Here is a 58988-nt window from a genome sequence, read left to right on the forward strand (position 1 = left end):
TTGAAGCTTACTCTGTAGTTTCATGCAAGACCAAGTAAACGTGCACTGTTTTGTTTGTGTCATGCTTTTCTTTTAGATTTAGCTCCTTGATGTTTCAAGGAATTTTTAGTCTTCCTCTATTTATGCTTTCTATTTCTGCAATTCGTAATTTTAATAGATTGCAATAAAATAATAGAGAGGAAGAAGAGGAAGAAGAACTGGGGACTCTTTCTTATGCTGATAGAGCAAGTAGTGTTGAAATTGTATGATTGACTACTTTGTGAATTCTTTTTCCATATCTTCTGCCTAAACCTTCGCTAATTATTGGACAGATCAGAAACTGATATCATCAACGTTGTGGAGCAAAGAATATGGCATTCCATGGAAGAAGGACAGTTCGAAAACTTGCCGGGGAAAGGCAAGCCACTTAAGCTAGACATGAATCCTCATGCAGACCCAGCTGAAGATACGTTGTACAGAATCCTATCAAAAAATGGTTGTGCACCGGAGTGGGTTGAGCTTAACAAAGAAATAAGAACTAATATATCTGAATGGAGGGCAGCATTGAAAAAAGCTTGGATAAATAAATGCAGTGATAATCTTAAGTGGGTAGAGAGTTCAGAAGTTTTGAAAACGCAATTACGTGATATCAATAATAAGGTGTGTGATGATTTCCTCTGTAAAAGCTTAGGGAATTCAATGTTTGCTTCATTGAAATTTTATATTCTCTTTTTGATAAGTGTGATACTCATTTAATAAATTTGACATCTTCCTGCAGGTTTTTCGATATAATCTCATCGTCCCTTTTGGTAGGCAAATGTTTGGCCTTAATTGGGAGAAAAGAGCTTGGGCGTTTAGAAGAATAAGGACTCTCAGTATTTTCAGTCTGTTAAGCCTTAAGCAGGTTGATTGATTCTCGTGGAAAATCAAATTTTGTTTAATCTTGTTGGACTGTCATGCCGAGTAACTTATCAGTTGACTCAAACCGAGTGAAATATCAGTTGCCTAGCTCAAACTATGGTTAAATCCTTTCATCGGTTTTGTTGATGGTGTTGCAGTTTGGATGTCTCCATCATGTAAGATCAAGGGACACAAAAATTTTAATAGCATGTACAAGAAAAACTTTATACTAGTTGTCACTTCTATGTTAAAGTAAACAGGGTTAATTGTGCAATGGTTTTATTGCGGACTTCGTTTGATTTGAAGTGCGATTTTACCTTTGTCTTAAACGACGTGAGCATAACCTACTGTTGGTGAATGTACAATGATCTTGTTTATCGTCACCGGTGGATAAAGAGCAGAACGTGCCAACGACTTGAACATGAGCTAATCAGCTAAACGTGTTTTCTTGGAACATAAAATGGAAAATCCCTGTATGTATTGGGGTACCAAATAGAGCCAACTTTAGCAAAGCGTGAACGTCTATAAAAAAATAGGAGTATGTGTGCAACTTTATCCCCCAGGTAAGTGGTAATTTCTAAATTTTTCGTATCACCAATGTGGGCACCTGTCTAGTTGACGATATAGCAGCAAGATGCGTGAGCGCTCTCCATGGTAAGTGGTACTTAGCTGTTTGTACTTCTTCACAAAAGCTCCAAAGTCAATGTCCTTATCAAGGAGTTGCTGGTGCAGATTTTCAGATTACTCTTCCGACTTGTTCATAGCCTCTGCAATTCATTTGAAGTTTTTTGTATTCGTGAACTCAAGCCCTAATCTTCATAAAGATAAAATTCAGCCATCTTCAAATTATCATATCTTATCATACCTTGAATCCTTTGGAGAAGCAATGCAGGGGAATTGGTGTGCAGTATGTCTTGTTTCTGCTTGTGAAGCTCATTTATTTTCTCTTGAACACCAGTGAACTCAGCTGTACGAATTATTGCACACTGTTCCCGTAGAAGGAAGCGAGCTCCATAACATGACTGTCAGAAAACAGCCACACAAATCATAGGTGAGTAGCGTTACCTGATTCCTAAGCTCCATGATACGAGGTTCCTTTTGCAGATTTTCTTCTGTATTCAAGAACAGAGGGATTTTGAGAAGTTTTCTGGTATTTAATTTGCTTGATAGTCATGAGACGTTAGCGCAACAAAAATAATTCAATAACACACCAGCAAGCTGTGAATTCTCCTTGCAAAGTTCATATTTCAGCTGATCATATCATTTGGCAAAAATTTGTCGGAGACACAAAATTAGAAATTCCAGCTTTCCAAGTCAGCAATAGGAACAAAGTACTGCAGAAGACTTTGTATATATGCAACAACATTATAACAAGACAACAAAACCAAAGCCTGAAATTTTCTGCTCCTTTCTTCTCTTCTATGGAAGGTTTTTATTTTTATTCTTTTTTTTTTTTTTGGGGTGGGGGTGGGGGGGGGGTTTCAAATTATCGGTATTGCAGTCGTCACAAGGGGTATTAGCTTTTTTCTGTCAAAGTTGGGGTCACCTGTGTGGCGTGATTGGGTATAGTTGTGATTGTTGCATGAACAGAACAAGCAAACAAGATTTCAACATTTCTAGACACGTACAAGGTTATCATTGCTAATTGCTTGAATTGACACCTTGAGTATAGCAATTTAGCAAATCGGAATACTAAGACGCATATCTTGGAACTCTGCCTTTCTTTGATACATAACACAAGCAAAGGACCACTATCCTTACTTCTAACCATAACCTAGCCTGTTGGTCGGAGGGGCCGGGAGAAGGCGGCAAGTCAGCAAAATGTTGGAAAATTTGGGCCATAACCACATTGCATAGCAATAGAACCACTCTATACACGTTGTGGTGAAATATATAATTTGAATACGTACATAATCTATTCTAGTCGATCAACACAAGAGTTTGATGCTTTGTTTAGAATCTCCACATACAAATGGATGAAGAAATCATTGTCGCAAAGATTAAAGTCCTTAACAAGTAAATACTTACCAGACAGTGTTCATGCAAGAAACTAGAAGCCAGTGATCAAGACTATAACTGCAGAGACATGATGAAAAGGAAGCTTAAAAGCAGATGGCAGTGGCGCTTAGCCCGCCAAATTCTAATTATACGGTGATTAAATGTAGATGACAAGGGAAAGTATCCTAGCTGACAATATATCCTCGATCTCACAACACCAACACTTATAGTCATATCAAGCTCAAAGGAGAAACGGAGTTAATATAACATGACAAAATATACTTAAGGATATAGCAAGCCAAGCAAGACAGAATTCAATTCTAAGTTCACAAACCAGCATGGGCAAGAGTAACAACTTGAAACTTACATTATTTTGAATCTTGCCCTGATCAATAGAAAGTAAAAACTGCTGGTATGCTTCTCTGTCAGATACAAGTTTCCGCAACTCACCGGCACTGAACAATTTATAAATTGTGAAAATGATAAATAGGAGCAGCACTATTTGAACAAGTACAGAATGAACTAATGATCTCGGTGATAAAGTTAAGAATAAATAATCAGCGTATTTTACAAGTAATGAAATGATTGTTTATTAAATGAATTCTTCAAACTTCAAAATGGAAGTGATATTGCACTGTTCAGAGCAAGGTGTCTTAGACATTACTTTACCTTTTGTCCATCAAAACAGAAATAAATCCAGCAGATTCAGCAGGTGAAACATGTGAAGGAGACTGCAAAATTTCAGTAGGGCTCGATAAACCGTAGCTGCTTGAGGAAGCGTCACTTGGAGTCGAAGGTCTAGAAGAACTTGGCGAACTGACAACAGACGAAGGATGCCAGGATTGTGAGGCATGTTCATTTGGACATGGCTGAGTCTTGTGCTCTTCTGGTCTCCTGTAACTAAACCGTGCCTATTACCTATAGTAGATTTTGATGATATGCAGCTTGTTGAAATTGAAGAGCAAAAAATTTAATTGGATCGGTGGAATCGAAGACATGCCAAATGAAAGCTAAGCTAAAGTTTCGGAATAATGCCTAATCCCGACACATAATATGTACTTACCAGAATTCAAACATTGCTAACTGGTTCGAATTGCAGATTTTGAAACAGAAGGAGGCGAGGCAGCGTCGACTCTCGAATATTTTTTTTTTTTTTGCTAAAGTATAGGTATCCTCCTATTGAAGGCAATTCTATTTGACACACTGTCAGATACTAAATATGAGTACCTCTCTCAGCGGGAATTTGAACCGTTGTGGAAGACTGGCCCTTTCCACTGCACCCAACTCCTGTTGGTGACTCTCAAATATTATAGGAACTTGGTATTCTTTCTCTGGTCGTCGCAGCACGGCCCTCTCCGTTCAAAAAATTGTCCATTGTCTTATTTTTTTGTTTGGTTAAAAAAAGTGGTTTTTGGGATTTCCTTCTTCTTTTAGGAAGAATTAGATTTTGGGCTGTGATTTTAAAGACGCTGCAGATGACAGCAGGATGCTTTTTTTTTTTTGTAGGGATTGACATCATGTGATTAATCATGTTTTTAGTGAGAACTTAGGTATGGCTGACTTTCTAACCAAATCTTCACACACTATGGGAGGTAATTTTTTACTCTTGATCAACTTCCACCTTTTATATAATGGGAGGAGGAGTTTGATGACAAGACCTAGTTCTGATAGCTTATTTGTACTTTTGTATTAGTGAATCCAGTTTTTATTTTTTTTTAAAAAAAACAAAGATTTTCAGCCGTGATACACATTAATATCCGACATCTTGTGAACCAATTCATGTGGTTGTTATGAAAACCTAGCCCACATATTAATGTAAGCATTATCATGTGTGATTGTGAAGTTAAATAGATTTACGAATACTTTTTCTGATTTTTAATATAAGAACTAATTTGACATTTAATTTGATTCTAAATATAAGACATCAATTCACTTTGTATTAATGAATCTAGTTTTCATTAAAAAAAAAAAAAAAAGAACAAAGATTTTGGGCTATAATACATATTAATATCCAACATCTTGTGGACAAATTCATGTGGTTGTTATGAAAACCTAGCCCACATATTAATGGAAGCATTATTATGTGTGATTGTGAAGTTAAATAGATTTATGAATACTTTTTCTGATCCTTAATATAAGAGCTAGTTTGATATTCAATTTGATTCTAAATATAAGATATCAATCTATTTTGTCTATTATATTTATTTATTTTTTCAAGATAGTTCTCGTAGTAGTTGCACATATTGAAGCTTTTCTCAAATAGTAGTTCTAGCTAATACATATGATTAATAATAGTATTTTAAGAGAGATAACATCTATTTATTATAAATTACTAAGTTAAGTAATTTTTTGATCTGTTCAAATTAGCCAATTAACTTTGTAATTGAAGAGTAAAAATAGTATACAATAAATATATAAATAATACGAGTTGTGACAAGTTTTGCATTAATCTTTTCTTTTTTTAACTGAACAAGTTTTGTATTAGTCACATGTACGCAACTTTAAGCTCTTACAGTCTAATCACATCAAGTGACTTCTTAAATTATTTTTCAAACATAAAATTGTTAGATCGGATTCTTTATAAAATACACAAAGGGTGCATGAATTATGATTAAAAAAAACCTTATCATAATTATTTTGAAGAATAGAAGGATTAATTCATCTCTCTCTGTTTTTTTTTTTGGGCCAGCTTATATACTCATCTCACACTTTCATATACAATGTATGAGATGAGTATATATTAACTGTATACTTGCCCTTAGCTACAATATAAAACTTGCTCTTGCCGCATAAACGTTCACGTGATATTGTTTGCTTCAAATGAACTAACTTATTTAACTTTTTTAATTCAATCATATTAATTAAATAGGCTTTATATTAAGAACTAGAGGAGCATAAAATTTACAATAATTTCTATTATTTATAATTTCAAGTGATAAATAGGCTCCAATTATTGGGGGAAAGAAACTCAAAACAACCAGAAAGGGGGGGAGAACACAAAATTCTGAATGTGTTTCACGGACAATACCTTTGTCCGAGGATCTTTTTCTTTAAATGGTTAGACTATGGAATTAATTCAGGACTCAAGCAACACAATTATGACCTACAAATTTGGTTAAAATGTGCAATTTTGAAAATATACTTTTGCCTTGAACCTTACTTGAGAGCCAATTATGCCATTTGCGTATGGATGAAACAAGAATTATCCAAATTGGGATAATAAGCAACCTCACGCCATTTCCTCTTCTTTCCCTTTAAATGGTAAAGTAATTATCAATTTTGTCTACCGTCAAAAGCAGTGGCTCTCACTCATGAACGCCTGAAATATCAGATATATAATGATACGGGGTGTTTAGATAGAAACCAAACTATAACTTTAGAAGTAATTTTACGGTATACAAAATAAACATGTGGAGAAGTTTATCTCAATTTGCAGAAAAATACTTTTACAAAAACTTCTTATAATTCCCAAACAACCCCTCCGGTTTTCAACTGGACTGGCTTCAGGTTTTCAACTGGACTGGTTTTAAAATACACCAGAGAGAAACTTTTGCGAAATGGATGGCCTAAGTACGTACTTTCAGGAATTAATTATATTCAATCTTTTTCAAACTCATTAATTACTACTACTTTTTTTCTAACGCCGAGTGGATCTGGGATTCACAAAATGGCAAAATGCATGTTTGCGGATTTTACCTGAATCAGCTAATATTTTCTTTCGCACTGCAGAAGCAGGCGCTTCGCCCTATTGGTAGAGCAGGGGCATCAAGGACTTGAAGACATAAAAGACTTGTGTACTCGGGGAAGTTTAAAAAAAAGAAAGAAAGGAAGAGCATTTTCCATAATTAATTAATAAAAAAATCATAAAACAAAATTGGAAGTATTTATTAATATGAAAAAAAAGGACAGTTGTCGTTGAAGATAGATAATTCTTCTCTCACAAGCAGTTACCACGTAATGTTAGAATATTTTTAAAACGAAGAGATGTATTTTTAAAAGTCATGCTCTTATGTAAATTTATTAAATTAATAAATTTATATAAAGGGTTATGTTTTCATATAAATTAATATATTTATATGAAGGGTTATGTAAAAAGTTACAATACTAAAAGGCCTTACATATTGAATATCTTTTATTTATTTATATATACTGGTTCATGAATCAACATATGATTGTGACTTTTAATTAAATGGGTAATGTTCAAAAAGATATCTCTTCAAGGCATCATTTCATGTTTTATATAAAACCCTTATTATCAATTCATTTGCACACAACAAAAACACAAATATACTAAGATCAAACTTATTGTCTTTGTCTTTGAGTGCATGTAAAGATAGATTCAAATGATTAATTTATAAAGGCTATGTGTTTTCTTATGAAAGTACAATCTATATTCAAGAGTTTTCATTGTGTATAAAAAAAAATTTGCTAGTTAATCCAATTACACCCTATAAGATAAGAATAAATGGAGACGAATTAAGCCTAAAAGAAGATGTTGCTTCCTTAAAGACCACGTGTACCGCTTTCTTTATCTTCTTTTCTTTTTGTACTCTTCGGAACACCATTCTCGCTGATGCTGACGCATAATTGTGTTGAATATGACTGAACTTTTAATTTCTTCAGCACTTTCACAAACTTCACCGTTTAATTTCATTAATTGAACCTTTTTATGGGGGGAAAATATACTAATCATGGTTCGTTATCTTAGTGCCTAACCAGTTTTTTAAGCGGAGTCCATAAAATCGATTAATTTCAATTGGATCTGAGCCATCATGATTTTGTGTCAGAAAAATTCAAGGCAAACTCTCACAGAAATATTAAATAAAACTCCAATCTGAATGCCAAAAATACCACTGCTCATCTCTAAAAGATCTCCCATAGCTTCCATAGAATCGCATACTTAAGGGTTATCTTGAGGCTGCGGAAGTAAATAAAAGACATATTAGAGGATTATTTCAACTAGAAAATGGATCGATCAATGGTGTTAAAAAGTTAGAAACGTACAGATAGTTGGTTGCCTAATCTTGTTGGCTGTTTAACATAATGACAATTCGACTAATCAATTAATAAGATAAACCATATTATATGTGCCGCTGGAGTCAAGCTGTTGAAATATTCCCAACAAAGCTACAATATTTAAAACAAGAAAAAAAAAAAAAAGCGTTACAATAATGAGCAATCGCAGCCGCCCACAACGCTCTGCGCAATACAATATTATGAAAATAGGCATTTAAAAAATGAATAAAATTAGGATGTTGTATAAAGAAACAAAGAGAGGGTTAGAAGAATGTCGCTGTCTCCAATGTATGTGTGTTTGTGTATAATTTCTAGTTAACCGAGGAACTGTGAACTTATATTACGTGAAGCTTGCTGTAAATATATGTGTGTGTGTGCATACATATATATATATATATATATATATATAATTAGAATCATTTGGATGGCTTCTCAATTATATTTTGTCGCGAAGTGAAGGAGGCTGAGGCCATTTGAGATGCCTTTTGGGAAGGTAAAAGAGGTGAGACTTTTATATTAATAATTAGGAAAGAATCTGCATTATCTTGCGCTTGAAAAAGTGATTTGTGGAACTGGAAGCATATGATGCTCCCTGCATGTATCCTGGCACGTATCCAATTATTATAAGTTTATTACACCTTAAATCACAAGGAAAAACTGCATGCAGCTGATTTTATATATTTTTATATATTGGAATAATTTTCTTTTCCCTATTATATTCCCTTAGGTTGTTGCCACCTGCCCCCAGCCTTGCTCTCTACACAAAGTTTTCGACTAACTCATTAATTAGTATTATACGTTCTGATTTGCCAGGCTAGATTTAGTTTGAGCAAGTATATATATATAACACAGCGCTTAGCTTTCACTTTTCCTTGTTCCCTTGCCAAGATGAAGCCTCGAAATTAGCGATACTGTTTTTATTCTTGCTCTCTACGCTGAATATACTTGACCTCCATGCATATGTAACTATTATTACCTTTTCGTGGTTTTCAATTTTTATGTACTTGGACCTGAAAATACATATATACATATATATATTTGTCACATACACACGCACACACTTTTATTAACTTTCTATTTCATATATTCTGTTTTGCATGGTTAGGGTTTCTAAAGCTGACACTATAATGATTAAGAACACTAAGTCATGTAATGCCGCATAATTCGCATTCTTATCACGCAATCAATTATACTTTATTTTTGTTAATTTGTTGATTCAGTTTACTTTTGACGCTCTTGATTACGGTCTAATAAGTCTACGCAAAAAAAAAAAAAAACCCTCAATTTAAGTCTTTTTCTTTCCCATGCACCTTTTCTCACTTTATTGTTTTACAAGTATTGATAAAAAGTTGCCGTTATCTTCTCCTTTAATTTCCCCTCTTTTCGTTCCTTTTTATTGTTGTTGGCTACCTTTCATCATCTAATCAGGCAGGCGCGAATGTGAGACAATAGCCCGTGAAACATTAGGTTTCATTAACTAAATAACTGGCGCAGTTTTAGGCAGAACAGAAACTTGAATTTCCAACAATGTGGATGCCGTGTATGTATATGTATGCTCATATGAAACTTTTTCAACTTGACCGAAACTAGGAGGAAGAAAAAGAAAACTAGCTAATAATGGCTCTCATTAATTTGTATGCCCATACATACATATGTGTGTGATCTTCTTCCCTCGTATTGTGGGCACTATGAAGCTTAAATTAATGGAGGAAGAGAGTAATTCATAGGTTCTTTCAAATAATGGTGAATGGTAATCTTAGTTTCGGTGAATGTCACGATGTCGGTATTGATACAAGAAAGGTTATCTTGTTCTGTACGCAAACATCGTGGATGCAAATCTCTCTTAAATCCCAAAGAGAATATTCTTGTCTTTTACTTTACATTTAAAATATTGTCATTTATCAATTTACAGATCAATGGTAATAACTTCTGATCAGCCCCAAGAATCTAAACGGGGATCATAGTACTATATGTTATGAATTTTCTTGTCATTGTTGTGGATCCCACTACCAGCAATTAGAGTTGCCGCCGGAAGCCTGCGATAATTCAAACATGTTTAGCCAAAACAAAAATTATAAAGTTTAGGATCAAGAAATACACATGAGTGGGAATTAAATTATGCTCGCGTGATGTTGATTATAAAAGTTTATTAATTAATTCCTTCCTGATATGACATTCTGCCTACAATTATATCCAGTCGGGATTATTAATGATATAATTGTATACACCTTGGCTTGAACGTCGTCGAAAATAAGGTCTGAAACTTCAAATATAAAATAATTAAGGAGAAAATTAAGGAGAACATGCATGTGTTGCACAACTAGGATAGGACACTTCATCATGTGAAAATGATTTCGGTGGATTTCCATTGTTCTAGAAATTCATCAGAAGAAATTATTACAATGGTGTTTTTCCATAAATGTGTAAATGGTAACAAATCCAACGGAATTATGAACATTTGATAATCTAATAATGACCATATTTATTCACTGAATCGATCCACGTCGGAAGTGTTTATTGAATAAAACTTTCCTGCATATTGAACCAATGTCTTTAAAACAGCTAATGGCAAAATCATTGGAACTTAATTTCTTACCACTCCTTAATCCACGCATACAAAAGGATTAAGAGTAATTAAGACTTAAAGACCCCTGCAAATAGATTTGGCTTTTGATATTGGAGAACAAAGTCTAAAGAGCATGTGCTCTTATCTATTATTAGCTCATCACATAGAGAACCAGCTTCGATGAACCATGATTACTAATAAAGCTGGAATTTCAAGGCTGATATGAACGCCCTCTGGTTGAATCACAGAATTTCAGGGGTAAGCACGTAAGATAAAAAAACATGATATTTTAGATCATCAGTAGACATTTTCAATCAACTAACATCCCATGATTTTTTTTTGGCGGGGGACAAAAGTGCCAAACATTCGATGTTACTCCTCCGGTCCTCAATACAGGATCTAATTATTAAATTAATCTTGATCCTAAATGTAAAATATATTTATCATATTTATCAATTTTTTTAAATTATCCATATTGATACTCTCTCAATCATAATCAAGTAGGAGAGGGAAAGAGGGAGGATATTGAGAAAGATGATTATGGTGTTTTAAAAAAAATATCATATTTTTTGTAATTAACTAACTTACCTAACTTTCCTAATCTAATCAAATTAGTTAAATAAATATTATATTGAGGATTAAACTTCAATATGTCAGTTATTCCTCTATGAATGACTTAATTAGGAGTAAAAATAACATTTTATCCAGAAAAAAATTCATTCATCTAAGAGCGCTACATTTTAGTCGAATTAGTTTTTCTCTCTAAAATTTATAGTCAATGTCATTATCTGTTAACTCAGTAACGAAATTACAACAATTTTAACATATAAAGAACCATATTACCCTTATTAATAATTTATCATATATACTACCTCTAGTTCTAGTTATAAAAGCTATTTGATTAATTTGAGAAGATTAAAAAATAAGTTAAGTTAGTTATTTGTAATAAATAAGTGTTGTCTTTTAAAAATATCTTTGTTAATCAAATGTGCTGGTTAGAACTACCATTAAAAAAAATACATAAATATTAGAGACAAAATAAATTGAAGTCTTATATTTAGAATAAAAATAAAAATTAAATAAGTTTTTATATAAATATCGGAGGTAGTACAGTGGTACTGCAAAGTAGTCTAGAGGGCAATGTAAATTAACTGTTAGAATTAGATGCGGGGGTGAAAGCCGCACAGTGATTAACGGCGTGCGATAGAGATTGAGGTTAGCTGAGGAAGAGAGTTGGGGCCGGGGATGCGATGGACCAAGGTGGGGACGCCACATGGAGGGAACCAGACACGTGGGCGTGGAATTCCTTAGCCGCTTTTGGAAATACAGCCCCTTAGCTGATGCGTAGCCACGTAGACACAGTCCAACCTCCATCCTATTCCGAACGCCATGTCCCGTAAGCGCCAAACCCTCCACTTCATCCCACGCCTCTCCCTCTTCCTTCTCCCTCCTTTTCTTTAATCTGATAATCCCCCCCCCCCCGGGGGGTGTTGTTGTTGAATTCTTAGTCGAAGGCCGTTTACTCTCTCTCTCTCTCTGCATTTTCGCCTGCGATTCCCTCTGTGTCTCAGCCATTGTCCTCATTCTCCTGAATTTCACAGTCATTCCCTCCTCTTCTTCACTCAGCTCTCTCCCGTTGACTCACATTCGCATCGCTTACTTGTTATGTTATCATTGCCACACTCACATTTTTCTCCTTGCTTGAAACTGATCTGAATTCCTGATCTCGAATGTTGATTTGCATTGGTTCAGAACGCAATGTCGGTGCCTCCGTGGCTTGAGCCCCTGCTAACCACTTCCTTCTTCAGCGTCTGCCGCTTTCACGGCGACGCCGCCAGGAGCGAGTGTAACATGTTTTGCCTTGACTGCAATCGCGACGCATTTTGCTTCTATTGCCGTTCCTCCAGACACAAGGATCATCAAGTCATTCAGGTATATATCCTCCTCTGCTTCTTCTTGTTAGTTAATTTCTTGATGCGGCATTTGGACAATGTGAATAATTAAGATTGAAATGGGTAATTACTAATACGGATTGATTTGTTGCGGGCTGCTGTTCGTTGTGAATTTGAATTATTAGATAAGGCGATCTTCGTATCACGATGTGGTGAGAGTGTCTGAGATTCAGAAAGTCCTGGACATAAGTGGGGTTCAGACGTATGTGATAAACAGCGCGAGAGTCCTGTTCCTGAACGAGCGGCCTCAGCCAAAATCTGGGAAAGGAGTAGCTCACATTTGTGAGATTTGTGGAAGAAGCCTCCTGGACCCATTCCGCTTCTGTTCTTGGGCTGTAAGGTGAGATATCTCTCTCTCTCTCTCTCTCTCTCTCTCTCCCCCCTTCTCCCTCTCTCTCTTGCTTCATATATCATTTTCAATATGCACATCATTCACAACTCACAATCATCTTCATCATATGGCCATAACACCCACCACCCATACATGTCGTCACCTACATTTGAAAACACATCACCATCATAATTATAATCCCACCGCTACCTCGCTCGCTGTTCATAATCTTGATTATCTCGCCATATGAACATGCTCACACCATAATTAATGAATACTGGGAGGCCCTGCATCGACATTTCCATTTGTTTATATAAATCATAAACAATATCGCCATTATGATAATCAAAGCAGAGCAGGGAGCGTGAGTTTTATAATCAGTAGGGATAATTATTGACAGTGGATGGGAACATGGGGCAGGGTTATGCGTCAGTGAGTAGGGGTAATTATCATTATTGTTATTGTTATTGTATTAATTAAATTAATAACAAGATTCCGTGGGGGGAATCATTTATAGCTTGTGGGAGTGAAGGGAAATGGGGACGCAAGCTTCGCTGTGGAGGGAAACAACGAGGCAACGGAGAGAAGGGAGGGAATATCAAGGAGATCGGTATCAGAAGAGGGATCGCGTGAAGGGTCACAACAAGACATGTATCCGGCCACGCCTCCTCCGCCAGCTGCTTCAACAGCAAGAAGAAGAAAAGGCATTCCTCACAGGGCTCCATTTGCCTCCTAATTATTTATTTTCCACCCACAAATATTGGTACATATTCAATTCCACCCCACCCAACCCACCTTTTCTTTTCTTTTTTCTTTTTTTCATATTTATATAACAAACCCCACTGTGAGGGAAAGAACCTCGTTATTTAGCATGATGGAGGGTGGCCCTTTTGCTCGGGGGGTTTCTGTAGACGCCTTAAAGAGAGGAAAAAGGATATCGATACACAGGAAATTTCTTTCCTTTGCTTTAGGATCTGGGTCCCATCCCTAACACAACAAATTCTCTCTTGTGAAGAACATCCAATAATGCGGATTTGTTTAATATTTGATACTTGCGGGTGTACATGTCATTAAGAAATTCTTTTCATAAAAAGCATTGTCTTTGTGGAGTTCGTTTTATAGTTTTCATCGGCCCACCATCCACATGGCCCGTCCACATAAAGATAACACCACCTTTGTTATTGTTCATTATTATTACGTGCATGTAATATAATCAGGACAATTCTACTTTCTATTTATCATTGCCAATTTTGGCGTGCTCAGTGTGGTGCCCTCTTTTCTGTTCTGTAACTTGTTTATATTATATTTTTATACATATCCCTTTCTTCTTTCTTTTTCCTCTCCATTTTTCTTTGGCTCTTAATTGTTATTACGTCTTGCTGTCAAGAAAATTAGGAGAAATGGGGAGGGAGGGAAGGTAGCAGATGTTGAAAGATCGTGTTCATTACGTAGCGTCGTTTTCTCTCCAAAACAGATAAGCCAAAGCAATTAGGTATAGAGCAGATGGTAATTGATAGCTACCCAAAGTTTTCAATTCTCAAAACGTGCGTCACACAATAATTCAACTGAAAGGGTAGGTAGATTAAAATTTCTTTTTATTTCCCAATTCAAAAATAGCAACGACTGCAATGTTTGATTAATTATGTCACTAAATTTAAACCAGAATGTAATTTGTCTTCCTCATCATACTTTTCTTCGTGTACATACATGATGACATTAAATATTAGAATTAATTTTTCAAATAAATTTATTATTATTTAACATGCTAAATTATCAGATGTCCCTGAAGCGACATCAAAATACTAATTTAAGTGTAATGAAAAATATGATTTATTGTTTGTCACTAGTGAACTGACTTTGCTTTGCTTTCCAGGGTCCCCAGACAAGAGTTATCCTACACTATGGACCTAATAATTAATTTACCCATGACGATATAAAGTTTAGATGCTCTTATGCGCTCTGTCCTTTTCTGTCTACTCACTTGCAAATGAACACACACAGCGCAGTTCCAACTTCCACACAAAACAAAAATGACAACACATTTTTATTCTCTCACACACTTTACTTTTTTTTTTTTAAAAAACAAGACCCCCCCCCCCCCCCAAAAAAAGAGAAAAAACTCTTCACTTCATCTCAACCTTACCTTGCTTGAACTCGCCAATTCTCCGATTTAAAGATGCACCTTATTGCCAATAGGCCAAATAGGACTTCAGCAAAGATGTACCTTATTGCATTATGTTGTTGTGGGCGCCATTTAAGCAGCAGACTGAAAGGAAAATTTTCAAACGTATTAATATGCTGTAGCAATAAGCTTTATGGGTGCCGTGAAACAATATTATATATAGTTCGTGTTTAAAAAAAAAAAAAGGAGTGAGCATTTCAATAAAAGGGCACAACCAATGAACTATTATGGATCTATTGGCATAGCTTTAAAAATCACTTATAAGCACATTTTACGCAAGTTAAGATAAAATTTCTCTCACATATTTATTTTTTATTCCGCAAATTACGATTAAAAAATACTTATAAATTATTCCAAACGGCTCCTGTATAAACCGAAAAGAGACAACTTGTATGGAAAACAGGCGATATTTTTTTTTTGTCAGCCATATTATGCTGAATTGAAGCGTTATTGTTGACAATCCTGAAGCTTATCTTCAGACAAATCATTACACACAAATCAAAATACACATAGGATGCATTTGGAATAAAAATGTGTTAGTGTATCCTTGAACATATGGTAACGAAATCCCACTAATTAATCATGTACTTTGTGCATTTTCTTTTGGTTACACTCATCTAATGCCTAGTTCATCAGTATTAATACACACACACATTACTCACTTACCTACAAATCTCTGGGAAATTAAAGGTTAAACCTGCAAAAGTTGAGCGATATAAAGCATTACATGCAAACGAAGATGCGAATGTTTGTCACAACAATTTATGATCGGGCCATTCTTGTGCCACATTCAGCATATCTATATGCTCCGTCATGAAGCCAAAAGGCTACAGTATAAACGATGCATGTGTGTTTATCTTCTTTGTACACATGTGTGAAAAATTTATTACGGTTGAATTCTTGGAGAGGCCAGAACGAATCAAGAAAGAATAAGAACAATAAAGCCCATTCAACGCAATATCCGGCTCATTAAAAGAGAACCATCAAACAAAACCTAATTATCTCAATTCGGTAGAATGCCTTTGGATCTATCATTTCGACTATTCCGAAACTGCGCAAAAGACATCATCAACATGGACGACACGTGATCAAGCGCTTTAGCGTGCGCAATCCCAATCCCTGCAGCGACAGAGGGCGAAGAAGAAGAAGAAGCAGCAGCTTTATTTGCCTCGTCTCTTTGTATGCTGACGGAAACATACGACGAATGATCCATGGACAGAGACCTCTTCATCCCTACCATCAAATCCTGAGGCTTTTCCTGCTCGTGACGATACGCCACAGAGAGAGAGTGCTGAAGCGTGGCGGCGCCGGGAGGGGCCCGTGACGTCGAACCAGAAGCGGCAATGTTGTGATCACTTTGAATATGACAGACCCTTGGTTCAGCATCAACAACAGTTTCTGAAGCCACAGGCAGGGACGGCGGAGGGGCTATAATTAAGGGCGCTCGACAAATGGGACAATTGGAATTTTGAGCGAACCAGAGATCGATGCAAGGTATGTGAAAGGCATGACTACAAGAAGGCAATAACCGAACCTTTTCTCCATCCTGCAATTCGCCCAAGCAAATAACGCATTCAGTTTGGTCCAAACGAAAGGCGTCATCTTTCTTGTGAGAGTAAGGCAGAATTGGGATTTTCTTGAGGATTTCAGGGTCGACGCCGCAGGGAATGTCCTCGGGGGGCGGACTTATTGGCTGAGGGATTTGCTGCAACTGTCGTCGGCCTTGAAGGCAGAGCCTGAAGAGGATGAAGTGGTACGTGGCTAGGGCGACGCAGGAGCAGATGATGCCGGCGCCGGAGATGATGAGAGGGTTCACGAAGTAGCCCAGTTGGCCTTGCCCTTCAACGTTGTTGGTGTTGCTGTTGCTGTTCATGTCTCGTGTTCTTTCTTTTTCTGTCTGGGTGTGCCACTTGCTTTAACATGCGGTTAATTATGGTAGACCGAGTTTATGGTTTTTTTCGCTTTCAGATGTTAGTTAGTTCCAATAAAGCTGGGAGCCGTTGGGTTGACTGCTACCGAGATTTGCTTGGCATGACCTCCACGTAGCACCTTTAGACTCTGCGATCTCATCACCCAGCTCCATTCTGGTGGTACTGTATTGGACAAGTGTAACTGTTTGTGTTCTTCCATTATTGCGGGTCCCCCTTTCGCTCCTTCTTATGAGTATTTCACTTGGCTAGAATAAAACGTAATAAAATAATTTTAAACGGCTCTTGGATGCCAGTTCATCTGATGGTCCTTAGAAAAAATTGTCTTTTAATTTTCTGGTTAGTTTGAATAAAATTGTCTTTTAATTCCGCAACTAGAACGCTTTCTATGACAGATACATAATTGTATATTCTCCAATATTTTTTTTTGAAGAAAATTCTAGAATGTAATGAGAATGGAGCGCTTAAAAATTAAAACCCAGAAATATTTTCATATTTGTTGCTAAAAAACACGTCGTCGCCTGGACCTTGTGTTTCCGCGATCCAAAAGACGAACGAAGTCAAAACCTTGGAAGCCCAATAGACTACAGCAAAGGGTCTAGTCGTACACACCTCCGCTTTTGGACCAGAATACACCGCAGATGTCCAAAACAGACGAGAGCACAAACATATATGTCTTCTTTCTTTCTGCCTTTTCTTTTGGAGGAAGCGAGCAAGAACATGCACACTTTGTAATGAACATATTACAATACCCATGATCCATGATAATTTTTTTAAAAAAAAAAAATTCAGTGAGGGTGGATTTTATTTTGTTTTAATATTATTTACGTATGTCCTGATTATGAAAAATTTGTATAATTTCTAGGGGAAAAAAAAAGGCAAGGCGATTAATGTGACTTCATCTAGTAATAATAAGTGAATAAGAAAAAAAAATTATGTTGGCAAAAAGAAGAGGAAGAAGAAAAATCGCACTTCTCGGATCGTTGACTTGTACATCTAATTATCTTGGTCAGTGGGGCTCCTATTTTCAATTCGACCATTGACTTCTAACCATTTATCAATTCATTTTTCGTGTTCGTACCATCAGATGTCTCGTGCTTGCAAGCCTGTCTCGGATCATTTGCTTTGTTTAGTGAAGACGCAAGTCATGCGTGTGTATTAAAATTTAAAAATTGATGGTATCTCTTATCTTATTCATAAGATGTTATTTGTAGGTTATAAACGATATTTTATAATTAAGATAAGAGGAAATATTAAATTAAATACAAGAATTAATAAATGTAAAATTTATTTTATGTTTATTTTTCTAATGCATATTTAAAAGGTTTCATTTCATTTAATAAAAATATACTGTTAATGAGGATGACAACCTGGGGGAATAATTATCGAATCTTTTGATTGAGCTTATAATTGACGGATAACTTGCTCTATTTTATTTCCTTGTATGGTTTTTTTTTATTCGACTACTGACTTTTTTATCATTTGTCAAATTATTTGGGTGATTCTAAAACATCAGAAGTCTTACTCCTGAAAACCTGCATTGCTTCTAGTGGTTTATTTTTGAAAAATGATTTGATTTTGATAAATTTCTAAAAGCCAGAAGAAAATTATTGTTAACAAATTTCCATTTGTTCTTATCACGTCGTGAATTAGGTTTGATTCACCAAACATAAGGGTAAAGAGGTTCTTCACTTTTCTTTCTTTCTATTTCCATATATTTCTCATCTCAACTTTTTAGATTAAAAGCTTAACGGTCTAGATTTTATGCTTTTAAAAATAATTTTATAAAATATTTTTTATTATTATTTTGAATTATACTGACTAAAAATTTAATAGTTTTATTTGATTTTATTTATTTAGTTTTAAAATTTTAATATTTTACTTATAATTTTATAAATATGAAATATAAACTGTTAAAATCCCAATCCTATGACTTATGAGTGAGATGAGAAGTAGATAAAAATAAGAGAAAAAAGAAGGGGGCACCTTTTGCCTCTGAACACAATAATCACTTGGTGATTTTCTTTTCACTTGTTTAATTAAAATAATAATTTTATTCATAAAAAGATAGCAGCCGCAGCAACCCTGTCCACCTGGCTTCGAGAAGACGAGAATAACACAAGCGACGGATATCATATGTGAAGTGGGCTTTTGGCAGCGACAAGGTGAATTCAAACTCAACCCTTTTTCCACCAAAAAGACTCGGCCCTTTTTTATTTTTTCTTTTTTTGGGTGAGCCTACGCTGTCAGATTCAGGGTTCATGAGGAATATAGTTTTTTTAGGGAAAATAAATTCATTACCAGAGATTTTAAAGTCAGGTGCATTTTTTTGGTCCAAAAAATTAGATTGATCGATAATAAATTGAATATTTCATAAGATTTAAATATTACGTTTTCATGATGCAAATTTAATACTCCTCCAATCCTTAATACATGACTTAATTATTGAGTTAGTTTTGGTTTTAGATATAAGACTCATTTCTCATATTTATCAATTTTCTCTAAATTATTCCTATAGATACTCCCTTAACCATAATCAAGTAAAAGAGGGAGGGGAGGTATTAAGAAAGATGATTATGGTATTTTAGGAAAAATACATCACATTTTTTATAATTAACTAACTTACCTAACTTTTTTAATCTAATCAAATTAATTAAATGGGTCTTATATTAAGATTCGGAGAGTAACTTGAATCGATTTAGAAGCTGGCGGGAAATAAAATATATCGGTATTAATAATATTATTAATATTGTTCTAAGGAAAGGGAATCTCTTTATTCCTATTCACATGAAGTAGTGAGATTGACGTTGCAAAACAGCCACCACCCAGTCTCTATCTGAAATAAGCTCCGTCCACGCAAACCTCAACTATTACGGGACGAGACAACCAACCTCAAAGCATGCTCTCCAAATGTGTCTCCCTCCGTCCTCAGGCCACCCCTCCAATCTGCAACACCCAAAAGCCCTCTTCTTATTACTCCCCCACTCATGTCTCCCCATTCTCGGTCCCCAAACCCACCAATCTCCGTCACGCCCTTCACCATTCCTCCCCTTTACGCAACATGAGATGTTCCAGTTCCGGCAACCCTCTCCAGTTCGAATTCGATTCTTCCCTCACCAATGACGACCTCCGGCCCACCACTCCCGCTGAACGCACATTCTCTGGCTTGGAATTGGCCACCCTCTGGGTGGGTCTGGTGGTGGGTGTCCCTTCGTATTACCTCGCTGGCAGCCTCGTCGACCTCGGTATGTCATGGTGGCAGGGCATAGCCACGGTGGTCGCAGCCAACGCTGTCCTTTTGGCCCCTCTGGTGCTCACCGGTCATCCCGGCGCTCGCTACGGCATATCGTTCCCGGTTCTTGCGAGATCATCGTTTGGCATCCACGGTGCGCATATTCCCACTCTTATACGAGCTCTCGTTGGGTGTGGTTGGTATGGGATTGAGTCTTGGATCGGTGGAGAGGCCATCTTCCTCCTCTTACCAAATTCAATCAAACACACTCGATTCTCTCAGAGTCTTGCTTGGCTCGGTACTTCCCACTTGAATTTGCTTGTTTTTTGATCTTCTGGGTGGCACAATTGGCCATTGTGTGGAGAGGAATTGATGGGATTCGAAAGCTGGAGAAGTACTCTGCTCCAATACTCATTCTCCTCACTTCCTGCCTTCTAATTTGGTCTGGCATCAAAGCTGGTGGGTTTGGTCACATGCTTTCCTTATCCTCTAGGCTATCCAATTCAGAGTTTTGGTCTCTATTTTTCCCATCTCTAACTGCCAACATAAGCTTTTGGGCTACGGTGGCTCTGAACATCCCTGATTTTACTCGCTATGCTAAGAGCCAAACTGATCAAGTCGTTGGTCAGATTGGGCTTCCCATCTTCATGGGAGCATTTACATTCGTCGGACTCGCAGTGACATCATCGACGAAAGTAATATTTGGGCAAGTCATTTCTAACCCAATTCAACTGCTTGGCCAGATTGGTGGCTTCACCACGATGCTTCTAGCCATTCTTGGAATAAGCCTTGCCACTATCACTACAAATATTGCTGCTAATGTTGTGGCACCTGCAAATGCGCTTGTGAATCTGAGCCCCTCGTGGTTCACTTTCAGAAGAGGGGCTATAGTCACTGCTTTGCTTGGGATTATTTTTCAACCATGGAGGCTTCTCAAGTCCAGTGAGAGCTTTGTGTATACGTGGCTGGTTGGGTATTCTGCGTTCGTAGGTCCTATTGCGGGGATTCTTTTAGCCGATTACTATCTTGTACAATCGACCAATTTGAGCATCAGAGACTTGTACTCTCGCAGTCCTGATGGAGCTTACTATTACACAGGGGGTTTTAATTTGGCAGCGATGGTGGCTCTGATTATTGGGATTTTGCCAGTAATCCCTGGTTTCTTGCAGAAAGTTGGAGTTTTGACTTCAAATATTCCTGAAGCTTTTGCGGTGATATACAGCAACGCTTGGTTTATCAGCTTCTTCTCCGCTGGATTCGTGCATTGGGTTCTATCTCGTTTTACAAGAAAGCCAAATAAATAGAATTCCTCGTTCCTGTTTCGCAACTTCTGTGAAAGATAAAATGCTTTTACACGATAGGGAGTAGGACCAGAAAAGGTTACCAAAGCCTACAAGGAGAGTATGTTAGCTTGGAGGTAGACGGTTCAGTTACCCAGGAAGGACACAGCGGATGTGGAGGAGCCATACGGAACAGGGAAGGAGCTTGGACATGTGGTTTCAGTTGTAAAATCAGTTCGGTTCCCTCAACTATTGCTAAAGTCTTAGTCATGTTTCAAGTCTTAAAGCTTTGCTGGTCAAGAGGTTTTCGAAGCATCATTCTCTATTCTGATTGTACTGAAGCTCTTAACCTCATTTTGAGAGGTTATTTTCAGAATCATCCTTTTCAAGACATCATTGAGGATACTAGTATACTCTTCAATTACAACTGGAGGGTTCTACTTACCTTTTCTCTTAGGGAAGAAATTCCTTTAGCTGATCTTTTAACTAAAATGTCTTATACTCTAGACAATCTTTTCTGTATTTTTGACCACCCTCCACCTACTTGAATAAGGAGGAAGGGTTGAACTGTTTTGTTTTGGACTCTTTTGTAATATTTTTCAGTTTCAATTAAAAAAAAAAAGAAGATATAATGCCATGTAATATCATTGGATATCACTGGAAAAAGAGTTACTCAGAGAGAGAGAGGGCCAGATTTGGAGAAAGCAGAACTTTGAACTTGTATTTATAAATTTGTCAAGTGTTAGTGTCACACAGGTGAAGGTTCTATACTTGACATCAGATGAGAAACAGCAGATTCAACGAGCTGGCAGTTATTTAACAGACGGACGTATCACAAACTTCTAAGTTGCAAGTTATCTTATTTTGATTAATTAGTCTTAACCAAAGTAAAGGGAAGCCGTTGAACAGTAGTAAATTAGTAATGGAAAACATGCAAGGAAACTGCTTTTCTCGTGTTGTCTTGCATAATGAATAATGATATTCCTGTCCATTTTCTTGAGCAATACTAGGCGCTGCTTCATTCAGGGAGAATAGATCTTATAGTTCCAAGTTGAATTATACACGTCTTTAGTATTAAATACTTTACTTGAGCTTGATATTTTTTTTATATCCTAAACAAGATATCTTTAATTTTATAAAGTGGCCTTAGTTCTTTCCCTTGGGTATGTTTGGCTCAATGAGAGGAAGGGGAGGGGAGGGATTTTAATGGAGGGAAGGGGAGGGGAGGGGAGTGGAAGGATTTTAATATCACCTTGTTTGGATTTATAAAAAAAGAGGGGAGGGGAGGGAAAAATATTTTAATAGGACAATTTTGCTCTTATTTTATTTAAGGCGTGGGCATAATAGTCACAACATGACAAAATATAAACATAATGGTCACAACATGACAAATATGAATATAATGGTTATAATATGACAAAATATTGCCTTTTCCCTCCAAATCCTCCCAATTTTGGAGGGGAGGTTGAGGAGGGGAGGGGAGGGGAAATTTTAAAAAATTTTCCCTCCCCTCCTAAAATTTGTGTGTGCCAAATAAGGAAAAATGATTAAAACCCCTCTCCTCCCCTCCCCTCCCTTCCAAATCCCTCATACCAAAACACACCATTAAGCAGTAGTCCGCAAGAGAAAATAGAGAACCCTTTGGGCTTTGTGGCCTTTCTAGCTCCTCTGGTGAAAGTCCGGCGAAAGATATAAAAGAAATGGTTCAACCATTTCAGTCCATGACGTTCCCTACCTACCCATACCAATAATTGTGACCTGAGATGAGGTTGGGCCTACACTGCTTCAAGTGTCCGAATTAACCAAAAACTCTCACAGGAATTAAGAAATGGGCTAATTCATCAGTTGTTACTCTCTGATCCCCGCTCCAGCTGTCTTATGAATAATGTCCAGTAACCTGGCCAAAGAAAATATAACTGTTTTTGTTAAGTACTTTTGAGTTGTGATATCGTTTAACCCCAATAAGGGAGTGTTTGGATAGAAACTAAACCATAGTTTCAGAAGTGCTTTTACGGATTACGAAGTAAATATGTGGAGGAAGTTATCTCGTTTTGCGAAAAAGTGCTTCTGAAACTACGGTTTTGAAGCACCCAAAACAGGCCATAAATCAATAAAACCTAACACGCTGAAGTTTTTATTAAAATTATTTAAACGCCAGCAGATTAACTATTTAACCACCTACCCAGGCACATGGATACCTTGCCAGAACGCCACCTCACCCCCGCGCGTTCGCGCTCACCCGCACCTCCGGACCTGTGTAATGGTAACATGAGTGCACATGCATATTAGATAACATGGTACTTCTCCGTTGTATTTTACACAAACAAAAAAAAAATCTTAAATTTTATTAATTTTTATTTAAAATTTAGTAATTTTTTAAATTTATTCTTATTTAATATCTATTATATCTTATGTTAACAAAGTCAAAACCATAGCAAATGGAGAGTAAAATAATACATCCACATAAAAAATTTCTCTCAGTTTCTTATAAATGGGACTAAAAAATCTCTTATCTTTGCACCCTGTAAATAGGACCAGAGGAGTATATATATGTAAAAAAGACTAGTATAAAATAATACAAGTTTGAAATGTGTATTATGTTGTATGTGTATTTGATGATGAATATATCTACTTTTTTTAATTACTAGTATCAATATTATATATGAAAGCACGCACATTTGAACTACTGAAACTTTGTCTATGAACCCTGATCGTAATTAATTAACAACGCAAAGACAGGGATATGCTATTTTTAATTTATACAAAAAAAAATTCAAGTCTCGGAAATACCCCTGAGAAGAAAAAGCTGGGAAAAATTATACTCCTCCGGTCCTTATTATAAGACCCATTTGACTTTTTATTTGGTCCTAATTATAAGACCCAATCCATTTGTCTCTTATATTTATGCATTTTTTTCCAAGATAATCCTTCTAATAATGATAGTTTTAGCCAATATACTTAATTAGCAAGGATATTTTAGGAATGACAACACTTATTTATTATAAATAACCAACTTAACTTACTTCCTTAATTTCCTCAAATAAGTCAATTGGGTCTTATAATTAGGACCGGAGGAGTATAACATGTTTATATAGTTGAAGTGGGCGTATACCGAAACCATTCTTCGAAGATGAACACGTGCTTCATCGTGTGACGTTGGACGGACAGGAACATGATCTCCCCCTCCCCTAGTTTACCAGCTTTAATCCATCTAATGCTCCTTTAGTGGTTTATTTTTGGTCAAACCATTTCATTGAAAAGAAAAGAACCAGAAATGACATCAAAAGTTTCCCGCGTGAAACGATGAAGGGAAAAATGGATACAAGGACAAACGGATGCAATCAAGTTTAAGAGAGCTTTATGAATTTACATTATATTGAAGATGCCCGAAACTCAGATGATAGATTTTAATTAGAATCTGCAATGTAGTTTTAAGAGATTGATTCTTCCTACTGATAAATATTTCATCCTTTAATAACCCTCATGCCAATTCTCGCAATTAGAAAATGATGGGAGGAGAGAGCAATAGAGAGAACTTTTTGACTCTGATCATTTGGAATATTTTGCAATTCTTTAAAGGGCCTCAAAGTCTAAGGCCTTTTAAAAAACGGAAATCTGCAGAGTACTTATGAATACAATGAACTGGCTAACAGAAAACCAGCGAAGAAATATCAGTGTGACAGACAGGACATAGAATCTAGCAGTGAATTAGTGCGTCTCATTAACACATGTATATCTAGAGCATGCAACGAATAGAGAACAAAATTACAGCAATTAGAAGTAGCTAGCTAGCTAGCTAGCTAGCTTGGGAACACGGACATGCTAACCAACTTGGAACCTGCAGAGAGTCTCTTATTAGTGGCTATGGGCTGTGGTGCGTGAGGCACGTAAGACAAACGCATGACAGTACAGTGTCAGCTTGAATCTCAAATCACCGATGTAAATCACTCCCAAGACATACAAATATATATAATGATGACTAAGATTGAGCATTGGTAGCCATAGGGTCGTGCAACTTGCGGCTGACGATTGAATTACAAAATGGGATTTTGGCTAATTCGCTTCAATGTCTTTTGCAGGGTCGTTTACTGGTTTATTTGTCACCTACTGCTCTAGAATATCTACGCGGACTCTTGTATATATACGTGAGACTCCAGCCATGCACACATATATAATATCTATTTGGTCTTCATATTATTAAACGACAATTGCAAAGTTCAAGAGCTTCAAGCTCACACACAACAGCTGTAATGCATGGTCATGGTCGGATAAGCTTTTCTTTCCTATTCTCAATCCCTGGACAGGGCCCCACATGTCTAATTATTAGTTAATTAATTACACTACTGTTCCGTTATACCCCTACATTATTTTTATAATTTGCGAAGCATTAGCTTAATTTCACTTCATCCGGCTAGCTAGGTTTGGTTAAGAAAAGCGATCATGTGTGCGCGTGTAGGTCAATGGTTCTGTCGGTATTCGTTTCCAATACTGCAATGCATGGCCAAGCCTTGCACAACTTTTAGATTTGCCATATATGGCAAGAACCAGACGCATACTTTCTATTTATAAGAAAAATAAATTAATTATATATGTCATCTCTGTAATTTTGATTTCACTGAAACTCGCTCCTTTATTTTCAATTTCTTTCAACTTTGTTCCTCTAATTTTGACACACATTAAGAAAAATAATTAAAATTAATTATTGTTCCTGATTGTTTTCAAAAAATGTCCCGGCATTTCAAAATTACTTTTCAACAGTGTTTAACATTCATGTCAAAATTAAGTAAGATAGAGGGATGGTTATAATTATAAATGAAATATTTTAAAATATGGATACATATAATTTCTTTTTGACCGTGGAATTGATGTATAATTTCATATATACCTTTTTTTAAAAGTTCTTATATAAAAAATTACGATATCAAGTAGAGACCATATGCCCGATACAGAATATCTTTGGAATCAGTCGGAAAAATGAATCCGTGAACAATCGGTTTTTCTTTTAAAAGAAATTAATAAGCCAAAACTATATTATTTTGTGTTATTAACTATCTTTTGGTTATTTCTTCTTTAGTGTTATATATATTTGACGATTTATTGATGGTTCTAATCAATCATAGAATCTTGTGCTAATTCCATAAATGTTATCTAAGGTTTTTTTTTTTTTAAATTTCATGCATATTCTTTGAATTATATAAATTTAATTAAAATCGGTTTGACTACCGTCGGAAGATTTATTATTTAGGGACGTAACTGGCTAAGTGTATTATCTCAGCATATTTGACTTTCATAAACTATATTTAGTCCAGGTTTCAAGTTTAGATGGATTCTCTCAACTCTCTCTCCGTCCACACACACACACACTGTATAATTAATTTTGACTTTTGAGACTCTCCAAAAACAATAGACTGATTATTATCTAATTGATATCGGGCCTTGCATAAGTGAGCGCGATCTAGCTATACATTGATTATGCATACCTACATATTTAAAATTTAAGAAATTAAAGTAGATTCATCTATTTCAAGAATTTTATACGCTCATCGTTCAGTACTCTTGGAACACATGTATTTTCCTTAATCTTGTAAATCTTAACGTATATATGCACCCGCACTTCGCGCGTAAATACAGTCCAATTCCGCCATTATATAAAAGAAATGATGACATTAATTTGGCAAAAAGTACAAGCGTTATTATTTTTCTCCAACTGCAGATAATATTTTAGGCAGTGCCTATAGCTTTGGATCCAAACCCTAGCCCTTTTATAGTTATAATATAAAATTCAGCTGTTTGAAAAACTCCACCCGACTGGTTTAGCGTCAAGAGAAAAATTAAGGAGATTCATAATTAATTAAGCAAGCAGTTCTCATTGTCAATTTTAATTTGCGTGTTTCCATCATTTAACTTATCTATCAAAGTTACCATGAAAATTGGTAATTGACAACGTTTTCATCAGTCGACCGCCAAATGAATTGGCGAGAGTGACTGAACGAATGAATCGAAGTCAAGAAGTTCGTGCTTCATTTACATAGCAAGCGACTCAGTCCTTTTGTTTTTAAGCAACAAATTACACATTTGTTCTGTCAAATTGACCAACTAATTAGTGGACTATATCAAGCTCTTTAAAATTTGAAGTGGTCCACTACAAATAGAAGGATGAAGGAACCAGACTCGGAGTAATGAGTAATCAGAAGTGTTCACCCTCAGCCAAAAAAAAAAAAGAAGAGTGAAGTTCTTACGATGTGCACATTTTTCTGTCGCTAGTAAGCAGGACACGCTAATGGGGAATTATATGCAGCGATCATACAAAAAGATAATATGAATAAAATAAACCCACTTACTACTATTACTTACCCATTAATAACAGAAATTCTGCCGGGCTGCGAATTTAAAAAGCAATTGCGAGCAGCCTCACACTCGACGTAAATTTGATTATGTGACCTTTCAAAGATTGAGGCTTTTGGCATTTCGCATTAAGGGTTGCTACCTACTAATATTTTATGGTAAAATTTGAATTTCATATTAATAATGACGTGGGAATTAAAGAAGGCTGCTAGCTGCTGGGGGGAGGGCCCAAGAAGAGAGGAGTCGAATTTTTTCAACGAGAGGGATCAATCCGTTCCTTTTCCAAAGTAAGCTGCGAAATTCTACGCCCCATTCACATGTGAGCTCGCGTGGATTTGCTTTCGGGTGTGTGTGTGTGTTCAATGTGCATAGAATGCATTATCCCCCTCACACACACACACCCACACACACAAACAATAATGACGTAACCCAAATAGTAATAATGACATGGAAATATAGAGGTGGGTGGGTTCCGGGTGGGAAAGAGACAAAAGTGTTAAAGTTGAATACTTGAATGGAAGATATGGATTATTAAGCGATGGCCTGGTGGGAGTGTGGTGTCCCTCCAATTCCCTTCCCGTGCTCTGACTCAACTCTTAGTCAACGGTATTCTAACATGGAACAGAACCACTCCTGCCTATTCAGAAACCTCATCCTGGTTTCCTCAAAACTTGCTACTGTTTTCCTCTCCCACTTTCCCTATATATACGCGCTCATCCCAATCCTCCTTCCTACACATGCGTACCAACTAATTTCCAAAGCCCTTTCTGTTCTTTCATTTTTTTTGTCATTGCTCTTTATCTAACAGGTAGGTTGGTTTCTCCCATGCCTTCTTCACCAATGATATACCACATTTTGATCTTTATAAATCCATCCACATGCATGCGCGGCTCTTGAACTCAATTATATATAGACCTATATTAATAGCAAGTTTTAGACTTTACAGGATCACAATTAATTAGGTGCAACTTGCATGTTCCGATTATATTTCTGTATATAAGGCATCACGAGGCTTTCCAAGAATTACATGTTCATGCTTTTACTTGCAACAGGTGATTTGACATGTCTCCTGCAATGTTAGTAGCTGATGACGATGAGAGGTGCTACGACGAAACTGCAGAAAGCCAATATCAGAAAGGTGTGAAGCTGCTCTGTGAAAATGGGCTACATAGGGTACCAAAGAAATACATATTGCCTGCCTCTGAACGACCCAGTAGTACGAATACAGGAGATCCGAATGTTACCAACAGACAAAATCTTCAGTTACCCATCATCGATTTTGCTGATTTGCTGGGTCCAAAGAGGTCCCAGGTCCTCAATTCCCTAGCTGAGGCCTGCCAACTGTACGGATTCTTCCAGGTGTGTGTATATATATTTGGAATCAAGTTCTGGAAGTCAAACCACACACACACACAGACGCACACACGTTTACTTGAGAGAATACAATCAGAATCTGATAATTCAAGTTTGGCGCAGCTGGTGAATCATGGGATCCAAGAAGATGTTACAAGGAAGATGATAGAAGTGAGTGGGCGGTTCTTCAATCTTGCTTTTGAGGAAAGAGCCAAGTACATGACCCCTGATATTAGGGCTCCTGTTCGATATGGGACCAGCTTCAGCCAAACCAGAGACACTGTCTTCTGTTGGAGGGACTTCTTGAAACTGCAGTGCCATCCCTTGCCAGATTTCCTCCCTCACTGGCCTGCTTCCCCCGTCGACTTGCGGTTAGTCTCTCCCCCTCCCTCCCTCTCTCCCCCCCTGTCTCTGTGAAGTGGTAAACATTTTTTTAACACATTCTTATGTACATTGAGGCTGTTCATTGGTAGTTTGATGAAGCCGCACATTTCTCAAACACCATTAGTTCAATTCTACTAAAATTTAAAATATTGCGGAATGCTGAATTATTAATTGAATTAAGTGGTTATTTGTCAAATATCCAGCACCACCAGCAGGAGCGTACAATACATGACATGAGGCCCAATAGTCTTGTTTAATTATGATTAATTACCTGATTAATTAGTCATCTCACTTTATTATTTTATATGTCGTTATGTACCCTCATGCGCGGTGTTTTTAATATTTTATAAAGGGAAGTGGCGTCTACCTACGCACAAGAAACCAAACACTTGTTTCTGGCACTAATGGAAGCCATCCTAGAGAGTTTAGGAATTGTGGAAGCCAGCCAAGAGGAGACAGAAAAGAAAGAAATTCTTAAAGACTTCAAAGATGGGAGCCAGATAATGGTGGCCAATTACTACCCACCATGCCCAGAACCAGACCTAACTCTTGGCATGCCTCCTCACTCTGATTATGGCTTCCTCACCCTTCTCCTTCAAGATGACGTCGAGGGCTTGCAGATCCACCATCAACAACATTGGCTTACCGTTGACCCTATGCCTAACGCCTTCGTTGTTAACGTTGGAGATCACTTAGAGGTTGGTGTTTTGCTATGTGTTATCGTTTAATTACATGTAATGCTGGTAAATTCTCTTTGGAGGTTTAAATAATGATTCAAGGATTTTATTTTGTTTTTTGGGGGGTTTTGTTAATGGAACAGATATACAGTAATGGGAAGTACAAGAGTGTACTACACAGGGTTTTGGTGAACGGTGTGAAGAGTAGAAGATCGGTGGCTTCGTTGCATAGCCTGCCGTTCAACTGCGTGGTGCGACCTTCACCAAAAGTCATAGACGAAATGAATCCGAAGCGTTATAAAGACACAGATTTTGGGAGTTTTCTCGAGTATATTTCCACGAAAGTGCCCAAGAGAAAGGATTTCCTGGAGTCGAGGAAATTGACTAATTAATTTTGGAGAAAATTGGTGAAGATAATGGAGAAATTTGAAAATATGGCCCAGCGGTGGTTTGACTTTGTAATGCCATGTAATCACTACGCATATATATGCCCACCAATCATGTTTTAGTCGGAACCACTCTGATGCTCATTGTCTTTTTTCCTTCTCTGTTCTTCATTTTTGCACCACATACATATGTAACAGAAAATTTTGGCAATATTTTTGACAGTATTATTGTTATTATTAATTATTTGATGAAAAGATATGTGGAATGTTTCATATAAAGTTATGTACGTACTCGCACGCAGCAAGGAATTAAGGACCTTAAGCCATACGGTGGATCTAAGTAAATCTCTACAGAAGTGAGCTAATTAAAAACATAGTGAGGAGCGATCTCTTGCGTGATGTAGGTACGTAAACAATTCCAAGAACTTGATAGTAATTAAGCAAGGGCAAGAGATATCCATCGGTGCAGAGTTCAGACCATGCATAAATGCCTCAGTATTTCCCTCAAAAGCCAAATCTTCAAGCGACGGGTTAATTCTTCAGCCCTAAAAACAAAGAGTTTTTTCCAAATTAACCAAAATGCAATCTAAGTAGTTGAGTCAGTTAAAAACAATAATCTTTCATCAAGTCATCATAAGTAGGTCTAATTAAATAATTAGTGCATTCATTGGAATGTTGTCATTTCATTGGATATCTACGAGAGAGATACAAATGTCGCTGCAAGCTCAAGCACACTTTTGGATGAATGTTAACTATATGTACTGTTAATTTTGAACATGCGGTTTCTCCTATTTCAAAGCAGCAAAAGGGGGACAAAACAGTGATTCAGCTTCGTAAGCTAAAATATATATGTAATTTCAGACCAGTTAATACAACATGATCGGATAAATCAATGGGCTGTGCAAGATCAGAACGCAAAAACTCCAAATCAAAGAGACATAAAATCTTCAAGTAATGTGATATGCACAGAGAAATGTGTTTTTTCAGCAATGTCAAGCAACATTCCTGTCCAATATATTACCATAAGAAAGCAAAATTGTGCAAATGAGACTTCAATCACAGTTTCCACAGGCCTTGGTCAAGCTCGCGTTCTCTAACTGCCCCTACATCTCTCCCTACACAAGCCGATCTGACTGTAAGAAAGGACCCTCCACGATAAGATATATTCCCACCAACCTTCCTCAATGCCTGCTCCAAAGCGGAATATTAAGAACTCAGTATTGAGATAGGCCCTTTTTTTAAATCAAATCCCTTTTGCATACATGTAGTTATAAAACTACCATATATAACCACGAGTCCTAGGCACTTAGCTGGGTTCCTTAAACATAAAAAAAACTACAATATATATTAATATTGTTGTGCTGTCTCTTTAATTTGGAGAAGAATAAAACTACGGTCTGCTACACCGCATGAGGAAAGAAAGAGAGCACCCAGAAATCAAGTGCGACTTCAAATTTCTCATTGAGTCAGCATAAGTAAAATAAACAGGCGATAGTATTGGTGCATTTTGGAATTTGAAAGAAAGAAATATCACAATCCTTTTTTGATTTAAAATATAAGCTAAACTTTATTGAAGGGGTTTGGTTTTTTTTTATAAGATAACATTAATTTTTATCTAAACATTTAATGAGTTTTTTTTTAAATTTTACTCCATATATTCTCTTTCTTTTTGATTTATTTAGTACATCTTTTACTTATTCTCTTTATTAATAAAAACACGCATATTTGAAAAAATAAATATATATCTTACATATTTATTATTTTATATTAATTTTAATTAGTTTTTTAATGAACTTAAATAAATAAAATTTAGTTTATATTTTGAACCGGAAGAAGTACTAATTAAGAACGAGGAAAGAAGAAGAAAAAAAAAAAATTGGGGCAGTGGGAAAAGAAAAGAGCGCAGACAATTAACTAAGATATAAATAAACAACGGTCAAACGTCAATTAATGCAGCGGGAATTCGTTGAATTTTGAAATTGTGCATCTGGAAATTTGAGAAATTCAAAACCTGAAACGAACATTTTAAGCGGTCAATGATTCATTCAATGCTCTGGGCTCTTCTATATTTGATGGCCATTGACCAGGACCAAGCTTGCCTTTTGCAATTGACTGACTTTGATAACCAAGTCGTCGCAATATGAGATCCTCCTTCTCCCCCAACCCCAACCTTACTGGCCCGGAAAAGAAAAATCCCAAGAAAATTTGTCAAGACACTTACTTCTAAGTAATGGATTTCAATGTTCTTGAGTTTGGATTTGGATTTATATTTTGCAAGTTAGACTTAAAATATGTTTGGAGGGAAATTAAATCATGATTTTAAAAATAATTTTATAATATATGAAGTAAATATATTAAAAGTTTGTTTGGATTTGTAAAAAAAATATTTTTAAAAAAACAGCTCTGGAAGTCTCCAAATACCTTTTCAAATACAGGATATAATGTCAAACTTAATTTTTTTAATAAAAAGTATTTAGAGCTTTGAGCCTGACTATGAGCTCTGATAGATTGACATCAAACCAACTTACATTCCCAGCTCTAGCCCCCATTTGATGAGACTGGGGGCCTTTTGACTCATCCCTCTAATTTACAAAATGTGCGTGTTATTAAAAATTAAAAAATGTAGCCAAAAATTGAAAACAAAATAAAAGGGATCCTTTAAAGTTTAAACCAGCAAGCTCATCCGCCCTTTTAACGTGACGATTGTGTCTTTAAACATTCAAAATTCGGTAAAATATAACCTTCAAAAGAACAAAATTTTCTTCTCTTTACAGAAGCCAATTTTTTTCACCTTTTCAGGTCTGGACTATTAAATTCTTATCCACAACGTCTCGGTTCAGGATCATTAGATATTAGACTAAGGGGGTGTTTTGAATTAGACAAAAGTACTTTTAAAATTCTTTTCCGTAAATTGTTTAAAATACTTTTCTATAAATTCAGATAAACTCCTTCATATAGAATCACTTGTAAAATTATAGCTTGATTTCTATCAAAATACCCATAAAACTGGAAGAATTGTTGGCTTCAAGCACGTAACTTTTTTTTTTTTTATCAATTCACTGAAATTCATGCATTATTTCAAGCTCGAATGCTATGTAAATTAAATTAACTGACTTGATATTATTAGCTATTAATTATTAAACAATGAGTATTTAAATCACTAGTTCGGTAATTATATTTTGAATGTATTCATCCGGTCCTTAATGTAAAATATAATGAACTAATTTAAATTGATTAAAGATATTAGTTAAATTAGTCAATATGATATATTTTTTCTAAAACACCTTAAGCATATTTCTTAATTATCTCATTCTCTTACTTAATTATTGTTGGGGGAATATCAATAGAGTTGATTTAGAAAAAAATTTATGAACATGTAAAATAAATATCATATATAGGACCTACATCAACTCTCTAATTAGATCATAAATTAAGGACTAGAAGAGTAGATCTTTTTTTTTTTGGCCAACATCTTGAATTTACATCTGCGTTTAATTTAAAAGTATATAAGTTCGATGTCCAAAAGTATATAATTTTTCTTTGGGTTAATACAAACTTTGATATTTCAAGTTTGTCCTCATTTTGATTTTGGTTTCTTAAGTTTTAAACTATAAGTTTTGGCCTTTTAAATTTCTTTTTATTTAAAACATTGGTTCCTATAATCTTAAAAAAACTCAGATCATTTTATCCCTTGATGGATTAAAACTTATGGTTTGAAACTTGAAAGACCAAAACAAAAATAAAGACAAACTTAAAGAACAAAAAATTATATTAACCTTTTTTCTTTTAATGACATATATTTTCCTATTAGAGGTAATTATGCTCAAGACACTGTTAAGTATTAAATATATACATTTCTCTCAATAAGATTTAAGTCTTTATTTGTTATATGATGAAGAACTAGCCCATTCTACATGATCCAACCGTATTGGGGAAATATATAATTTCATTTGTTCACATTTGTTATATTTTTCCCATATGTGTATTTTGTTGGGAACCCACTGTGGCCTAAGCGGCTAAGCCCAGCTAACGGGCAACAGCAACAAATAACGGATCGCGTAGTTCTTCTTTGTTCGTTGTGAGGCCCAACTCAACCCCAGTACCAAAGAACAGGACAACGACATAAGAGGAATTTGGCAAAACAAGATATTTATTTATTAATGTTTTTACTAAATTTAGACAAAATTTAAATAAATTCAATTATTAAATACTTGGTTGAAAATTTGAACAAAGATATGGTTTTTTGAAATATATTTAAAAATTTTTAATTATAACATATTAATACAAGAACCTTTTATAACTCTATAATTTAATTAAATATATATATACAATCGCAAAATATTTTCAATCAACATATATATTTAAAAGATTATATTACAGGTAAGTTTTAATAAATAAATGATATGAAAAATTTAAATTACTGAAAAATAAAATTTTATATTTATAAAATTAGTTAATTTTTAATATGATAATTGATTTAATAGCATAACAAAAATATTAGAATTTATATTTTTTAATTTTGAATAAAGATATGTCATATGTAATTAAAAGATAATTATTAAATGATATTTGTGTTGAGAAAGACTATTTTAGTCGAAACAATATCTTAATGTTATGATTTTAACGGTTAATTAATGATCTGCGGATAAAATTGAAAGTTGACTGTCAAAATTAAAAGAAACATTTGTGAAACATGGATTTTTATTTTAAGAAAGATTATGGGATTTTAAAATAAAAAAGTTTTTATAATTAGTTGATAAAGGGTCCGTTTGGAACAGTTTATAAGTAGTTTATAAGTAGTTTTTTAATAATAATTTACAAAATACAAAACAAGTATATGATAAGAGTTTTGTCTCGACTTACATGAATCATGTTTATAGGGGATTTTTTAAACTCTCTCAGGGAGGCTGAAAATACGTCGATGTGATATGATATTATGATGTCATCACTCGCTGCCTTTTTTTAGAAAAAAATTTTTTGAACCAAGAAAAAGGGAAATTTCAAATAAGACTGTCTGTAGCAGAGTGGACAAACTGTCAGCTTCATGACAAGCTAGAGCTTGGAATTTCCCTCCCTTTTCATTGATAAATGAGCTGTTACTATGCATTTTAATTAAGGACATGTTTGGGTGTCCTATAAAACCATGATTTGGACGGCAAAACCATGATTTAAATGGGATCTCATCCAAACAGCATCAATTTTAGAAAAATAATTTAAAACCATGTTTTGGGCCAAAACCATAGTTTTGAAGCCCAAAATCATAATTTCAGGAGAAGTAAATCCATTCTGTTTTTGATTCAAATTGGAGAATATGATTATGCCTATCAAAATAAATCTCAACAATAATATGACTTTAACATCCTTCAATTATTTTTTTATAAACATATTTAATCTTATATCTTATAAATATATATACATATTAATTATTTATTAATTATATTATCTTATGTATTATTAATTATGTTAGTAAAAAATATATTATTAACAATTTTATTCTTTCAAATTAAAGTATATAATAAAATCTATCTTTTATGTAATTATCATATTAACTATGAGTATATAAGAAATGTATTGAATCAATTTTTTTTATTGAACCGATCCAATCGCAACTTCAAATATGGAATTCAAAGGTATCAAATAGGAAATGATACTCTGAATCATAGAACTATAATGAAATACAGGATCGTACGTAATTATTATATTAATTTATGTCTTTTTTAATAATTTGTATATATAAAAGATATTTCTGATAACAATTATCTAAACATTCTAATTTTACAAATCTATTCTTCAGATACTATTATCTAAACAATGATTTGGTTTCATTCAAACATTCCTGGATCATTGTCTCTTTTTCTTGTTTTATTTTTTTGGGAACAGTTGGCTAAGCCCGTGATGGCCTTTATTTAGGCGCCGAAAGGGTCGTTCCGTCTTTATACTGGGAATTGGGAAATAGGAGGTACACCTTGATTTTATCACTACTTTTCGTTCTTTGGATTCCCTGCTTTTTTTACTTTATTATTATTATTATTATGTGAATTTATTTTTTTTCATTTTTATGTTTCATCCTAATTTAGTAATTTTCGCCGGAGACATAAAAAATATAATAACTCAAATACAAACGACGGTACTTCAATTTTTCATAAAAATAAGATTAATATAATATTTGGTTATTTAAATTTGTTTTCATTTAAATTTCATCTTTTAAATTTTAAACTATAGGTTTTTATTTTTCAAGTTTCTTTCCATTGGTTCTTATAGTTTAATTAATGAATAACTAAATCATTTTATTCAAACTTAAAGGTCAAAATAAAGGCAAAATTAAAAGGCTAATCCTAAAAATAAGATTAAAATATAAATTCACATGTTACGGCGTTGGCAAAAATATAGTCACATGCTATGGGCCTTTTTTGGTGAATGATCTGTCCTCTTTATTTTGCCCTTTTTTAATTTTGATTGAATCATAGTTAATAGTAGTATTAGAAATTAATTATTACTGAAATATTTTCACACTTAAAAAATAAATTAATGTCAATATTAATCAATATCAACTCTTAGTAGGCGAACTTAAAAACGTAAAAGAAAGCCAGTTGTACGTTGAAAAAGAAAAAGACAGAAGAAAGCCAAGTCGTACAGTGGTGATCAATAACTCAACAGTGACCCTAATCCCACCGGGTCACACACACATACACAGGAAGAGCTCAACAGAGTCAGAACCTGAAGCTGGAAGTCGGAGAAAGTGTGAAGAGACGAGGGAAACATGGCAGCGAAAGAGGCATCGGAGTCCCGGAACCAAGCGCGACTGGCAATTCTGGAACTGGCCAACATGATCAGTGTGCCCATGTCCCTCAATGCCATCGTCCGACTCAACGTTCCCGACGCTATCTGGCAGTCCGGCTCCAACACTCCCCTCTCCGCCTCTCAGATCCTTTCGCGCGTCCTTCCCACCGGCGGCGATGCCGAAAACCTCCAACGAATCCTTCGTATGCTCACCAGTTATGGCGTCTTCGCCGAGCACATCGGCTCTGGCGGCGAGAGAAAATACTCCCTAACCGACGTCGGCAAAACCCTCGCCACCGATGACGAAGGCCTATCCTACGCGGCCTACGTACTCCAGCACCACCAGGCTAGTCATTTTGGAACCAAGTGCATTAATTGACTTTGTTCTGTATCTCGATTTTTTGCATAAATGGATATCGAATTGATAAACAGGATGCGTTGATTCGAGCGTGGCCCTTGGTGCACGAGGCAGTGAAGGACTCAACGGAGGAGCCGTTCGTGAAGGCGAACGGAGAGGCGGCGTACGATTACTATGTGAAAGATCCGGAGATGAACGAATTGATGGTGAAGGCGATGTCGGGGGTATCGGTACCGTTCGTGAAGGCGGTGCTGGAGGGTTACGATGGTTTCGAAGGGGTGGAGAGATTGGTAGACGTGGGTGGGAGTGGAGGGGATTGTCTGAGGATGATCTTACAGAAACATCCGAGCGTGAGGGAAGGGATTAACTTCGATCTGCCTGAAGTGGTGGCGAAAGCACCGGCAATTTCTGGTAAGCCGTGAGATCGGGGAATGGTTATCTCGTAATTTCACCGACTGATTGAAGATCCCGATCGGGAGAATCAGTGATGGCGTGATTCTCTGTTGCTATTGGCTGTTATCTGTGGCTGATTTCATTTCAGGGGTCACTCACGTGGGAGGTGACATGTTCAAGTCTATTCCTCAAGGGGATGCCGTCTTCATGAAGGTGCGTGTTCGGTAACTTCGCTTTGATAGTCTTTAAATTTGGTCGGCTACAATGGCCTAATTCCCTAGTAATTCCCATCCTACACCACCGAAAAGTCGAAAACGACAAAAATGGCTTAATTAATTAGTTAATTGCGAGAGGGATAGCATTTGATTTTTTTAAAAAAATAAGGAAAAAAAAACTGATAGAGGGATCTAGCCATGAGCCTTTACCAAGTACGTGTGGCATTGGCAGGGGTGGCATTTATATGTTGTCAAGAATTTAATTTTACATTTATGAGATAATTTTTTTAAAATATCTATTTCGTACAGTATGAAGTTATTTAAAATAAATTAAATTAATAGTCCTTAATTTGTTAGTTAGAAATAATTTATACTGTATATGGGATTAGGAAAACTATGTTTTATATTTGACATTGACATTATGGTACCGATGTTTGTCCATCCACATCGGCGTTCCCACCCACCCAACCCCGTCCCATCCTGAATCGAGCATTCCGCTATGGGATTTCGGATAGAAAATCTTGAGCATGCCAGATATTTTAATCCGTGTGTTAATTGATATCCTCCACAACTTTTATTTCTTCAAATTTAATTTCATCGCGCGATAGGAAAATCTCGATAACTACAAAAAGGATATTTTAATTTCTCCTACGTTCTCATCGATGATATGAAAAATCGTCTGTTTTTTATCAAGTTAAAGGGAGTGTTTGGCATTCTCAAAACCGCGGTTTCAGAAGTACTTTTCTGTAAAACGAGATAACCTCCTCCACATATTTACTTCGTAATCCGTAAAAACACTTCTGAAACTATGGTTTGGTTTCTATCCAAACACCTTTAAAGTGTCGTGCATTAACCGAGTTCCTGACAAGCCCACGTGATGGTGTGAGTGAAATGATAAATCAAAATTGAAGTTGTCCGTTATTCAAGATATTGCTGCTAAGAGATATTATCAGTTCGACATGGACTCATTAGGAAGCGCTGAGTTGTCTGCGGATTCGATATTGGACTCTTATCACGCCTGGCGTACGTATTGCTTGGTGCAGGTTTATTTATGTTTTTGACGGATCTTCTCCCAAGAGAGAATCTGTCTTTGGAGAAGACCAGATCTTCCGCATAAGAATGAATCTTGGTCCAGAGTATTTTATATTATCTCTTTCAGAGAGCGTTTTAGTGTTGATTAGAATGGCCAAGACTTCGCAAGATATTTAAACTCGCATGTTTTTGGTCGTATGGAGAGAGATATAGTTACACTGTTACATATACACATATGCCAGATAAAACAACCAATTAACCAGCTTTAATTTAATTCCTCCCCAGAAGTTATATTAATATTGAGAAAAAAGAGTGGGTGTAATTGGATTGACAGTGGGTACTGACAACGTGGACGGACGAGGAGTGCAAGAGGATACTGGAGAACTGTTACAAGGCTCTGCCGGAGGGAGGAAAAGTGATAGCTTGTGAGCCAGTGCTGCCTGAGGAATCAGATGACAGCCACAGAACTCGAGCATTGCTGGAGGGTGACATTTTTGTGATGACAATCTACAGAGCCAAAGGTAAGCATCGCACCCAGGATCAGTTCAGGCACCTCGGCCTCTCTGCTGGTTTCTCTCGTTTCCGTGTCCTCCATTTTGACTACTTCTATGCCCTCCTTGAATTCCAAAAGTGAACATTTGTACCCACTTCTTCTTACCCTTCATTTACTGTTTTGACATTTGTTTATGATCCACATTCCAGACCTGGTTATGCGCACAGTATTGTTAGCTAATTCCACGTCTTCATTCTGAATGATTTCAAGCCTTCTAAATTTACCATATCACCATCGATCACACTAAGAAATGAAAAGCATTTCGAATTGAACTGATGGTTGTCACGTTATCTACTTATGGGCGATTTTATATCATGGGGTCTTGTGTGTGTAATACACCTATGCATGCATTTTATATTATTTAGACTCACTTCTGTCATAAATCGTAGAATTTTGACTACAAGTTGCGTTGTGCACAAACCATTGAAGGTTACGTGCTTAAACGTTGTTAAATACTACCTCCGGTCTTAATTATAAGACCCAGTTGACTTATTTGAGGAGATTAAAGAAGCATGTTAATTAGTTATTTGTAATAAATAAGTGTTGTCATTCCCAAAATATCCTTGCTAATTAAGTGTATTGGCTAGAACTATCATTATTAGAAGGACTATTTTGGAAAAAAATGCATAAATATGAGAGAAAAAATGGATTGGGGTCTTATAATTAGGACCAAACAAAAAGTCAAACGGGGTTTTATATTAAGGACCGGAGGTAGTACTATCTAATCTTCAATATAATAGTTAGTTTTTTTAATATAAGAATTAGTTTGATATTTGATTTGGTCTTAAATATAACATTTCAAGTCACTTTATTTTTCATATTTATTTTTTTCAAAGTAATCTTTGTAGTAGTTGCATATGTTCAGGATTTTATCAAATAATAATTTTAGCTAATACATATGATTAGTAAATTTTTTAAAGAAAAATAACTTCTATTTATTACAAATAATTAGCTCAACAAATTTTTTTAATCTATTAAAATCAGTCAACTAATTCTTATATTCTATATAATTTGCATCATTAGTACGGATGTCTTTTGTTATTTCATGAAGGTTGAGTATAAAAACTCTAAACAGACTATCCGATGAGATTTCAAGGTTCAGGATTGAGTTGAATATCGTGCAATAGCATATCTTATCAGTGTTTTTGCGGTCACTAATTAAAAAAGTTAAAACAAGCATAAAACTTTATTGCATTGGTTTCAAGTCAGCCAAACACAAACAATTTAAAGCAATGAATATTGAGTTTCATGCTCAATCATGTGCATAATAATTATACAACACATTTTCTAGTAGCTACATTTCACCAGCGGAAGACGGATATTTTTGCGTTTGTTATTAAGAGGGTTTTAAGTTAATAAATAAAATTTGTTTCTATTTCTTGCGCCAATATATATGGCAACTAGCAAGTGTTTTTTTTTTTTTTTAATGCGATGGATTAGAATTTAATTTGGATAGAGCAAAAGTGAATGATTAAACAAGCCACATTAATGTGTCCAGTTGAAGGATTAGGGTTGGATTTGACGGAGCGGAACCTCTCCATTGATAAACCTTTCCACTGAGACTGAGCTTCCATTTATATAAAACGCAGCGTTTAACAATTTTTTTGGAAAACAAATGTAGGCTTGACTTGAAGGAAAATTTCTACGCTGCCGACCTTACTATGGATGATAATACAAGGATTGGAACTTTGTTTGGAACGACAACTACAATAACAATACACGCTTGACGGCACAGAAATTTTCTTGAATTTACAAATATGATTAGACAGTGATTTATAAGAACGAGAAGACAAAATGAGATAAAAATTTTCTTCAAATATCCTAGTTTATGTTTTGCCTCTTTAATGTTAAAATTTTTCTTTAATAATCTAGAAACTCTCCTATTTAAAATTGTGAAATTGTTTGTGAATTCATGGATGCCCTAATAAAATTTCGTTCAAATAACGCATTTTATATTTATTTTAATTTTGATTCAAACGTTGATTTTTCATAATGGTTTATCATTTTTATTTTTTTTCCCTTGAAAACAGTGTTTAAATGCTACGCTACGTATCACGGTTTGTCTTGAAGGCTTGAAGTCAGAAATTGAAGTACTAGCCTACTTTTTTTATGAAAAAAAAGTTGTTAAACGCTGTGTCTTATATAAATGAAAGCTCAATAGAGAGACTTGTTAATAGAAAAGTTCCGTGGATTTGAACAGTGTTCACTTCAGAATCTGGATCTTCTTTCTTGATTTAAATTTTATTTGTGCAGTGAGTTTGGTACCGCGTCAAAATAAAAACCACCCACACACCACAAGAAATACTATATCCCGTTCTAATTATAAAACCTCGTTTGTAGGGTCTTATAATTAGGACTATGTTAATTTTTTTTTTTTAAAAAAAGCACATGCAATAAAATATAAGCCTGGCTTTCAGCCAATAAGCGTGAACCTCGCGGTTCAAAATCGACGACTGCTTAAGCGTGAACCTGCGTGTGCGTGATACAGGTAAATGACCGGAAGGAGTATAAATGCAATTAAAAAAAGTTATTGCGGCAGTTAAAACGTTGTCATGACTTATTATGCAATTTTTATTTCATGTTTTGCGGACTGAATTGGCGATTATGATGTAGTACTTAACCAAAAAAAAAAACAGAATTATCATTGCACGGATTTATAAAACTAAAGCAAATATTAGATGATACTGTTGTGCCTTTCTAATAACCACTTAGGAGGCACTTAGCCCAACAAATAGTGCATGAGCTATGTCGACTTTGCGACATCAAGCAGCCAAGACTCCATCCTGCGAAGAAGGATCTAGTTTCAATACTCATCATCTTAACGAGTATTTTAAACTTATTAGATTTTGACCGTCTATACCTCATTTGAATGATTCAGATTTAAAATATTCAATTAGTTATTTTTAAATAGGGAAAACTATTTTTTTGAAAAATATAATAGTTACAAAATAATCTATATTTTAGATTCTATACATATTAAAATAATTATTCTAAAAAAATAAGTCAAATTCGGACGATTGCAAATAAGATATGAACAATTAAAATCTAACGAATTTAAAGTGAAATTGGTTCTGTCCCGCGAGTAGGATTGATTATCGTCCCTTCCGCAGGTTAGTGTTCTCCCTGCTTTCTCATCTTACTTTTTGTCCTCTTATGCTTCTTTTGTTTGCCAACCAAACTTAATGACATTTCTTATGATAAAATTTTATTACGAGACTTTTGTTAATACTACCTGTGATCTTTAATATAAGACCCTGTTTGATTTTTATTTTGGTCTCAAATAGAAGACCCAAATCCACTTTGTCTCTCATATTTATATATTTTTTTCCAAAGTAGTCATTCTAACAATAATAGTTCTAGTCAATACACTTGATTAGTAAGGATATTTTAGGAAAGACAACACCTATTTAGGATAAATAACTAACCAAACTTACTTCCTTAATCTCCTCAAATCAGTCAATTGGCTCTTATAATTAGGACCGGAGGTAGTAAAACATATTACTGCACATCAAAATGGCGTACAAATGAAAGCAAATGACTTAATTAACTCAAAAAACAAAGAAATTAGTATCTGGCCCATCAATTAAACTGCTTTCAGATTCCTTTGATTCCACACGAGTTTTACATAGAGGCCAATGGAAAAGAGAGAGAACATCATGTGAAAAATATATAATTACAATAAAAATAATAAGATATGAAAATGATATGCCTTTAAAAAAGCAATTCAAGAGTATATACTTTTTTAACCTAGGCTTCTGATGACCTTGGCGCACACAACAATCACACTAACCAAAATGCTCTTTCTGTTTTACTCATTTCCTAATAACTAAATGTTGGTGTTGGGAAGGGGTCTTTTATATGAGCCTTCTCTTTTATATTCTTTGCATAGTTTCTAATTGTCCCTTTCTCATCCTTTTTTTATTTTCTTCCTGTTCATTCTCTCTCCAACCTTATTTTCTCTTATTTGTGTTCATTTTTCTTTGTCATGACTCAATCTAGCCAACATGGTCGGTCGATGGACGGACTTTGCTGAACTTCTATTATGGCGACATCAATATGAGGGATTGGTTCAAAGAAGAAGGCTTCATCAGAAGGTTGAAGCTGTGGGATCAAGGTAAGGCTTTTGATCTCTTTTTTTGATCTTTCATCGACTTTTAGTTTACATTAAGCTCACCTTGGGTATATGATAAGTTTAATCTAGTATTTGAATTCTTGACTTATCCCTAGAGAAACTCATGACTTATTATCACCTCTATTAGAGAAACCGGTGCTCTGATGCCAATTGATGTGGAACAAAATAAAAATGCATGACTTATTAAAAGAGTCTTGGTTTTGATGAGTTGTTTTGATGCTTCGTGTTTCCTACTGGGGAAAAAACAAGAAAACTTCTATTGGTTGCCTCACTATATGAAGAACTATGGATACAGTAGTTAAATTTATTCCACTAAACAATTTGATAGGGAATGAAATGGAACAATACAACACGTTGGAGAAACCTATACTCTGATACCAAATGATATTCTTGCTCTCATGGATGCGGTAAGAGCTCATTCAGATGTTTCAAATCCATTATCGATGGAAGAGGAACTGCTTTTGTTGTTGTTTTAGTATCTAAAATAAATGGGTTGGAACGTTTTAGTAAGACTGTAATTCCAACCTTCTAGGCTTTAGTTTTTGTCTTATTTCAATATTATTTACTTTGTTCTTATTCTTTATTTGTAGGAACCTAGCTTCAATATGCTTATCATCCTCGGGGGTGGTTATATAATGACTCTGAAAGCACCCCATCAAAATGAACCGGAACCGAATGAGGAGAGAAGTCAATGAAAAAAGATAAAACCGTTGAAACCTGTACTTGCCATATCCCACAGACTTGAAAACTGTATCACTCACGAAAACAGAAAATCCTCTCAAAAAATATAAAGGTTGTTTTGCGCCTTACGTTGGCTTTCCTTTTCTATGGTATGCATCAATATAATACGTATGCCTTCCTCTCGTTGCTCCTCTCACCACACTCGCAACATTAATATATATTGATAAGTGTCTAGTTGTGTTGATGCATATAATTTCTTTTTTTGTGCCATTGATGCATATAATATTCACTCGTATAATGTGTATTTTATAGGCAGGTAGATAGTGCTCCTTTTTCTTGACAAAATTATTTCATTAGTAAACTTTTCGTAGATATTTCATTAAATCGTATAGATTTTATTCCTCGTATGATAACGAGACCATTAGAAATTGGGGGTAGTTAAATGTCAAGTAAGCACTAATTTAGTATTCTATTATTACAATTTCTCAAAGATCAATAACATTCAATGATATTAATAATTTCTATTATTAAGGATAAAAATAAATTTTAAAATTATCTTGATAAAACCGCTTGGGCGGTAAATTAGGTATGAAATACATTATTACATATAGAAAAGCGAAAAATATTGTTATTAGAAAAAGTTTTAAAAAAAAATTCCTGATTTGCTTGCATAAAACATCATGTTTAAAAATTCTGAAGTCGACTTTCGTGAAAATATTATTTGCCATTGATCGGTAGCTGCAGATTTAATCTTGGTCGTTAATAAGTTACTTTTCGGGTTCTAAATATAAGACCTTTATATATGCTAGTATAAGAGTCTTATATTTAAGATGAGAATTGCAACCATTGTTTTTTTGTTGGGATTTGTTCCATGTTTTGGACGGAGATGGATCCATTTCCCTCATTTTGCAACACGTCTTCTTTCCGTTATAATTCCATACAAGTTCGGTTTTTCTCTTCCTTTAACAACCTCGTTGTTTTCGAGCGACAGGCCAAAATCATTACGAGGTTCATTATTTTACTGCAACGCGTCAACTCTTTTCAGTTTTTTTAACCCCCCAAAACTAAGCCATTGCCCATTTGTGAACAGGCTGTATCATTCTGTTGTTTGGCAAAATGGCAGACCTCTTCAGTCTGTTGTGTGCCTTAATCGGCCTCGTAGTTTGCATTCGCACCATCTTGTTATCCTCTCCTGTCTCGATGCAACTGAAGGAATTTCAAAGCGTTGAGACCTATAAATTCTTGGCCAATCAGCGCGCGACGCGTCAGCCTACAGCTACTGTGCTGTTTCCTTCGGGTTTGCTTCCTCTTAATACTTCACTTCTACTTCATGCCTATCAAAATATATATATGTCCCCAACAATGTAACGCCAATGGTTGAAGCAACAATTTAATAACAGATACCCGCTAGCTTACGCTTCACTTTGTTTCTCTCGCTAATTGACGTTATTCACTCTCCCTCCCTCTTCTCCCTCTTGTTGGTAATGGTGGTTGAGGACATGAAAAGTAGTGTGGAAGGTGGTGGTGATGGTGAGTGTAGCCATGCTTATTTTGAATTAGTGGGAGTGACTGGGGAAGAACCGAATATGACCCATAGCAGATTAACACAGAGAGTTAGAGGGGGCAAAATGTCTAGGCTGCACCAAAATGGGTCATCTAAATCAGTGAAGAGAATTGACTTCAAATTCTCCCATTTAAAGGCCTTCCAGGTTCCTTTGATTCTATTTCCCATTTCCATAATATCTTTTTAGTTTTCTTCTCTTTAATTGTTTTGCTCGATTGTTTAACCTCAGGACATAATGGGAAGGAATCAACTGTTCATTGCATTGTCTGTGTCTTAAATAGGATGATCTTCTGCATTGAGTTCACCTTGTGCATTATAAATTTTCTCTGGGAACTGATGATCATAATGATAACGCGCCTGATATGATGTAGTTGTGATGAGTGGAAACTAGATGCTTTTTTGTGATCAGAGAAGATGGAAAAGCAACTGAGCTGGAGCAATTAAAAACACAATACAGTGACATTTCTTGCGTATTTAAAATAATACAATTTTGACAGTAATTGGAGATGTTTAGGGAATGTGGCACTATTTAAAATCAAGAACTCGGTACAGACTACATCAAATCCAGGTTACAGGGGATGATTCTGACCACAATTTTTTGGCATTGGTAATGAGCTGGTAAAATATGGCTTAAGTGCGTCTCAAATTTATTATTTGGTGGCTTTCTATGTCATGGGCTAACATAGTCATGTATTATTAAAACCAGCTGCTATAGCATGATAACTTCTTTATGGAAAAGCTATGCTGATATTCACAAGGTCTTTATTGACAGCTGCATGTGGAAATCCTTTGAAAGGGTATCTGGGGTTGCAAAGGAAAAATAAGGCTGCTTCAGTTATTATTCATTAATTAATGCTGACTCTTATATAACAGGTGCCGAAGGGGTGGGACAAGCTGTTCATTTCTGTTATCTCTGCAGAAAATGGCAAAACAATTGCAAAATCAAGCAGAGCACAAGTGCGCAATGGAGGCTGCCAATGGGGGGATTCTATTTCAGAATCCATATGGGTTCCAAAAAATAGTTCTTCCAAGGAGATAGAAGATTGTGTCCTCAAGCTTGTTGTTGCCACGGTACTGCCACTATTGCTGCTATTGTTTTGTTATGTACTTCAAACCTACTTAGAATCCATGCTTTGCATGGGATTTTGTACTTTTTAGGTGATTTCTCTATCTAGTAAAATCTGTTCTAAGAATTTCTTTGATTTTCTAAAAGAGGAACATGTGATTCATAATTTCCCAACAGGGATCACCAAGATCTGGCATCCTTGGAGAAGCTACAGTAAGTGTGACCAATTACATGAGTTCAAGTGCTGCTGTTCCGCTTTCAACCCCACTCAATAAGTGCAACCATGGGACAATTTTGCATGTGAGTCAGATAACTTAGGCCTTTGGAATTTACTTTTTATTTTACATTTTACTGGTTTCAGAAAAAGAAAAGCATCCCTTTCTTGATTTTCTGGTCAGTCATGTTGTGAGATTGGATGACTGGCTCATTTTTTATTCTGTGCAAAGCACAGGACGCATATTCTAGTTACTATCAATAATCATACATGCTTAGAAGAGTATATGAAGTAAAACCTGGGTCCTTTTTACCTAAGTTACTACCACACATTGATATCACTGAACTTGGGTTGGGTAATTGTTCTTTTGGAACAATTGAAGTTGGTAACTAAGTGGTTCTACATTTTACAGGTGAGTGTCCAGTGTCTCACACCAAGAGGACAATTAAGGTATCTATTTAAGGATTGTATTTCCTGTCATCTTAGACTATCATTCTTGAGAGTATTGATCTCTTGTACATTTTCAGGGTTCAAGAATCAAGAGAGAGATACCAAACAAAGGCTCTGAATGCGGACAATGATGATGCAACTATTGAGTCTAATGGATCTAATCATTCATATGTACAGAATGTTGGATCTCCCTCCATTGGAGATTTGGTCTCTGCCTCTGCTCCTCCAGAAGTTGAGAGTAGGGTAAGATCACAAAATTTCTAGTTCAGTGGTAACCTCAGATTTAATATACTTTCATGGCTTGTATGGAGCTGCAAATGAAATTTGATCCTGATGAGTCTTAAGGCCATTCGTTTTTTTAAGATTCTAATTCAGCAAGGGTTCCTATCTTCCATGAGTTATGACACAATTTGTTGTTGTTAAGTCTAAATCGTTATACTGGTGACATGTTTTCCCTTGACTATAGGCAACAAGTTACTCTGGACCTGGTTCACATGGCAGTTATAACTCAGCCGAGGGGTCCATAGGAAGGGGAGGCATCTCTCAAAATAACTCTTTGAGAGATGATGGACCCAGCCGAATTGGAAAACCTGATTCAGTCAGTTTCCAGAACAAGTCATCTCTCTGCTATGCTCCTTTTTATGATTCTTCTCAATCGAATTCTTCATCATTCAATTCCCAGACTACAGGCCCAGGGAATTTGTATTGTTTGCAAGAGTTTGGTACTTCAACTTCTGGCGTAACCAATTCTTCTAAGATCCGTGTTGATGCTGCAGAAGACATAGTTGAGGAACTTCGGGCAGAAGCTATGATGTGGGAGATGAATGCTCGGAAACTGATGGTTGATTTGGACATGTTGAGGACAGAATTCTCAGAACAGTCTAAAAATCTGGCAGATTTAAGAGTGGAGCTTTCAGATTCATGTGTGGAACGTGAGACATTGAGAAGAGAAGTTCAACAATTGAGGCAGTCATTGGAGGACCAGATGGCAAAACAGAAAGCATTGGAGGATTCATCATCTCAAGGTGAATTTACTCCAGAAGTAGAGAAGGCTCTTAAAGATGAGTTGAAGTTTCAGAAAGAATCCTATACCAACTTGTGTTTGGAATTGAAGAGGAACCAGGAAGCGAATCTTGAGCTTGTTTCTATTCTCCATGAGCTTGAAGAGACCATAGAACAGCAGAAAATTGAGATAGATAGTCTTTCAGCTTTGGAGAACAAAAGGCTTGACGTTGAAAGCGCAGAGAATACTATCAACAAAAACCTTGTGGATCTTGAAATACAATATGAAAGCAAATTATCTGCAAAAGAGGGGGAGATTTTAAATTTGAAAGCAAAGTTGTCTGAGTCCCTCAAAGAAAGGTGTAACACAGAGATTGTGTCTCGAAATGGAGGTGATGTGGATCTGATGAGTGAAATTGAAGTTTTGAGAGGAAAAGTTCAAGAGCTAGAGATGGAATGCAATGAGTTGGCAGATGAAAATCTTGAGCTTTTATTCGAGCTTAAAAAAGTGAAGAACAATTCAAGAAGGGGAGCATGTGTGGATTTGCAGCCAGATATCTCAGATGCCTTCCAAGCACTCCATTTAGAAGACAAGCTTGAAGCAGGAGTCATAGGCGAGGTTAAAAATGATGATCAGATTTCAATTCAAGGGCTCCAGAGTTCAAAAGTTGCTCTTGAAATCAGAATGGCAGAACTGAATAATGAGGTGACTGATAAAACATCTCAGATGGCAGATCTTGACGCTAATTTGTTATCTAAGGAAAAGGAGATCAGGGTTCTGCAGAATCGACAGAGTGAGTTGGAAGCAAAGGTATGCGAGTTTCAGGAAGAAAAAAATCAACTAGAGGAGCATATGGGGGTCATGTTGAAAGAAAGAGATATTAACACTAAATGCTTGAATGACTTGCAAAATGACTTGGGAATTCTTAGCAGGAGCATGGACTCCCATGTTTCTGCCAATGAAATTCTCAGAAGAAAATCGTTGGAGCTTGAAAATGGAAAACATGAACTGGAGCGTCACATGTCAGACCTGGAAAAGGAAAAAGGACAATTGGCAATGCAAATGTCTGTTTTAGAAGCTCAACTAATGTATTTGACAAATGAGAGAGATTCTGGTCTATCAGAATTAGAGAACTCCAGATCTCACGCCAAAATGCTTCAAGAGGAGATTATGAAGATAAAGTCTGAGGTGGATTCTTCAATAGAAGATTTGAAACAGAACTTAAAGGTGACACAGTGTCAGTTGTCAGAATCTCAACAAAAATGTGAATATCTAAGAAGAGCAAATCTGCAGTTACAAACTACTATTGAGAATCTCGCTAAAGAATGTGATTCTCTTCAGAAATTAAATGGAGATTTAGGAAAGCAAAAGCAGGAATTGCAAGTGCATTGCTCAATCCTCGTAGATAGGTTGGGAGAATCAGACCAAAAATTTACAGATTGCTCTGAAAGAGTAGAGCTCTTGGAAAATAAATTTGCTTTTGTGCTGGAAGAGAATGCCTCAAAGGAGAAGAGTCTAATTTCAGAATTAGATGTTCTTGTTGATGAAAATATCAGACAGAACGAGCATGGTGAAAGCTTGATGAATCAGATTCTCATGGAGAAGACAGCAGAAATTCAGAGCCTTCAACAAAAAATTGAGCATCTTTGTATGGAACTTTCAGCTACTCGTAATGAAAATGAAAGGATAGCTTCCAATGCTACCCTTGAAATTTCTGCATTAACTGCTGATAAAGCCAAACTGCAATATGCCTTTGAAGAAGTTCAATCTGATGTCATTTCAACTAAGAATGAGATGAATATTATGCAGACAGATTATGAACGAAAGCTGCAGGACCTCACAACCCAGTTTTCTGCTTTCAAAAGTGACCAGGAAATTTGGATGGCTGACCATGAAAAGTTGTTGAAGCAGGTGGACGATTACAAATCTCGAGAACTAACAGTCAATAGCACTCTGAAATCCCTTGAATTAAAGCTTAACGTCACTGAATATGAAAGGCAACAGCTTATGGAGGAGTCTGAGAATTTGAAGATTCAACTGCATCAGATAGAAAGATTTGAGAATGAAAATATGGCTCTTAGAAATGAGCTCAAATCAACCAATTCTGAGAAAGAAACACTGGGAGCATCTTTATGCTTGATTTCTGAATCATGTGAGAATCTGAAGGCAGAGAAAAAATCACTTGTGGAAAAGATTTTAACCTTGGAGAATGCTGTGTCTGAATTGGAAGACTGCAGAAGGAGTAGAGTATCCTTAGAAGAAAAGCTTATGCGGATGGAGAGTGATTTGAAGGAAAAGGAAACAATATCTGCTCAGGAAGCTGAGAAGAAAAATGAGCTCAGTCACATCAAAAGAATAAACAGGCATTATCAACAAACAATACGATTACTAGACAAGGAAAAGGATGAGTTCAAGACAAAAGCCGAAGCCCTTGAAGAAGAAATGAAACTAATAAAGGAACAAAAGCAAAATCTGAAGTCTGAGATTAATGGGAAGACATTACGTGCTCATGAAGCTCTGGAGGTATCAAAACTTAATATTCCTTTTGCTCATCTTTGCATGTTACGTTTGGTGTCATTTTTTTTTTTCAAATTTTGCAGAATTCTGTTGTGCAGAATCCTGGTCAACATCGTGGGAATAGGACAAAGTCATTCTTCAGAAATGATAGAGAAAAGGTGCAGGATGAACGGGACATTTCCACTGGCAAGCATCAGAGCGAGGTTATTCATTCAATTAGAGTATTACTTTATTGCATTTTGTACTAGAAATTGGAGAGAAAGAAACACAAAATGGAGAAGTCGTAAGTTCATTCTCAAGAGTCTGTTTACAACCTTCCACACTACATAGAAGATTCATTATAGTTGCTGGGTCTTACTTATTGGGCCTCAGACTTTTATATTACTCTACCATTCTGCCTCGGCATTAAATATTATGACTTGTATTTCTAATTTCTTAGATGTGGCTTTATATGGTAATCTCTCTTAACTGCAATTATGCTGAAAATTTCGCTGTAGTTCTTAATGCTTATGTTCCTGGAGACGTTTTTCTTTTGACAGGTGGAAAATGAATTTGGACTTCTTGATGGGAGTGCTCATGCTGTTGAAGCTGATTCATTGTCAAATATTGAGTTACATGAGACTGAACTAATAAAAGCTGAAGGAGCAAATAACATGATTGAAGATCAATCAAACTGGTTAGAGAAACTGGCTGTTCCTTAAAAACGAATTAATAGAACTTTTGATGTGTGTATAGCCCATTGCACAAATACTTTTAAGGGCTTCCATTTTTCTCTTTTAAAAAAGAACTGTTCAGAAAGGATAGGCTGATGTCCTGAGAGGACACTTGTTTTTATACCATTGGTTATGTCTGTGCACAGATTTTGACAACCTTGTGATTTTTCTCAACATCAGTCAATATCTTGCGACACTTGCTGATTTGCACGTGCTATTATTCCACAGGGGTCAATCCCAAGGCCGGAATCACAAGGAAGCCCCAATGGCAGACGGTGACATAGTGACAAAAGAAAGATTTGAACGAACAAAATCAGTGCTAGAGGCTGAGTTGAGAGACCTTCAGGAGCGTTACTTCCATATGAGCCTAAAATTTGCTGAGGTAGAAGCACAACGTGAGGAACTTGTAATGAAACTGAAGGTAGCTAAGAACCAAAAGGATGTGACCCTTTAATTAACTTCAATTGTCAGCTTTCTTGATTCAAATGTCTGAGTTCCTTATCTGCGAAAGGATAGTGTGTGTCTTTTTTGGGAATGAATCATTGATTGGGATCATAACAAAACAATAAAGGTCGTAGCATATATCAGTTTTCTGTTACTCGAGGGGGAATAACACTAGAAGTGACTGTTAATATTTAGTTTGACTGTCATTTCATGAATGTTACTGTCATATATTGGCTCCAAATGCTGCTATTATTTAATACAGAAAAAGGGGGCATTACTAATTATTTTGTATTATAGTGCCTAACGATGATCCCACTAGCTAGGAGAGCAGGAGAGAGGGCGACAGCATGATAGCTTTGAGGTGCTTGCATAGGTCGGCACTGTCCTGAACCGCTTTTAAACAATTTGCATAACTAATAACTCATTTTTTTTGCCTAACAGAAGATATTTGGTATTCTAAATTTCTAACACAAGGCAAGGGAGCAAAAATTTGAAAGGTTAAACTCAACAAAGATGTCCAAAATCAAATTAAAGTCTGTACTCGATACTTTATTACTCCCTCCGTTCCTTATTATAAGAGACGAATAACCTAATTACGTCGATAAAAAAACAGTTAAAATTAGTTAAGAATAATTAATATGTTAAAAGTATAATTTTTTCCCCAAAAATGCCCTCATTAATAAGGAGAGAGAACATGAGAGAGAACAATGATAAATTTTTAAAAGAAAGAGAAATGGGAAGAAGAGAGAGTGTGAGTTGGAGACAATAAATATGGGTAAAATAGGAAATCAACACAAAAAAGTATAGATAACTTTTAAGTGTCTCTTATATATAGGAACATGCCATAAGTATCAAATGTCTCTTATAATAAGGAATGGAGGGAGTATTATATATGGTCAATAAGGTAATAAAATTAATACACATAACACTAGTTTAAAAATGATTTTCATATCAAGAATATCAGAAGCTGTCAACATGCAAATCAACCAGAAAAAATATAAAATAAAAGAAGGAACCTTAGTTAAAATATTATGAACCTGAATAGATTAGTGGTCCTGACATATGGTATAAATGCCTGCTTTAACTTCTCGACATTAGAACCTGTGCTTACTAATACTAACTGCCCTTTCTTGAAAAATTAAAAAAAAGGCAAAAAAGTAAACAAAACAAAAGGAAAGTCAAATTAAGAGCAAACGAGGTGGAAGTACCATACTGTTTAATTCGGCATCAAATAATATTCTTGCGGAGCTTCGTCGTTTACCACTTATAATGCACATCACTAGCTGGCGCGTGCCCTCGACCAATTCTTTTGTTTTCTTTACTTTCGAAATTAAACCAAAAAAAAAATGCTTAGCTCATAAAGGCTGTAACTTCTCTTGCACCATATAATTGGCTTCTCTTATCTCACCTGCTCTTCAATTGCCACACTTCATCTTTCACTTTCCTGTTGTCATCCTGACCAATGCAAGTGACCAATTAGGGAAGTCCAGAAAATTAAGTACTGGATCAGCTGTTGATTTATTATTGATCCTCAGTCCCATCATTTGAGAGGCTATTTTAAATATTTAACTCTCGGATTAATTATTTAAAACTGGTCTCAAAACACTCTCGAGAGAGTATAACTTCTCTTCAAAGGCATATATTATGCGAAAAAGGGGGAAAAGCAGGGGATCAAACTTGAACTAAAAGGAAGCAGAGAATAATGCCGCTTGCTATTGAGACTGAGAGTATGAAATCTTACTCAGATGAGAAAAGGCCCTAAAATACTGGCAGGGAAAAGCATTTACTAATAATTATATTGTGCAGGATAATGACGTTTCCTTCCAAAGGAGACACTTCTCAATCTATGACAAATTATTGAGTGACACCTGGCTTAATTAGTTTTATATGTTGGCCTGGCAATATCCTTCTCCTTATACCCGTTTCTTAATCCTTTTTACCTTGATAACTTTGAAAAAGAGAAGTGAGGGATTAAGGAAGCCGGACTTTTTTTAAAATCTTTTATCGTGGAGCCTCTCTTCATTTCAATGAAAAAATCCTCAAAACAAACTCCCTCCATTTAGCAAAAAATGATCCGATCTATGACAAATAAGTCGTATTTAATTATGACGTTACTAATTAATACCGTAAGGAATCAACCTGAAATCATGATGTGTGCAATTTTTGCCTGGGAGTTAAATTCAAAACTATTATAAAGAGGTGAGGAGTCTTCATTATTACCTCAGGAAAGAAAAGGAAAGGAAAGGAAAGGAAAGAAGGAGGCATTGAGAAGGAAAAGGAACAGTCATATCACACATACGCGGTGGAGAGAAGGTGGGAAAGGCATATGCTTTGGAAGATCCCAAATAAGGTACCTCCGCTTCACTCGCTTTTTCCCTTATACCTTATTTTTTAAATGTTGCTTTAACAAAAAGTCACCTTCTACACTAGTTACTTAAGTGAAGTCATCTCAGCCTTCTATTGCCGTCGCGATCAAAGAAGCAAGCAAATCCTATAACAACCAATCTTGCCCTCTTGCTCAAACCCTCTTCCGTCTGCAGCACCATGTGAATCCTTAAGCTTCCCAGCGACCTCCCTCCATTGCCCCATGGCTTCTGTGCATTTGGGCTTTGAGGGGGTGGTGAAGAAGATGGTGGACCATATAAATGTCCCCGCACATGTACACCATCTCACTGTGCCACTATACTTTCAAAGCTCTTCTGCTCGTAAGGTGTGGAGCAGCGAGACTAAATAAAGATTGCTGGGAATGGACCTCCTTCGTGTAGGCGAATTCTCTTTTAAAGGGCAACTTCGATCCTTTGGCATTTTCAACAACTCCCTTGGTCTCACTTCACTCTTCTGTGATCTGCGTCTCGAGGGAGTTTCCAGGAAGGCGCGATTATTTCCTACTTTGTATTTGTACTTTCCTGCTCTCTTTTCTTGTTCTGTTTGGACTGTAATCCCACAGCTTATGTTGCTACTTTTACTGGGTTTCCAATAAAAGCACGTTTAGGCCTCTGGCCGGAGTATTTTGTTTCTGTAATTGATATATGGGCAAATCTCAGACTTTGTTTGATTTGCTGTTGCTGGTGCTTTTGCTTTATATTCTTGGTATGGGCATATTAAGGTTCTCCACTGTCTAGCGTGGTCAGAGCGTGTTCTGCAGCTTCTCAGTAAACAAGCTATTATAAGGAAGACGAGTTTCGATCTTATGAACCCTTCTTCTTGCAATATTATGTGGTTCAATTAACCTCGTATCAAGCATGAACAGGAATCCTCTTCCTCAAATCTGCATATTCTGTGGGTTTTTCACAAACCTTTTTGTCCTTTTTACCTCTCTTATTTCCCCTTGAACATGTAGGATCTTGTAATCTGTTTGCTACTAGGTGACATGCTAGTTGATACAGAGTTTATACGTTGGAGTGATATCATTGACGTGTAATGACTGGCTAGGTTTTCATAGTAATTACCAAATTCTTAGCTTGCGATTGGTTGATTGATCCTTTGCCGGTCATTGGTCAATCACAAGTCAAAGCGGGTCCGAGTGTTTCGGTTCCGCGTTTTCGCAGTCATTTAATTCCCCGAATATGGATTAATTGAAAAATAATACTCCTCCTTAATATAGAACCAATTATTGAGTTGATTTTAATTCTAAATATAATATTTATTTATCATATTTTTTTTTTTAATTATCTATATAGATACTCCTTCAACTATAGTCAACTAGAAAAGGGAGGGAGAATATTAAGAAAGATGATTATAGTGTTTTAGAAAAAACATGTCATATTTTTTTATAATTAATTAACTTACCTAACTTTTTAATCTAATCACATTAATTAAATACTACCTCCGGTCCTAATTATAAGAGCTAGTTGACTAATTTGAGAAGATTAAAAAAATTAAATTAGTTATTTGTAATAAATAGGTGGTGTCTTTTCTAAAATATCTTTACTAATCAAGGGTATTAGTTAGAACTATCATTGTTAGAAGGACTATCTTGGGAACAAATGCATAAATATGGGAGACAGAGTGGATTGAGGTCTTATATTTAGAACCAAAATAAAAATCAAGTAAGATCTTATATTAAGGACTGGAGGTAGTATATCTTATATTAAGGATTGAAGAAGTACTACAATTCGAGTCGAAAAAATCCAAACTAACTACTCATCTAGGCTCTGGTTTTATTTATAAAATATTTTCAATATGTTTCATACAGATAAAAAAAAATTAAATTACATTAACTCTTCATTAAAATATAATAATTTTTTAATTTTATCTGTATCTAATATATACATCTTTCAAAAAAAAGTATTTACACTATAATAAATAAGAAATAAAAAAAAAAATAATAATTTACACTAAAAATTTAATAAAATGATTATTAAGAAAAACATTCTCTCCCGAAAACTATATACCAATATCACTTCCATCCTCTACCTTGATTTGAATAAAATATAGCTTGGTGTCACATGTGCTGTCTTGGTAGTCAATCTCTATTGTTTGCCAAATTCAAGGCGCATAAATTTGCAGTTTCTTTTCCGGCCTAGTGGTTAATTAAATATTTTGTGTTCTTACCGCTCTACTGTCCGGGGTTCGCTTAAAACAAAAATTAAACTGTTCTTGTATTGCTGCGGTTATTTGAATTTGATCGCTTCAGTTGAGATTTTATTTATTTTCCCAGACATGTTTGTGCTTAGTCAGATTAGCATTAAAGATAGTGGTATATAAGGCATTGCATTTCTTTAAAATGCAATATAAGTCAAATACATACATGTGCATTTTGTGCTCACTTCAATTTGCATTCACATGATTCAACACTAAATTAAATGACGCAGATATATGGATAGGCCGACACTTATTATGATTAAATATTTCAAATAATCGCTGCCTGGTTACCCACGTGTAGCAAAGTGTTATTACTTTAGGCGTGGCACTCAGAAATCAAATAACCAGTGATATAATCCATGATTGGCCGATTGGATATTGATTTATTTGTAATATAAAAGGCCCACCGCTATTTTTTTTTGAAAAAAAAAATGAAGTCCATGCTTTAAGGAAAATGAAAAATCGTTATAAATTTTACTGCTTCCATAGTACTCCTATTCTTGCTGGATCTACGCGCGTACACACGCACAAAATTCCCGACATTGGGCCCATATCTTAAAATGAGGTCATGATCGTTCGCCCGTTCTCCATTATTTATCTCATTTTCATTGATTTTAATATATATTACTCTCCCGGTCTTTAATACAAAACTTATTTTAATTAATTGAATTAGATTAAAAAAGTTAGTAAGTTAGTTAATTATAAAAAATATGACATGTTTTTTTCTAAGATTATAATCATCTTCATCTTTATATATATCCTCCATCCCTCACTTATTTACTATGGTGAGAGAATATCTTATAAGGTACTACTTCCGGTCCTAATTATAAGAGTTAATTGACTAATTTGAGGAGATTAAAAAGTAAGTTAATTAGTTATTTGTCCTAAATAGTGTTTGTTTTTCCTAAAATATCTTACTATCAAGTGTATGGGCTAGAACTATCATGTTAGAAGGGTTACTTTGAAAAAAAAAGTATAAATATGAGAGACAAGTGATTAGAGTCTTATATTTAGAATTAAAATAAAAGTCAAACAGGGTCTTATATTAAAGATAAGAGGTAGTAGTTTAGAAAAAAAAATAATATATACTATATTTCTATATTTAAGATTAAAATTAATTTAATTATAGAATTTTATATTAAAGATCCGATGAGTATATTTGAAATCCTTTTATACTTGACCAAAAAAAAAAGAAATCCTTTAATACAAATTTATAAACGACCGGAAATGATATTTGTTTAAGAGGCGAGCCCAACATCGAGGAAAACCAACTAACGCGGACCAACAAGATGGGCCTAACGAATCCCTGGGACTGTTAATGACGATCCAAAGGTATTGAGACCAAATGGGGGGTAATTCTGTAACTTTCTCGTGTGTTTCAATTTCCTAAATTAATTTACGATCTGCCACTTGTCCCTTTCCCAATTCCTAAATTGCCACCCCATCCAGTCTGGTTCTCTCTCTGTTCCGCCTTCTTCTTCAATACCGGCGAGTGGACTCGTGGACCCGACTCGTTGCCTTCCTCACTCCGTTTCTTTTCTCTTCCGATCAAATCAATTTGCAAGGCAAAGGTTTTTACAGTATAGCGAGCAGTTGCCCAAACCCTACATTAACTATTAGGAACTTTTCTCTCCTCTGATAGTGATCCGCCCATTTTCAGCTTCAAGGGCCTCCTAGTATATGTGTGCTAATTTGTTGCTTGATTCTCTAGGGTATCGCTATATTTTCTTGTCTTTTTGTAGTTATAGTTTCTGATTCCTGACTGAGTTCAAAGGGGGCA

General features: G+C 35.6%; 7 protein-coding genes and 2 pseudogenes across 8 annotated transcripts; 7 read left to right on the top strand and 2 right to left on the bottom strand.

Moving 5' to 3' along the window:
* Positions 1–312: 312 nt before the first annotated feature.
* LOC114745394 (dnaJ homolog subfamily C member 28-like) lies at positions 313–974 on the top strand. Its single transcript, XM_028933545.1, is given in 3 exon segments — positions 313–639; positions 758–817; positions 819–974. Coding segments are annotated over 3 exon segments (366 nt in total). The 5' UTR covers positions 313–360; the 3' UTR covers positions 846–974.
* A 294-nt stretch (positions 975–1268) lies between these two features.
* LOC114745387 (vacuolar protein-sorting-associated protein 37 homolog 1-like) lies at positions 1269–11833 on the bottom strand (annotated as a pseudogene).
* Positions 11834–12002: 169 nt separating this feature from the next.
* LOC114745390 (uncharacterized) lies at positions 12003–13478 on the top strand (annotated as a pseudogene).
* Positions 13479–15851: 2373 nt separating this feature from the next.
* On the bottom strand, positions 15852–23542 carry LOC114745389 (RING-H2 finger protein ATL80-like). Its single transcript, XM_028933540.1, has 2 exons — positions 23532–23542; positions 15852–16833 (listed from the first exon to the last, which is right to left on the bottom strand). The coding sequence occupies exon 2, from the start codon at positions 16795–16797 to the stop codon at positions 15928–15930; it is 870 nt and encodes a 289-aa protein (XP_028789373.1). The 5' UTR covers positions 16798–16833; positions 23532–23542; the 3' UTR covers positions 15852–15927.
* LOC114745388 (purine-uracil permease NCS1-like) lies at positions 19706–22186 on the top strand. Its single transcript, XM_028933538.1, is given in 3 exon segments — positions 19706–20385; positions 20388–21423; positions 21991–22186. Coding segments are annotated over 2 exon segments (1635 nt in total). The 5' UTR covers positions 19706–19751; the 3' UTR covers positions 21389–21423; positions 21991–22186.
* Positions 23543–28463: 4921 nt separating the features above from the next.
* Positions 28464–30555, top strand: LOC114745393 (protein DMR6-LIKE OXYGENASE 2-like). 2 transcript variants are annotated; one of them, XM_028933544.1, is made up of 5 exons: positions 28464–28517; positions 28762–29068; positions 29186–29433; positions 29799–30144; positions 30267–30555. In XM_028933544.1, the coding sequence occupies exons 2-5, from the start codon at positions 28772–28774 to the stop codon at positions 30513–30515; spliced, it is 1140 nt and encodes a 379-aa protein (XP_028789377.1). In that variant the 5' UTR covers positions 28464–28517; positions 28762–28771; the 3' UTR covers positions 30516–30555. The 2 variants fall into 2 exon arrangements, with proteins under 2 accessions (XP_028789377.1, XP_028789376.1); XM_028933543.1 differs by having other exon boundaries at positions 28762–29433.
* A 6610-nt stretch (positions 30556–37165) lies between these two features.
* Positions 37166–40020, top strand: LOC114745386 (flavone 3'-O-methyltransferase 1). The gene is made up of 4 exons (XM_028933537.1): positions 37166–37635; positions 37722–38058; positions 38189–38253; positions 39622–40020. The coding sequence occupies exons 1-4, from the start codon at positions 37270–37272 to the stop codon at positions 39919–39921; spliced, it is 1068 nt and encodes a 355-aa protein (XP_028789370.1). The 5' UTR covers positions 37166–37269; the 3' UTR covers positions 39922–40020.
* A 6117-nt stretch (positions 40021–46137) lies between these two features.
* LOC114745391 (uncharacterized) lies at positions 46138–48211 on the top strand. Its single transcript, XM_028933541.1, has 5 exons — positions 46138–46362; positions 47091–47288; positions 47461–47583; positions 47910–47947; positions 48025–48211. The coding sequence occupies exons 1-5, from the start codon at positions 46138–46140 to the stop codon at positions 48209–48211; spliced, it is 771 nt and encodes a 256-aa protein (XP_028789374.1).
* Positions 47554–52634, top strand: LOC114745392 (cingulin-like). Its single transcript, XM_028933542.1, has 8 exons — positions 47554–47583; positions 47910–47947; positions 48025–48190; positions 48414–48562; positions 48724–51473; positions 51551–51670; positions 52007–52143; positions 52409–52634. The coding sequence occupies exons 4-8, from the start codon at positions 48511–48513 to the stop codon at positions 52632–52634; spliced, it is 3285 nt and encodes a 1094-aa protein (XP_028789375.1). The 5' UTR covers positions 47554–47583; positions 47910–47947; positions 48025–48190; positions 48414–48510.
* Positions 52635–58988: the final 6354 nt, after the last annotated feature.

This window comes from Neltuma alba, unplaced genomic scaffold (genome assembly GCF_004799145.2).
Source record: "Neltuma alba isolate B1F8T4 unplaced genomic scaffold, ASM479914v2 tig00004652_pilon, whole genome shotgun sequence".
NCBI lineage: Eukaryota > Viridiplantae > Streptophyta > Magnoliopsida > Fabales > Fabaceae > Neltuma > Neltuma alba.

What these genes read in the sequence shown, in the direction of transcription:
- LOC114745389 (XM_028933540.1), bottom strand. Translation starts at nt 16,797, where the DNA reads ATGAACAGCAACAGCAACACCAACAACGTTGAAGGGCAAGGCCAACTG.
- LOC114745393 (XM_028933543.1), top strand. Translation starts at nt 28,772, where the DNA reads ATGTCTCCTGCAATGTTAGTAGCTGATGACGATGAGAGGTGCTACGAC. An exon ending in GCTTCCCCCGTCGACTTGCG is followed by an intron (nt 29,434 to 29,798) that starts GTTAGTCTCTCC and finishes TATTTTATAAAG; the next exon opens with GGAAGTGGCGTCTACCTACG. An exon ending in ACGTTGGAGATCACTTAGAG is followed by an intron (nt 30,145 to 30,266) that starts GTTGGTGTTTTG and finishes TTAATGGAACAG; the next exon opens with ATATACAGTAATGGGAAGTA.
- LOC114745386 (XM_028933537.1), top strand. Translation starts at nt 37,270, where the DNA reads ATGGCAGCGAAAGAGGCATCGGAGTCCCGGAACCAAGCGCGACTGGCA. An exon ending in ACGTACTCCAGCACCACCAG is followed by an intron (nt 37,636 to 37,721) that starts GCTAGTCATTTT and finishes ATTGATAAACAG; the next exon opens with GATGCGTTGATTCGAGCGTG. An exon ending in GGGATGCCGTCTTCATGAAG is followed by an intron (nt 38,254 to 39,621) that starts GTGCGTGTTCGG and finishes TTGGATTGACAG; the next exon opens with TGGGTACTGACAACGTGGAC.
- LOC114745391 (XM_028933541.1), top strand. Translation starts at nt 46,138, where the DNA reads ATGGTGGTTGAGGACATGAAAAGTAGTGTGGAAGGTGGTGGTGATGGT. An exon ending in CCCATTTAAAGGCCTTCCAG is followed by an intron (nt 46,363 to 47,090) that starts GTTCCTTTGATT and finishes CTTATATAACAG; the next exon opens with GTGCCGAAGGGGTGGGACAA. An exon ending in TCAAGCTTGTTGTTGCCACG is followed by an intron (nt 47,289 to 47,460) that starts GTACTGCCACTA and finishes ATTTCCCAACAG; the next exon opens with GGATCACCAAGATCTGGCAT.
- LOC114745392 (XM_028933542.1), top strand. Translation starts at nt 48,511, where the DNA reads ATGATGGACCCAGCCGAATTGGAAAACCTGATTCAGTCAGTTTCCAGA. An exon ending in GTGCTCATGAAGCTCTGGAG is followed by an intron (nt 51,474 to 51,550) that starts GTATCAAAACTT and finishes CAAATTTTGCAG; the next exon opens with AATTCTGTTGTGCAGAATCC. An exon ending in ATTGAAGATCAATCAAACTG is followed by an intron (nt 52,144 to 52,408) that starts GTTAGAGAAACT and finishes ATTATTCCACAG; the next exon opens with GGGTCAATCCCAAGGCCGGA.